We start from the raw sequence: 70,752 nt of genomic DNA on the forward strand, positions 1-70,752 counted from the left end.
TTGCTGACTTTGGATAAATTATCAAAAGTCAGTTCTTTCTCTAGGGTTTGGAATCAAAGAGTCAATTAGGATATAGTTGCCGACTTTGGATAACTTCTTAAATTGTCTATTATGCCTGCAATTGTTTACAGCTAGCAGAGACAACGATGACAAGAAACACAGCAACAACAATGCTTCCACCATCATACCAACTTTCCTTTAGAACTTGCTCTTTGATTCCAAAACCAAAAGAAAGAGCTGCACAGCCTAAAAGAATGGCAATGGTAAGATCCGTAAAAGATTCCACCACAAAGTAGAAGAAGCTCTTTGTTGGTGGTTTCTTATACTTCGTTGGAATCGTCAGTGAGCAACGCCCTGAGGGCTGCCATTGATGCCTGCTTCTATGTTCATTTCAATAGCAGATGCAATACCAGAGACCCCACCATATTTTCGAAATTGGTCAAGATTTTTCCTTTTTGCAAGCTCAATTGTACTTGCTTGATTTGAAGCAGTTGCTGCCTACATTAATATTGAGTATAACAAAAGATGCAGAGGGGAAACTAGGCAAGGACTTTGAACAAGGAGACAATACTATAAGGAGTCGAAAAGATTATTAATGGAAAAGAAGCTTATATGGACAGATCAGGTAATGGCTTGAGTGCGATGAGACTGAGGTTTCACTTCGCTGGATGAGTTCTCATAATCGTTGATCCCGGGTGTTTTGCAGTTGAAGCTCATGATTTAAAAAGGGAGAAGAGTTGAATTGTTGGCAACTTGGTAAGAAAATTGCTTCTGCATTTCAGCCCCTTCCTGGAAAATTATATCCATTTGTTATTTATTCAGGCTGATTAGAGCCAATATCCACCTAATGATTCCATGCCTTGTTTTTAACATTCCAGTAAACATGAAAAATATTTGCCTCAAGTTAAAAGCAGCTACTATTGAAATATTCTAGTTATTATAGAGTAAAGCTTAGTTTAAAGTTAAATTTGATTTGTTTTAGTTATAGCAGTTTCAAAATAATTCAATAATTTTTTCATAGCATTTAAAATAATATTTTTAAAAAAATTAATTAAACAAAAAAATTAAATATTTTTACTAATCGATAATTATATTCATATGTTCTAATTTTCGACAACATATCTTAAAATTATAAGCAATCATAACAAAATCTCAAAATCTGTAGTAGCAAAATGTAGATTTCTGGGTGTTAAATTGTTATTTAGGTTCATTTTATTATCTACAATAAAATACTTTTAACATAAATATTTTTTTCTTCAAAATTATATTTGATCCAAAAATTACAACGTTTGGCAAAAATGTTTGCCATTTTCTATTCAATAGACCTTTTTAAAACATCATTTTAATGTCTCAAATATAATTCCAAACAGAGCCTTAATCCACTGCATAACTGTAGAAATAGCCATAATCTAATTCAAATTTGAAATCACACTAAGATCAAACAAATTTAATCCATATTAGAATTGAACCAAAGTTCTACGTGTTCAACTAGAAGAACCTTTTTTTTTTTTGAATCAGACCAGAATCGAGTTAAATCTGATTAGATTCAAATTATTATTTTCTTCCTTTTTTTTAAATAAAAAATTCAACTGTTGAATTAGCTTAAATCAAATTAAATTGAACCTAAAATTTAATCGAAATTGAAATCAATCTGAATTGATAATCAGTTCCACATAATTGTGGACAAACTTAATGATACTTTTTCATTGATTTTATTTTGACAGCTAGGCTTTTGGCTGCACATTGTGCGGGTATTATCATTAATTATTGATATATTATGGCTATATAGTGTTTCCTATATTTATGTTTAATTTATTGAAAATGTTTTAAGAAATATTTATAAAAGCAACCATCAAAATATAAAGAAAATAAATATATATCAATTGAAAATAAAAATTAAGAATTAAAATAAGATGTCAATAAAATATATATAAATAAATTCTTATAATAAGAAGATTACTTTAATGATATTTGTACAAATTGTTCTTTTTTTTTTTCTAATGCCTTGGTTACTAAAATACTATTTAGGTTTGAGAAAAAATTTTAATTATACGTTGTATCTTCTATTTGCATTAGGAGATGCTTAATTTAATTTTTGATGCATGACATTTGGTTTATATAATTTATAATTATAACTCAATTTTTTTAGTATTAATTAAATTATAATTGTTGTCATAAATTTTTTAAATGAACGAGATAAATAAAAAGTCTAAGAAAATTAAGAAAAAAAGAAAAATTCTTAATGTGACTCTCCTATTATGCCAAGTGGCATTAATATTAAAAAATTACATGACAATATTATGACATAAACTTATTTTAGACTTCAGTTTTATTATATATATATAAATATAAATATAGATTATATAGATTAAATATAGACTGCCCTCAAATTTGTCTAAAACTAAATGGAACTAGAATCACGAGAGACCGAAATTGTGGGGAATCGATCCACCTCGATTCAGTTAAAATTTCCCTGACCATGAATCGAAACCCATTCCAACTCGAAATCAAACCAAAATCTTACTCAATTTGAAAGTTCAATAAAAGTAAATAGATATTTTTGTATAGCAGTCCACAGTGCAACACCGTTGAACTTGTAAAACAAGTTCACTACATGACGTTTCATCAGTGACATCATGTATTACACTTAAATAAATAAAGTTTTTGTATTTCCTTTTCCTAACTTGCAAGGAAACTTAGATGTAGTTGTTTAACTCAATTTACTAATAATAGTCTCCATCAAAACTTTGAATGTGACAGGATTTTTTTTATTTATTTTTTTTTTTACCAACGAAGAACAAACCCATTGAATGGAGCAAAGAATTTATAATTAAATGGAGAAAATTAAACTTTCAACATCTAGGCAAATGATTAAAACCAGTGGCGCACCAATAAATACATAAGCTTTCAACCCATTTTGGTCATTTGACACCTATAATCGACTTTTTGACCTAAATATTCATTAAAATGAGTGATATTTAAATTTTGAAAATTTCATGAAAAACATAAAATTATATGCAATGTAATTAAAGGAAACATAAGGGGAATTATTAGAAATGTTGGAACTTTAGTTATAATAATCAATAATTAAAAATTGTAGTGGGGTATAAATAGACACAAGATGACAAACTCAACCACTCAAAACATCATCTTCCTCATTTCCTCCTCACCTTGGCCAAACCATCTCTCATTCTTTCCTCCATGAATGTTCATCTTCCAAGCTTAACATCCCTTCCAATTCTCAACATAAAACTCAAAGTCCCTTCATTAAAATTCATCCCCACACCTTGGGAAGTTTATAGGCAACGAGGGAAAAAAGAAATTTTGAAGTTTTTTTATAAGTTTGAGAAGCTGCCATTAAAGGTTAGTGCAAGTTTTCTTCTCCTTTCCTTGTTAAACCTTGAATTGAGGTTGAAATGAGTGTGTTTGACATGAAATTGGAAAAAAATGATTAGTGATTTAGAACCCTAGATTTCGGCAGCTTTGAAAATATAGGAGTTTAATGTTTTCTTGCATGTAAATGGTGTTTGATGATGTTAATAGATATGTATATGAAGTTATATGTGTGAGAAATTGATTGCATGTGTATGTTATGGTTGACAAATTGGAGTTAGGGTTTTGGTTTAACTATTGGAGACTTTGTGTTATTGCTGGAATTTCATTGTGTTGAGATGAATTGATGATATTAGAAGTGCCATGAATGCCAATTTGTAGTTTGGGAGTTAGAGAAAATGAAATTTGAAAGTGTACTTTTCCATGCAGGTTGAGACTTAAAAAATCCAGTGTATATTTTGAGCCATGACTGAATTTTTGTTGCTTCAATTGGTATAAGGCCAATTGGAGATGAAACTAGACCTAAAATGCTCCATTTTTTATGAAGAAATCATGCCTAAATTTTGTCCAGAACTTAACTAAATTGTTGTCCTAATTCGGATGACCAAATGATGAATCTAGAAAAATGACCAAATGAACAGTACAAATTCATTTGGCCATAACTCCCTATAGACAGGTCCAAATAACCTGAATTTTATACCATTGGAAAGCTTAGATATAGAACTACAACTTTCATGAAGACCACAGAGCCTAGAAATGCCTTAAACCAATTCAAATTGTTAGCCCAAGTTAAGTCACAAAACTGCCCAGAATCATATTACCCAGAAAATGCTAGACATAGGCTTACTTGACTAGTTTTGGCAAAGAGGCCATAGCTTAGTCTACAGAAATCCAAATGCAATGAAACTAGTGGCAAAATGTTCATAAGACATCAATCTACAATATCGGTATTATGACCAAAACCCAGGAATCAAGGGAATTAGATCAATTGGCTAGGTCAAGTTAGTATGCAAGTTCTGGAAATTATCTAAGTGATCATTTGACTCTAGAACAGTCTTCTAGTCATAACTTTCATCAGGAAACTCCAATTGGGATTAGCCATATTGTCCTGGAAACCTAGGAAATAGAGCTCCAACTTTATTTTAGACATTTTCCTCAAATTATAAATGTAAGAATCCCAAAAGTTGAGTCAAAGCCACTGACCTGAACTGGGATCCTGTTGGCACAGGGTACTTGAGTCCAGTCCAGTGATTTGGCTATAAGTAATTCTAAAAAACTTGAAAAATCGCAATCCAAAATTCTAAGTGACTATAAGACATAGGACAATAAACTCTATGAAGAAAACTAGGCCTAAATGTGGCTACAACATGTCCAATTAAATTGGTAAAATATAACTTCAAAACCTGCCTTGTTAAAGAGTCAAAATTAGAAAATGAACCAGTTATGATTATTTGACCATAACTTGAGTTTCAGAAATCCAAATGACATTATTCAAAAAGGGAAAATAAGATAAGACATAGAGGAACAACTTCCATGAATGAAGTATGGCCAAACAGTGGCCATAAGGTAATCAAATTGATAGGTAAAGTTAAGACATTAAAACTGAACCTAAAGAAATGTTCATAAGATAAACTATTTTATGGCAGGGTTTTAACCCTAATATATTGCTAAACACTGAATTACATGAAATAGGGATGTGGGACCCACTTTCCCACTACAACTTGACATGAAATCTCTAATAAGTAATTGATAATGCTTAATTGCCCAAAGTAAACCTAAGCTTATATATATAGTTTGGATCGATTGGTATACCAATTAGAGGCTACAGATAGCAGTACTGCCTACATGAATAATCATTAATCGACAAAATATGTCTAATGTAATTGTTCTACAGGCTATATACCTGCCCGTTGGCCATTAAGTCTAATTTCATTTCTGGCTTTGGAAGTCTGCCCACTGGCCTTGTGCCTGACATGACAGTTGTATACAAGGTAGACATATGATTGTCTAACCAGTATACTCTCGTGTATCTAGGCTTTATAGTTTGTTATAGGTTACTTGGGCACTGATATGATTTTAAAGATACTGAAAATGAAATAAATGTACAGATAAGATCCTGATAAATAAATTGACCCCAAAGTCAAATAAATTTGTAAAGACTTAGAATTTATGAAATTTGCCTATAATTATTATTTTACTTATTTAATTGCTTTTCTTTAAAGTTATGCATCACTCTTGATAAATAAATGGACCCCAAAGTCAAATAAATTTGTAAAGACTTAGAATTTATGAAATTTGCCTATAATTATTATTTTACTTATTTAATTGCTTTTCTTTAAAGTTATGCATCATTAAGCAATTCGTTAGTGCGTTGGTTTTCCATCGCGTAGGTACTGGAGATCAAGCACAGCCACAGCAGCAGCCGCAGCAGTAGTGCCCTGATAGAGATTTGATCAGATCTGACAGTGTCTGCTAGTCACCTCAGCAGAGTAGTTTTGGTAGGGCCCATGTATATTTAGTTTTGCATTTTGTTTATTGTATATAAGTTAATGACGTAAATCTTTTTGAGATATGTAATTCAATTTTGCTATTGTAAATTATTGTAGATGAATTTCATATGAATGGAATGAAGTATATTTACTTGAAATGGATATGAGCAAAATATATGAATACATGATGTATATGTAAATGTGAGATAGATATGAAATTATTTTCAACAGGTGAATAGTGGAACCCGCCAGATGCTAATAAAACAGAAGAGGCTCTGCCCGAGTTTCCATAGAAATAATTTGTGATAAAAAAAAATTTACCACATATTTTCTTTGAAGCTTAAAATTATAATGAACAAGACATGATAAGATAGGGTGCTCCGGCACCGAATGTGACACGCTTTACTCGACTACACTGTAGATAGGTAAAGTGTATCACATCTGTTGTATGCAATTACAGGTAAAATAGACAATTTGATAAGTTATTTAAAGTCAGCAACAATATCCAATTTGATTCTTTGATTCCAAACCCAAGAGATAGCTTTGATTCTTTGATTGTTGCTGACTTTGGATAAATTATCAAAAGTCAGTTCTTTCTCTAGGGTTTGGAATCAAAGAGTCAATTAGGACATAGTTGCTGACTTTGGATAACTTCTTAAATTGTCTATTATGCATGCAATTGCTTACAGCTAACAGAGACAATGATGACAAGAAACACAGCAACAACAATGCTTCCACCACCATACCAACCTTCCTTTAGAACTTGCTCTTTGATTCCAAAACCAAAAAAAAGAGCTACACAGCCTAAAAGAATGGCAATGGTAAGATCTGTAAAAGATTCCACCACAAAGTTGAAGAAGCTCTTTGTTGGCGATTTCTTATACTTCATTGGAATCGTCGGTGAGCAACGCCCTGAGGGCTGCCATTGATGCTTGCTTCTATGTCCGTTTTAATAGCAGATGCAATACTAGAGACCCCATCATATTTTCAAAACTGGTCATTATTTTTCCTTTTTGCAAGCTCAATTGTACTTGCTTGATTTGAAATAGTTACCGCTTGCATTAATATTGAGTATAACAAAGCTGCAGAGGGGAAACTAGGCAAGGACTTTGAACAAGGAGACAATACTATAAGGAGTCGGAAAGATTATTAATGGAAAAGAAGCTTATATGGACAGATCAGGTAATGACTTGAGTGCGATGAGATTGAGGTTTCACTTCGCTGGATGAGTTCTCATAATCGTTGATCCCGGATGTTTTGCAGTTGAAGCTCATGATTTAAAAAGGGAGAAGAGTTGAATTGTTGGCAACTTGGTAAGGAAATTGCTTCTGCATTTCAGCCCCTTCTTGGAAAATTATATCCATTTGTTATTTATTCAGGCTGATTAGAGCCAATATCCACCTAATGAGTCCATGCCTTGTTTTTAACATTCCAGTAAACATGAAAAATATTTGCCTCAAGTTAAAAGCAGCTGCTACTGAAATAGTTATTATAGAGTAAAGCTTAGTTTAAAGTTAAATTTGATTTGTTTTAGTTATAGCAGTTTCAAAATAATTCAATAATTTTTTCATAACATTTAAAATAGTATTTTTAAAAAAATTAATTGGACAGAAAAATTAAATATTTTTGCCAATCGATAATTATATTCATATGTTCTAATTTTCGACAACATGTCTTGAAATTGCAAGCAATCATAACAAAATCTCAAAATCTGTAATAGCAAAATATAGATTTCAGGGTGTTAAACCATTATTTAGGTTCATTTTATTATCTACAATAAAATAATTTTAACATAAACATTTTTTTCTTCAAAATTATATTTATCCAAAAATTACAACATTTGGCAAAAATGTTTGCCATTTTCTATTCAATAGACCTTTTTAAAACATCATTTTAATGTCTCAAATATAATTCCAAACAGAGCCTTGATCCACTGCATAACTGTAGAAATAGCCATAATCTAATTCAAATTTGGAATCATACCAAAATCAAACAAATTTAATCCATATTAGAATTGAACCAAAGTTCTACATGTTCAAATAGAAGAATCATTTTTTTTTTTTGAATCAGACTAGAATCGAGTTAAATCTGATCAGATTCAAATTATTATTTTCTCTCTTTTTTTTAAAATAAAAAATTCAACTGCTGAATTAGCTTAAATCAAATTGAATTGAACCTAAAATTTAATCGAAATTGAAATCAATCTGAATTGGTAATCAGTTCCACATAATTGTGGACAAACTTAATGATACTTTTTCATTGATTTTATTTTGACAGCTAGGCTTTTGGCTGTACATTGTGCAGGTATTATCATTAATTATTGATATATTATGGCTATATAGTGTTTCCTATATTTATGTTTAATTTATTGAAAATGTTTTAAGAAATATTTATAAAAGCAACCATCAAAACATAAAGAAAATAAATATATATATCAATTGAAAATGAAAATAAAGAATAAAAATAAGATGTCAATTAAATATATATAAATAAATTTTTATAAGATGAAGATTACTTTAGTGATATTTGTACAAATTATTCATCATTTTTTTTATACTATTTAGGTTTGAGAAAAAATTTTAATTTTACATTGTATATTCTATTTATATTAGGAGATGCCTAATTTAATTTTTGATGTGTGACATTTGATTTATATAATTTATAATTATAACTCGATATTTTTAGTATTAATTAAATTATAACTATTGTCATAAATTTTTTAATGAATGAAATAAATAAAAAGTCTAAGAAAATAAAGAAAAAAGGAAAAATTCTTAATGTGACTCTCCTATTATGCTAAGTGGCATTAATATTAAAAAATTACATGACAATAAGACATAAACTTATTTTAGACATCAGTTCTATTATATTTATATAAATATAAATATAGATTATATAGATTAAATATAGACTGCCCTCAAATTTGTCTAAAACTAAATGGAGCCAGAATCACGAGAGCATCCCTACAGTTATTATTGGGTCCTTTTGATTTGCTTTTTTGGATTTTGAGTTTATGTGTATTTAGATTGGCCTCTTAGCCAAATTTAGTCAGCAGATCATGTTATAAATTTTTTCTAACTTTTATTTTATTAATAAAATTTAGTTGTTTATAGAAAATAATAATTTATTAATTAAAAAAAAAAACATTAACACTTTTAGCAGTCATTTTATGAATTAGTTGCCAAATTTAAAGTTAATAATATAACTTAGCAATAGATTAACGATAAATTTATCGTTAATTCACTACTAACTAATGTATGTGCAATCAATAACTTCGTCACTAATTTTGAAACTAATGACAGATTTATTTATCTAATAAACACTCATCGCTAATAAGCATTGAAAATGGATCAATGACAAATTACTTCGCCACTACAACACTTTTGCGTAGGATGGGACGTGTACTAATTACTTCGCCACTACAACACTAGTCTAATGGCAACCATGTGACGCTTCGATTTGCATGGAACACGAAATTAAGGAGGGAGAGATGGCATGTTAGGCATTGGTCATCTATGTTCAACGTTTACGAGGATCTTAATCCCCACAAAGTTGGATTGATTATTATTTAATTTCATTTTTAAATTTTAACTTTTGTTATTAATATTTTTGTTTCTTTTATTTTAAAAAATAAATAAAAATACTTTTATAATTTAATTTTATCAAATACTTTAATTATTTTATTATTTTTTAAATATATTTCACCAATCAAATGTGAAATAAAATTTCAGATTAGTTGTTGTTATCCCTCCATTTTAAAAAATTATATTAAAACATTTATAAAATTATTAATTTCAATAAAAATATTTGGATTTTTTTTTAAACATTAATGGCTACATAGAAAAAAAAAAAGCATTTAGCAAGTTAAACTCCCTTAAATATGCCACATAAACCATTCTTAAGGAGGGCTTAGCTTAATAGATTTAATGAAATTTAAAAGAAATAAAATAGGATGATAAGGTTTGTCAAGTTTAAACAGTAATCGATGATCTCCTTTTTGGTAAAACGTCAATACATAGTTGGAATAATCATGATATTCACCAAACGATAAGATTGGAATCACATGCTTAGCTCAACTTCAAAGGAAAATATATTCATATTATTCCTTAGGAAATTTCTCTCATGAATGTGGAAAAAGAATAAAGCAAATGAATAAGCAAGAAATTCATTAAATTTTATAATAATTCATGTTCTTTCATAAAGAAATTGTAAAATACAATGTAAAGTTTTTTCACTTATTCACTTATAAAAAGGTGAGTCTTTATAAAATAAGAAAAATGAATTCTATATAATTATCAATAATGGTATATTTAACGAGAAGTCGAGATTATTGAATAATTTTTCCTTCTCAGAGAATAACTTGAAAACACTAAAAAAAAAAAAAATGATTTAGCGAAATGACGAGTGCCTTCTCCATTTAGCCCAAGAAATGAGCATTTGGTCTTGATTACTACCAGGTTGGGTTCCATCTTATGCTTAGTTCCAATTTGTAGCCCATCATCGGGTCTCTTCCATTATCTTTTTAAAATTTTCAGACGGAAGGGGCTCGGGGTGTGAATGGATTTGAACTCTTATTGAACGAACTAGTCTAATGGCTTTAAATTCCAATTTTTAGTGATAAACTCATAATTAATCTAGTGTATTCATTGATTAATCCATCAAACATCACCAGATAAATTGGTAGGAAAGGCACTAATCCAGATGGAAAGAATGTGGCATCATCATTTCAGCGGCTAAATATTTTCGTTAAAAGAAGAAAAGGAAAGTTTTATGGTGGATTTCCACCAGCTTTTTTGCATATTCCTCTCAATCAAATTATAAAAAGAAAGAAGAGGGTCCAAATTGCCAACTTTTGACCTTGCGCAAAGGTTGAGTTTTCCAAAGAAATACACACAGTAATAATGTGGTTCGCCTTAAACAAATCCGTGCCCCTGCCCACCCTCAAAGTAGAATAAACTTTAGGACCAGGAAATCTTGAATGCCAGACCCACCTGTTCACAGCCTTAACAGACGCCCATTATTCTGTATTTATATTCTATACCCCATACTGGAGAAAGAATTTCTAGCAGTCTGCTTCTGCATACAGCCCTCAAGTCATTACATGTGGCCTCAGGCAAAACCATTGATTTAAAACGTTGATTAGAAACATAATGATCGGATAATGGAGATCTTCTGAGTTGAAAGTGGACTAAATCATAATTAGCCAAATTCTATATTGGATTCTTTCTATGACCCTGTAACATTTGGGCCAGTCATGTGGGGCTTTCCTTGATAATTTTATATGGGGAATCTGAACGCTCACGTCTAATTTATGGAGGTAATTAATGATAGAAGGAAACTTTTTCCATGATTTTCCACGCATGCTAGCTCAAGATCACCTGAAAACTTAAGATTTTCATCAACCAACCAACTAATTTTAACTTGGAAAAAAGCAACAGGGCTCCAACATGTTTTTTGGGACTAAAAGGTGTCACTACAAAATTTATCAACCCGAGGCACCATATACCCTTCAGCCTTCAGGGTTTAACGGAGTTCACACCACAAAATCTTAAGTACTGCATAAGAGTTGCGGCGGCACATAAGTAATTAGCTTACTGGAAAGGCTGTTGGGCTGACCCTAGATAATACTCAAGAATTCAGAGTAATCATGAGAGCAGGCCACTGATGGGCTACACAAGAGCACACTTTGAGTTGCCGACATTGCACTTTAATTAGTTAGCCATGTCACCTGTAGACCATAGAATTTCTGATACATAGAATGTTAATGTCACGGAAAAAGAAAAGATACTAATGAGTTTTAGCTCAACGACACTTAGATTTATCTCCAGTGTTGTCGGGTTTCTAGTCAAGTATCGATGGTAGCTAAATAAGTAATAATAGAAGAGAAGGATTAAATGTGCCACTGCTTTTAGGTGATGTATCAGTTTGGTTGACATGTGACCCAAATTGAGGCTTGTGCTTTAAGCAATGTAAGTGAAGTTAGCCACTTTATTTGAGTAATACCACTCTGGAAGTCTCACAGAGCCATTTTCTTTGAGTAATACTACTCTGGAAGTCTCACAGAGATCAAGCTGTACTCATATTGCTATAGCTAAAGGCATGTGAAAATAATCATCATCATCGTCAACATGGTATGTAATTAATTTTCAGACTTGTAGATTTTTAATTTGAACTCAACTCCCTTTAATTCATATACCGCCAATAAAAGACTTGCCATCACAGTTGACGATTGCGAGTTCTGATCTTTACATCTGCATTTAATTTATATTGCAGGATTTGGCAAATTGAACATGGGAGAGATGGGCAACAACAACACATCTGGATTGCGAGGTATGACTTTTTTCTTTGCTTAGCCTTGTACTTCAACAACATGAATGCTTATCTGTTTTCTGATGCTAATGTACCAATCCAGAAGAGGATAACACAACCCCTGGAGCTCAGGGGAAATCTTTGGAAGAACCTTTTCATAATGGTGAAGTAAAAGGAGAAAATTATGCGGTTCCGACAACTGGAAGTAAAGATTATAATCGGAAAGAGACAGGGTTAGCCTCTGATGATCCAACGGAAGCAGGAGAACCTCCTGTTGATAACCAGATATCCGATGGAACAGGTTTGCAGTTTCTCAATATAGTACATACAAGTTTAATGTGTGTATACACATGTTGACTGTTGGCAGTAAGGCTTTGCTTGAGCTGAATTGAATATTTGAAATCTGTTGGTTGATAGATGTATCTATATTTAACCGAGGCTTTTCTGCTTTTGTCGGTCAAGAAGAGACTGAAGTTAATCCTTCTGTTGAATCTGCAGAAGCTGAAAAGAAATCAAATGAAGAAGGTGGCAACGATAGAGATATTCAACGTGCAGTCTCTTTGCCGATGGAATTGGAAGATCACAAGAACCCAACATTGTCGGAGAATGTTTTGGAAATAAGCAATAATCAGATTGAGAAGCAGAGTTCCTTCAAGAAAGGTAAGCATAATCAATTAAATTGACTAAAACTCATTCTTATTCAGCTTAGTACATCTGTATTTCACTTTTACAGTTGCTTAAATAGAATTGTCCATAGCAAGAAGCAGAAGTAACATATATTTACAGTAGGCGTTGTAAACATAGTAAAGCCAACTTTAAGATCTTTTTTATTTTGGTTTCCTATGAACAGAGACAGAGAATATTCCAAAACCAATTTCTGTTGCAATATCCTCAGCAGGTGATATGGAATCTGAAGATTCTGCGGAACCAAATTCTGATCAACATGAATATACAAAAGTTGATGCTCATCAACAAGAAGATAGAAATGATTCACTGAGAGGAATTGCTGATGTCCTAGGATCAAGTACTGCATACAATAGCAAAGAGACTGGTCACCAGTTAGATACACACATATCTGACAACCTGGAAGGAACTATTGTTTCTGGTACTAATGTAGATGTGGAGAGAAAAAGGAATGAGTTGCTAGTGAAAGAAATGGCATCTCAGGAAAATGAGAAGCCCGGCAAATATGAATTTGAAGATGTTGGAAATGAGGATGGGAATATTTTTGGCAAAACTATAATGGTTTCGTCAGATCTTCTATGTGACGTTGGAGAGAAATATGATGGCGAATTAGCCAGTAAGAAGAATTGTAATGGTATTCTTTCCTTGGAGTCAAAACTAGAAGCCAATTTGGTGGCTGATTCACTAAACTCCCATTTAGAAGTCTCCCCACCTGAAGACAAATGTATGGTTTTCTCTCACGAGACTAAATTAATAGGAAAAGAATTGACAAGTGAAGAAAACAAGGCAAATGCATCGCAAACTGATTCTTTGACAGGGCTTAACTGCAAGAACATTGAGATAGGTGGTTCTCTTATTACTGCTCATTATGCTGCTGGCAATGGAAACTGCGAAACTGAAGAAGTGAAGGTTGTTGAGGAATCTGACAACCAGAATGAGGCTTCTGAAGAAAATTGCAAGGGTTCTGAAGGAAAGATAGCACATGAGCTTGGCATATTTGCAGCCCAGTCATCCATTGCAAATACCAAAAGCAATGAAGAGGAATCAGGAGATTGCCTACCTGAGGCATATACTACTCATGATGCTGCTAACAATGGGAACTGCCAAGTTGAGGAGGCAAAGGTTCTTGTTGAATCTGACAACCAGAATGAGTGTTCTGAAGAAAATTGTAATGGATCTGAAGGAAAGCAAGTGATGGTTCATGAACTTGGAATAACTGCAGCCAAGTTATCCATTGCAAATGGCAAAAACAATGAAGAGGAGTCAGAAGATTTTAGGCGTGAGGCATTAACTGCTAATGATGATGCTATCAATGGGAACTGCCAAGTTGAGGAGGTGAAGGTTGTTGAGGATTCTGACGAACAAAAGGAGGCTCCTGAAGAAAATTTTGAGGAATTTGAAGGAAAGATTGGGATGATTCATGAACTTGGAATAATTGCGGGCAAGTCATCCCTTGCAAATGGAAAAATAAATGAAGAGGAATCAGGAGTTAACAAAACTGATGAGGCATATGAAGAAAAGATAATGTTTCCTGAATTGGCAACAGTTGCAGCAGAATTGCCAGTCACAAAAAATGAAGAGGAAGCAGTAGATTGCAAAGCCGAGGAAGACGAACCTGCAGAGAAGCAAATTGTGGAGACAAAGGAGAAAACAGAAGCTCCATGTGCACCAGCAGAAGAGCATATGTCGTGTACTCCAGCATCTCTATTCCAATCTGAGCATCAACAACAGGAAACTGTTAAGAAATCTGAGGATGTCCAAGATAGCACTGAGTCAACATTGGAACCGAAACCTGAGAGCAGCAGTGAGTTCATTTCTACAGCATCTTCCAACTTCCATTCCTTGGTCTCTGCCGTTGAGAAACCTGTGGAAGAAGTTTTGCCCCATGCCACAGCAGGCCCTGAGATGGTTACAGAAACTATATCTTCAGCTTCAGCAAATCATTCCAGTGAGCAACATGAAAAAAATGAAACATATGCCTTTGCAAGGGATGGTATTGAGGCACAAGAAAACGCAGAGAGGGTGAACACTGAACCAATTCCTGAAAACTTGATTCAAGCAGAGGTGGAAAAATCTCCAAGTTCAACTGTAGAAAGCACAGCCTCTGTTGTGCAGTTAGGAATGGAGAAACCACAACAAGAATCTCCACATTACAACACAACAGTTCTGGAGGGAGTCGCGCAGGCCTCACAAGCCGAATCATCAGCTTCAGCAAGTCAGTCAAGTGAACAATGTGGAAAGGTGGAAACATCAGTCCTCGCAAGGGGCGGTTATGAGCCTCAGGAAAGTGCAGGAATGTTCAGCACGCAATCAATTCCTGATAACTTGAACATTCATGATGCTGCTGGCAATGGAAACTGCGAAACTGAAGAAGTGAAGGTTGTTGAGGAATCTGACAACCAGAATGAGGCTTCTGAAGAAAATTGCAAGGGTTCTGAAGGAAAGATAGCACATGAGCTTGGCATATTTGCAGCCATCTCATCCATTGCAAATACCAAAAGCAATGAAGAGGAATCAGGAGATTGCCTACCTGATGCTGCTAACAATGGGAACTGCCAAGTTGAGGAGGCAAAGGTTCTTGTTGAATCTGACAACCAGAATGAGTGTTCTGAAGAACATTGTAATGGATCTGAAGGAAAGCAAGTGATCGTTCATGAACTTGGAATAACTGCAGCCAAGTTATCCATTGCAAATGGCAAAAACAATGAAGAGGAGTCAGAAGATTTTAGGCCTGAGGCATTAACTGCTAATGATGATGCTATCAATGGGAACTGCCAAGTTGAGGAGGTGAAGGTTGTTGAGGATTCTGACGAACAGAAGGAGGCTCCTGAAGAAAATTGTGAGGAATTTGAAGGAAAGATTGGGATGATTCATGAACTTGGAATAATTGCGGGCAAGTCATCCCTTGCAAATAGAAAAATAAATGAAGAGGAATCAGGAGTTAACAAAACTGATGAGGCATATGAAGAAAAGATAATGTTTCCTGAATTGGCAACAGTTGCAGCAGAGTTGCCAGTCACAAAAAATGAAGAGGAAGCAGTAGATTGCAAAGCCGAGGAAGACGACCCTGCAAAGAAGCAAATTGTGGAGACAAAGGAGAAAACAGAAGCTCCATGTGCACCAGCAGAAGAGCATATGTCGTGTACTCCAGCATCTCTATTCCAATCTGAGCATCAACAACAGGAAACTGTTAAGAAACCTGAGGATGTCCAAGATAGCACTGAGTCAACATTGGAACCGAAACCTGAGAGCAGCAGTGAGTTCATTGCTACAGCATCTTCCAACTTCCATTCCTTGGTCTCTGCAGTTGAGAAACCTGTGGAAGAAGTTTTGCCCCATGTCACAGCAGGCCCTGAGATGGTTACAGAAACTATATCTTCAGCTTCAGCAAATCATTCCAGTGAGCAACATGAAAAAAATGATACATATGCCTTTGCAAGGGATGGTATTGAGGCACAAGAAAACGCAGAGAGGGTGAACACTGAACCAATTCCTGAAAACTTGATTCAAGCAGAGGTGGAAAAATCTCCAAGTTCAACTGTAGAAAGCACAGCCTCTGTTGTGCAGTTAGGAATGGAGAAACCACAACAAGTATCTCCACATTACAACACAACAGTTCTGGAGGGAGTGGCACAGGCCGCACAAGCCGAATCATCAGCTTCAGCAAGTCAGTCAAGTGAACAATGTGCAAAGGTGGAAACATCACTCCTCGCAATGGGCGGTTATGAGCCTCAGGAAACTGCAGGAATGTTCAGCACTCAATCAATTCCTGATAACTTGAACATTCATGCAGAGATGCGGAAATCTCCAAGCTTCAATCTTGATCTCCGAAGAGAAGCAAGGAGTGAAGAATCTGATCAGACTCCACTGCTTTATCAGGATAAGAATGCGGTTGAAGACTTATCAAGGCAGGCAGATGTAAGCCTTCGGAACTCACTTCCACAAGCTCAATATGGTCAAGAATCATTCAAGTATGACGCAATGCCAATGGAAGAGAAAGTGATTACTCTGGAAAGAAGTGATTCTGAGAAGTCAAGAAAACCATTCCTAGGCTTCCTGAAAGAAGATGAGGAGGCTCATGTTGTAGTTATACCAAAGAAAAAAGAGGACCACGGTGCTGCAAAAAAGACAACCAAGGATTCTTGGAACTCGTCTTCTGCTAAAGAAATCTCGTCAACGCCTCCAAAAAATAAAGAGAAGCACAAGCGCAGGTCATCCCTCTTCACAAACTGCATGTGTTGCACAACTGTGATTAATTAAACAGCTTAAGATCTAAGTTACCAGTTTTACAGTTTGGCATTTTGAATTTGTTTCGGTTGGCTTCCCTTTCCAATTCCAAGTAGACTGTTGATTGGTTTAGCATATTTGAGAGAAACCAAGAAAGAGCGAGTATAACTTCTGTAACTGTCATTAATTGCTTTATGTTATTTCCTGTCTATACTTGTTCTAAACTTCTACAGCCCTGCATTGTATTTTGATGCAATTTCTTATTAGTTGAATCTCTTGATGTATAATTTATTTTGTTGTTTGCTGGAGACATATTGGAAGTTCTGCAGAATATATTGTAAAAAATGGGCAGCTTTTGCTGCCTTTGATTGTATCATTTGTTTATTCCATTGAAAATACAATGTCACTTGAGAATTGAGATTTATTTTAAAAATTTCAAGATTTTTTGTGTTTTTATGAAATAAGACAATAGAAACAAATGGGAAGTATATTATATTATTAGAGCATTTTTTTTTAATAAAATTGAAATAGAAAGCAATTTGTTACTTAAAACTTTCTAATACAGATAATTTGAATGCAAAATTTAAATCTCACTTTTTTTTTGATGCTTTAAAAGATTTTAAAAGGAGCTGTCATGGTTAATTTGAGTTTTAATCTCCAGCATTAAGCACTGGAATCTCACTTGGTGGAATCGCCATCTTCCTGATAGAAAAGAATGACCGACATTCAATTTAATGTAGAAATCGATAATTATATATATATATATATATATATATATAGAGAGAGAGAGAGAGAGAGAGAGAGAGAGAGAGAGGGGGGACGGCCCTGCCGGCCTGAAAACAACTTGTGTGTGCATCTGATCCATGAGGAAGATGTGAACAATGTGAAAGGTGATCTGCTTTGGAAATTACTAGTCAACAGGTTGGTTTTTCCTGGCAGGGGCCATGTAGCAATTGAGTGACATCCCCAAGCACACTTCCTTTCAACCAATCAAACATTTTTCTATAGCAAATTATAACTCAACTTTATCACCCATTTTTCGAAGTGTATATCAACACTGTTTATATATATTTAAAACATCACAGGCATTGTATATAATTAAATATCTCAAGTATAATAAATAATGGACATAAATATATCATGAACGGCAACTTCTTTTATTCATATAGCATAATCAATGCAATTGAATTGGCAGTCCACATATCACTTGTAGGCAAGAGGGAAGGGACACTACAAGGAGTAGAGGGGCAGAGACTCACTATGTCAGTGGCTAGTTACATTTATTGCTCGATAGTGATCAACTAGTCACTCCTCCTAAAGAGCATTAGGGATGAGATGTAATAGAAGAAAATATTACTATGTTGAACTATCAAACTCTAAAATTACATAAATAAAAATAAATGATTATGCTTTTTAATCCGTAGAAATTACATTTTATTATCTAAACTTTTTATCCCTTGACAATGATGTTCTTTAGTCATTGGATAATTTAAATTAAGATAATTTCTACAATTTATTATAATTAATTATTATTTTTTATTGTTTAAAATTTGGATGAGTGAGTAAGCATTTGTAGTTTATTTTCATTAATGAGTTGCGAAGCAAAAGGTGGAGAGATAAGGAGAGAGATAAATTGAGAAACCATAGGAACACAGTTGTGGAATTGTGTTGATCGGGTTGGGTTGAGTTGAGTTCAAAACCCCTGGGAGTTTTTGGGTGTTTGGGTGAGTTAAGTTTTCTATGAGCCATCTCTCACAATCATGTGGAATTCACTCTCTTACTCTCTTTCTTTATTTATAGGAAATGTTACTTTTCTGTGAGAGATGAGCACTATTTTTTAAAGATCCGGATATGTCTAATAATTAGCCTTGGTTACTAGTGACTGATATTCCTTTCAATCTCCATTCATTTATTGCTGTTTAACTTAGGGTTTCTGGTGATATTTTTTTTATACCTTTTGTTTTGTTTCCTGCAGCATCTCTTCTAAACTTTTCCTAAAATTTTAAATTGCATCCAAACTCTTTTCTCCAGTTTCATAGCCTAACCTCAACATCTTCCACCCTCTGACCAAAAATCACTCTTCTCCATTTCATCATCATAAAACCATCAAATGCCAACACTGCTCGTCTCCAAATATTCTCAACAAGGTGAATCCATTTGCTCTTTTTCATCTTAAAGAAAATTTGGGGTTGAGCTTTAGTAATTAATTGGTGCATGTTGATGGGTTTGTATGGGACACGGAGTTTAGATCAATAGCTGTTTGACAAAATTCCTCAATGGTGACAAAGCAAAATTTAGGTACACTTCTTTCAGGTTTTTTTCTATTGAACAGAATTATATTCTTGAATATTGTTGCGAGTGGAACCAAAAGATTGACTTCTAGCAAAGTCTATTGAAGATCATGGCTTCATTGTCACTAAATAAATGGAACGGGCATTTCAAAAAAAAAAAAAAAAAAAAAAGAAGGGATGGTGCTTGATTAATTGAATTTGAAATGTAACTAAATTTTCAAAACTTTTACAACATGAACAAAAATGGAAAATTATCAAATCTCATGGTTTTAAACTATAAAGTTTTGTGTACATATTATTGGTTCATTGCGTTGTGCAAAATGAAATAACCCAAATTTGACTCGATATGAACCGACTTATTTCTACATTGAGGTTGAGTCAGTTTACTACAAACCAATTTCAACTAATACATGTCGGGTTGGATTGGTTTGAAAGCAAATTTAACCCAATCCAATCACAACTAAAACATGGATTATGAGAATTACATATTTCCACAACATTATTAAATTATATTATTGATAAAATTAAATGTTATAGACTCAATCATTAAGTTACAAACTATAGAGATCGAATTATTAATTATGATGATAAAGTACAGGGATGAAATAATAACTTAAAGTTGAGGACTAGTTTATAATTTTATGTCTCCGTCTGTATTTTTAAAGTCGAATCGTAAAATATATTGGTCATAAATTTAATAAAATTTAAAAATTATAATTAATTAGTATTGAATATAATAGTAAAGTCTATTATTTTTTTTAAGAGAAGAATTTAAATTTAATTTTTAAAGAAAATAGTATTAGAAGAGAACACCGTGGAATGCTATCAAATTATTTTGAAGGAAAAGAATAGTGATGGTCAAAAGGGAAAAGATGGTGACGGTGAGATGGGGCTAATGCTCACTTTTTCAAAAGGAAAGAGGGAAAAACAAAGTTCATTGGAAAATTAAAAAGGCTGGGGGCCGACCATTGGCCCTTTTTCCCAAGGTCCACTTTAGAAACCACAAAAGTTGTAGAAATTTCTACATCTATACATGTTCCTTCTTTGAGATGGATCATTTTCCCTATTTATTTATTTATTTTGATTAGTGTCCAAATTTTAGACCTTATAATCTGAAGTTGTGAGGAGTGTCAATGAATTAAAGTTGGCTGGTGGAGAATTTTCGTTGTAATGTATTCAACCTTATTTCTGTGAATAAAAAATAACTTGAACAAATGAAGGAATGCAATTCACAATTTGAATGAAATTAAATGGTGAATATTCAAGTCATTCTACGTTATGATCATTGACAAAATAATTTCGACATGCCTAATACAACAACAAACGGGAAGAGACAATACAAACGCTTAATTGTTTTTTTGGAGCACTTTAATTTGGTAGAAAAATGAACGAATTAATTTTAATTTTAATCCACAGTCATCATCATTTTAACAAATTCATCGTAATTAACTTGGCCATCACCATCCAAATCAGCCTCCTTAATCATCTGCTCCACCTCTTCATCGGTTAGCTTTTCCCCTAAATTGATCATGACATGCCTCAGCTACACATGAACAAACAAACAAACACACAGCAAATTATTTATTTTTAATTAATTTAGTTAGATTCCCTTTGGTAAATTAAATAATAATCAAACCCCATTTAACCCCAATGCATTGTCTCGTATCAAATTGGTCGATGTTCATTGCATGCAGAATGGTACAGCTTACGTGTCAATTAATGTTAAACTACTACATCAAAATAAATAAATAAATTCTAAGCATTTGAAATAATTACACGTGGTAGACTTGTTCATATATAATAATAGTTTTATTATGATTATTATTATTATTATTGGACGTCGGAATTTTGTCAACGCTAACCCTCCACAAAAAGGAGAGACAGAAGTACAGTTGTCAACCAAGTAGGCATGTTTTGAATCTCTAAAAAATAAGGGTAGATTATAATTTTTAAAGAAAGTAATTACCTCATTAGCTGAAATATACCCATTCTGATCCTTGTCAAACACTTTGAAAGCCTCTTTAAGTTCTTCCTCTGCATCAGTCTCCTGTTCAATAGAAAAAGGAAGAAGAGATGAGGGATTCACAATGGAGTGCCTGTGTTGTAAATAATTTATGTGAGAATGTTGAATATTACCTTCATTTTTTTGGCCATTAAGGTCAAGAATTCAGCAAATTCAATAGTGCCATTTCCATCAGCATCCACTTCACTAATCATGTCCTGGAGTTCTTCTTCAGTCGGATTTTGATCCAAAGACTTAATCACCGTCGCCAATTCCTCCACAGTAATGCATCCTAACGTGAAATTCAACTTATATCAATTAATTATAAGAATAGAAACAAACAGAATATATATAATAAGAAAACAGAGCAGAAAATTAGATATCAACTGACCATCTCCATCCTTGTCGAACAGACAGAAGGCTTCTTTAAACTCAACAATCTGTTCCTCAGTGAGTGCGTCTGCCATTTCTTGAATCTTCAAATTCAATTCTTCAAGTTCTTGAGAGAGAGAGAAAGAGAGAGAGAGAGAAGGAGAGCAAGTATAGCTCAATCTTAGCTGGGTTTATGTAGAATTCCAATGTGGTGGTAAGTGTAGTGAATTTTTTTTTTATTTAATTTTTTTTAATAATATACTATATGATAAAAGAATTATATATAATTATAATTTTTTTTTTTATCTAAGAAGAAAGAATCAAACTCTCTCTCTTGAACTCTGACCCTTTCATTTCCCTCTGCTCTGCATCTGCATCTGCATGCTATATATAATTATATTTATCTTTATAAAAGAAAAATTAAATTGTTGAAGTCAATAGTGTATAGAGATGTGAATAATAATATAATTGATGAAAATATAGGACAGCTGTAAGGGTTTGATGTTTAGGAGACAAAGAGCATTCAAAGAGTAAACGAAGAGGAAAGGCCTTAAGTCTTAACCAAAACCCACGCTGCGCTGTGTCTTGCTTGCACGAGATGAGATGAGAGAGACTTGTTGCTCTTCGGTGTTCTCACAGCAAGATTTTTATGCCTCTCTTATTTTATTACGGTTCGTAATCCTAGCGCCGTGAGCAGACGAGTGATGTGCACATACAATGATGACTCCTTCAATATTTTTGAAATTCAATATAACTAGGTTGAAACGGTATGCGGTCCAATTTGAAATAAATTTAAATTTTTAAAAATAATATCTATATTAAATTTAAATTTTTTATATTAAATATTTATTATTTAAATAATTAATTAAATATAAACTATATTTTTTTTAACAATATTTATAGTTTTTTTATAAATTATATTTATTTCTAATAATGATAATAATAATTAAATTTAAATAATAAAAATAATTTTTAATCAAATTTAAGATAAATTTAAATATTAAAAATATTAATCAAATTTAAATAAAGCGATCTTTATAAATATATTATCCATTATCATCTCTATTATATGTTATACCGTAGATATTGTAATTATTTTATATTAATATTATAATATTTTTATAAGAAAAGGAAAAAAAGGAAAGTGAAGTGGTAAATATAATTGAACTAATATAAATTTGACATATTTTATATAATATAATACATAATTAATAGTTAAAATTGCATAATCCCATTACTTATTTCATTATCCTTAGTAAATCTCAATTAGGTATATATATAGAAATTTAACAATTTGCACTATCTCAAAACTTAATCGCACAAGACTAGTAGAAAACTGCACCAGCTATAGCCAATTGTACTCCATTAGTCGACTGAGTGCAATGCAATCCCTATATTTAAGAATACAAACATTATAGAATGAAAGACATTAGAATTAATGGATTAGATTGTGATCCAAATATGAGAAAATATTATATTTGCAACCCAAACTATTTTGTGCCGCCATGGAAACGTCTGGGAGGTAGTATTAAACAAATATATCAAATAATAATTTATATAAATTAAAGCGATTAGTAAGTAAGTAGTAGGAGTAGCAATGGAGAAACATTTAATGAAGTGACAACCTTGAGTCATAAATGAAGATTGGAATTGATGTGTGACTCGCTGTCGACGCGTTTTCTCTTTAATGCTCTTTCCAAACAACCAAACAACATCAAATGCCCCTTTGGCTTTTCTTCTCCTCCTTCTTTTATATATATATATAATTTAATATGAAATTTAATATAATATATTAATAATAAAAAATATAAATTTAATATTGATTAAATATTATTCTAGATAGAATTCACGGGAGTCATGGTCCAAGAGTTGGACTTTGAAGCTTCAAAAGCAAATAAATGTGTTTGAGTGGAGATCGGTAGAAATTGAAAAGGTCCTTTGACTTGACCAATCCTAGGAAAAGAAAATGGCCGAAATTACTGAAAGTAAATAAATTTGAGCTGAGCTTGGAGAATCGGCCCACATTGACGCATTTGATTATATTAGAAGACCACCCCGAAACCAAGCCCATCGCATTTGTTAATTTAATGCAATGGCACATCACTTTTGATTATAATGAATTTTATGAGAGAATTATTATAATTAATAATTAAATTTTATTTATTTTATATATATAATTATTGCATATAGAATTATATGAAATAATTATTTTTTTTACAGTGCAGATTTTTTAAGAAATCGTGGACTAGGTCTTTTTTTTTACTCATTTAATTCTAATTAAAAATTAAAATATGGGTTTGTGGATCATTTCAGTTTTGTCTTCTCAAATGTTGATTTCCTAATTTAATTGCAGCAATTGTAGGTTTCCCCTTAGAGTTTAAGTTCGAAATAAATTTAATTATGGATAATAATAATAATAATAATAATAATAATTTTATGGTATTTATATGTTGTATAAATAATTGAATGTGTTTTAATTAATTTATTAATTATTTACTAGAATTAAGTAATTTTATATTAGAAATTAACACGATAGATAGATTTCATATTGATAATTAAAATCATGATAAATATTAATGTAGTGATTAAGTTTTTTTTATTTAATGAAGGTACAATGGGCTGCATAACAATTGGTGGACTAGTAGAAGATAGCTCTCCTTCTTTCTCATATGATTATTATTAAGTAGATTAAAACAAGTGACTCAAACTCGAGACATTTCTAATCCTAAAAAATGGAGGAACACAATCAAGCTCTCTCTTGATGGCCTAATAATCAAGTGTTTATCTCATAGTATATGAGATCAAGAATAAAACCAGAGAACCTCCATCCCCTTTAAAAATTGTCAAAATATCAAAAGAAAAAATAGGACAATTGAGCAGATTAAGGCAGTTTGAGCCTCACGAGTCATTACCTTCGCCAGTCACTCAATTTAAATGCATTCCTCAATCATTTTAACACTTGCCTACCAGATGTGATAACCTCTAACCTCCTCCATAATTGTTTCTCAAGTTGAATTTGCACCACCACCCCAAAAGCATAAGGGTCACCTAGATATATTATCGTCTTTAAATTTGCAGCTTGAGGAGGTTATTGTTGTACTTATCGTGTTCAAGGTATTGATAATTTATGCATGGTATTGGCTTCATTGCATATCGTAACAGCAAAGGCAAGAAGGAATAAGATGACCCTGTATTTGCTAAAAGCTCTCATGAATTTTGGCTGCAAATTAAATTCTTCTGAATAAGATTTTGCAACGAAATTGGCATGCACCAATTTTATTTGTGGCTCAAACGTATCTAACTGGAAGAGTGATTATGTATGATCTCACTGTTGCCCTTCACCAATATTTGTCCAAGATCAAACGTACAGAAAACTATATAGGTAGGAGAAACGGTAGGGAAAGGTACTGTAAAAGCTCTATAAAAATAACGAACAGTATCAGCCGGGAAAACCATAGCATGCATAATTGATTGGAGGTAGAATGATGAGACCTTTAAGCAACCAGTTGGCCCTCCTACTTGTATTAGCTTTGATTGCGAGCGAGCCTTGGCCTTGCCATGCCGTCAAAGGTATATTCCCAAAGTATCATGTTCATATTGTGAATAACTTGACCAACAACATCCTCAATTTGCATTGTAAATCTAAAGACGATGATTTGGGTCCCCATGCACTGCCAGTTAACACTGAATTTCATTTCAGTTTTCGCGTCAACCTGTTTGGAACAACACTTTTCTGGTGCAATTTCAATTGGGGTAATGGTAGAGGCGGTGGTTACAAGGTGTTCTGGTATGGAAAAGGGCTCGCTCGCAAATGTAATTACAAAAATTGCATTTGGTCTGCAAGAGACGATGCTATATACTTGATGAATTTTTTTGCAAACAAGTATGAAAAATATTATGATTGGCAATATTAATAAAGGAGCTAGCCGTTAAGATCATCTGGGGAGGACTTTACTTCAGTAAGTGAAAGCTTATCCTAGAATACCTCATGCTATAAGTGTAATATTTAAATAAATAAATAAATAAAAGCTAGCAAGATATCTTATTTTGCCTCTGCATGAGGGAAATACAATAAAATACATGCATGGACCTATTTATCCTTATGCTTTTTCGAAATAGAATGATTTTCTATTAGTAATTAATACAGTACACAGATTTTGATGTCTAATCTCCATAATTCTTTCCACCATTGAAAATTTTTTATATTATAAAATAACTATTTAATTATTAAATTAATGATATTAATAATAATAACAATGTAAATGTTGAAAAAAAAAAATTAAATACAGTATTTTAAGCATCTGTCTGTAATAAAGGTTGGTTACATGTTTATATATATATATATATATATATATATATATATATATATATATATATATATATATATATATATATTCAATATCAATGGTAACAGTTTCATCGATGCTCTTGGTCGAATCTACTTGATAATTAAGACATTTTCTAATACTCTTGGCTCGGTAAACTCGTTAACTAAGAAGCTTTCTTATTTATTTATTTAAATAAGAGAGAAAAAAAAAATTTAACATATGACACTCCACATATATTATGAAGAAGTAATGCCCTCAAATTTTAAGGTTGGATCATCAAATCTCTGAATATTCAGTGGGAGAGATCTCTGAATATATATATATATAGCTAAAGCATTTTATCAAATACTAACCCAATGAATAACAATGGAGAAATTGGGTAGGGCTGTTTTTAACTAGATTCAAGCCATTAATTACCATTGCCATTCATAAAATATTTGAAACTGGTTTTCAGGGACATTCTTCAAGTATATACCACTGTTTCTTGCTGACCAGGTGCACTCTTTTTCTTTGTAACCACATTTACGAAGAAGATCATCCTTGTACCAAAAGATGCGGTAACCACCTCCATGGTTGATATTATTACCCCAGTTGAAATTGCACCAAAACAGTGTCGTTCCCCATAAATTCACTCGAAAAGTGAAGTGGAATTTCTCTTTAACTTGTAATTTATGGGCACCCAGATCGTCATCTTTGGATTTGCAATGAACATTCAACACGTCTTGGTTCAAGTCGTTGATAATGTACACATTGTATCTTTCCCCAATTTTTATTCCAAGACAAGCTTCACCCATGCCCAATATTAATAGCAGGAATAAAGCCACATAGCCTTTGATAGCTCTCATGGTTGGTTTAGTTCATTTTGCTTTTGTAAAGTGCATATGGTTTTAAACCCAAAGCTACTTCTTTTATAGGCAGTTTCTTTTATGTGTTCACTTATTATGCATGAAGCTGAGAAAGTGGACAAAAGGAAATGCCACTGGTTATGCATGACCCCTGATCTAGTGTTTTCGTCATAAAATTGCTGTATCAATTCTCTTGCATGTTAACTTATTATAAATTTTGATGTCAAAGTGTATGAAGATTTGAACCCAACATTCATTTTATAAAGTAAGCACTCAACAAATTTAGCTTGATAATACGTGTATCTTTTAACTTTGGACAAAATAAAATTTTTTTAAAAAGACAAAAATTCGAGTTCAAGCAAGCATTTAGACCATTCAAGTGTTGGCTTAGTGCTTAAACTTAACCATGAGTATGATGTATAATTAAAAGGAGGGATTATTCAGCACGGAAAATTCTTAGAAACTAGGTGTCTAAAATATTTATACTCAACTAATCAAAAATCAAGAAATCATGTTTTGTAATGGGACTCTCTATATTATTTTATAGTCCCTTGAAAGGTATTTATATCAATTTGCCAAAATGATCATCCTTGTTTATGGCTGACAGAACCCATGAAAATTCAGAGAGTTGCAGAGACATGCCATGTGGATACTTTATCCAGCATATTGCATCTTATTCGTGGGGTAAGCGTGTGGCAGTTGGTAGAGGATCACGATTTGATTTGCTCTGGGACCAGAAGGAGGTATGGGTTTCCATTCACAATTCTCTCCGAAAGCTGTTATAGAATTGCCAGTGACAGGTTACACTTCGCAATTATTTTCCATGTGTCATTTCAATGTCATCATTTCTCTTTTCCAGGCCTGTTTTAATCAAGATGGTAGAATTCACGTGCATGAATTTTTAAATATGGTGAGAAGTTCTGCAAATGGAGAAGAATCAGTTACTGCCTGCTTAGGTACAGAAGCTGATGATCTTAATCTTGAAGGATGAAATTGACTGGAACCTGTCTCCAGAGCACAATTTTGGTTCTGGTAAGCCCATCTTTGAAGACACTGCTAATGAATCTAACAAAGTCCAGTGGTTGGGATATTGCAGCTACTTGGCAGGTAATTGCAGATGAAAAGATAGAAAATAATGCAAATGAGACAAACATTTGGTCTGGTTGGGGAACAAGGAAAATGGAAGCATCTGATCTCCCTGCAATGAAAGTACCAGAAAAATCTGACCTGTCCAGCAGTTGGGATACTGCAGCTGCTTGACGGACGAATGTCAGTGAAAGTACTGAGAAAAATGGAGATGAGACAAACGCTTGGTCTGGTTGGGGAACAAGGAAAACTCAAGCGACTGATGCCCCTTCAATGAAACCTCAGGAAGAAACTGAGAGGCCCAGTGATTGGGATGCTGGTGTTGACTGGGGAAAAAGGGCTTAAGATGAGAATCATGACAAGTGTGTTGAAATCAAATGCATTGTCTGGTTGGGATGCAGAGAAAACCAAAATGCCGGATAGAATCTCTATTCACGTAAGCGCTGGCTCAATGCTTAAGGTTAACTATAAAGTATGATGTGGAAAATTCTTAGATATACCAGGTGTATATATACACTAAATTATGTTTTGTAATAGGACCGACATTCCCCGTTTAATACTAAATTTATATGCTCTCGATGCACTATAAAATTTTCCGATTAGAAGATACTAGTGTACTTGTAATTTCAATTTTATAGCCCATTCTTCTAGACAATTAACAAAGCAATTTATGAACTTCCCTATCGCATGCATAACACGCTAGCAAAGGTGATTCAAGGTTTTATCTTCTAAAATTTGGTCACCTTTTCCAAATATGGTATTTCTGAAATTGTTTTTCAGGTACATTCATCAAGTACAAACCATCACCTCTAGCAGACCGCATGCAATTTTTGCACTGACATTGGTAAATAAACCTATGCCCTAACAAATCATCCCACACCTTTCAAAATACTGGATTCAACTATAGATCAGCCATAAGCATAACTCAATGCCCGCCTACTCTAATTTACTAGGGCAGATGACAAAATGAAATCTGTTTCAGAAATTAATTTGCAAATAAATATATTGGAATTTAGAGGACACAGGACAAAAAGATTTCAATGAGAAAATGCAATACTAGATTGTGCTATTTTGACAAAAGAAAATATGATGCAATTCATGAAAAAGGGTTTCTGTGACTTATGTGCAATACTAGTTCAGTCTGCAAGGAATTATAAATTAATGAAGGCAGAAAAGTAATGGATGATAAAACATATAGAAGAAAACACAAAATTTATGCTTAATGTAGGTCAGATGGCTTCAGAACTTCATGACGGTCAGACGGCTTTGGAACTTCCCGGAGCTGGATTGAGTTATCAAAGCAGTGATAGAAACCGAAATGTGGGAATCTCTCGTACCATGTCTCCTGCGCCACGTGTGTGTCCCAGTGCTCCCCACTGCTGCTCTTTCCATACTTGTGAACCCATCCAGAACAATTATGGCGCTCACCCCAAGTGCGATTCCACCGTTCTCCTTGCTTACCTTCCCACCACGTCTCCCCTTGCTTGACACCGCGACCATTTGGATCAAAATGTTCATCCCATTTATCACCCCACTTTGTCCAGCAATCACCCTCACATCGCTCAGCCCATTTGTCAGTGTATTTTATGGTGCCACCATGTCCATCATACTTCTCACCCCACCTGCACCAGGTAACGCAAGATATCAACTAAAATTCTCAAAAAAAAAAAAAGAAAAAGCCAAAATTAAAAACACATATGCATATGAACATACACAAGTATAATTAGCTGCAAAGGTTTTATTAAGAAATACTGGTTCTAAAGACCCATCTTTCAAGAATATGACATTACTGGAAGCCTAGTATAAACTCAAGTGTTTTTTGAACCATTTCAGAATAGCAAACACATGTTGCTGTACGTATAACATAGGAGAAGTGTGAATAAAACCATCACTTTCTGCATACCCTGTATCTCTTACAGACTGGATATAACATTATAGCACATACATTGAAATAACTCAACTATAATGCAAGTTAGACTCCATGAGAACAGTAATATTCCAAGATTCCTAATAAAATTATCCAACTAATTTTGTACAAACTTAAATGCGAGGTCCAAATAACAGTACAGAATTTCAGAACTGCTGAGATTCTGTGACTTCCGTGTGCACTAGAAATCTTTGTCCCAGAGTTAGCATTAAGATGTCTGAATCTATTCATATATTTGCAATAGAATCTACTTTGAGTTGGAAAGGATATTTGATTAGTTAGTCCATGTCCAAAGTGATATTACAGTTGATTACAGTAAGTTCTCAAGGATAACAGAAGACTGCAAATATTATCCAATCTATATGGAATTTGGTACCTTTCATGCCATACATGAGCATGACCAGCCTCAAGCCGTGTGGTTGGGTCAACAGTGCACCACTTATGTGCCCATTTCTCAGCTTGGTTGGAGGCATCATAATGTTCCCACCATTCCTCTTTCCACTCATCACCTCTTCCATTCTTCCCCCACTTGTCTGCAGTTTTCTCCATATGCATAAGCCCAGATTCCTGCAAGCATCAAATAGACAATAAGAATTTATACTCATATACATCATTTTTTTTAATGCAAACACAGCATTGCAAGATTAAACTAGAGAAATGCGTATTTGGGCTAACACGCTATTCGCTTGAATGTTTATAGTAGAATTTTCTTGATCTCCCATGGACAAGTTTTGATTCGAAAAAAACAAAAGATAAAAGATACCAGTGCAATACAAGCTAATTATGCGGCTTTTGACATAGCAACAAGGTACTCTTCATAAAAAAGCAAAATGTGTTTGCCCTTTACTTTTTTTTCTTATCCAATCAAACCAAGAGAAAATCATTAATCAGAATCTCAGTTAAAAATTGAAACAGCTAAACACTTCTACTGTTGCTGGAGACTTTTTTTTTTAATCATGCATGAAGCACTTTATATCTTACAATGCAAAGACTTTGGCTGTTGGCACTACAACAAACAATCAATTGGGATTAAAGAAGTATTAAGCACTTATTAACAAACACTATTACCAACCTTAACAATCATTCCATAAGCTCTTGACTAAGCAACGAACGGATGGGCCAATCTAAGTTGCTAAGGTGTTCATTATTATACAATTTCCATTTTGATAAATTGTCTAGCCCAATTTGAATAACCTACATTACAGAATCCAGTATGTAGGAAGCAAACAGAAAGTAAGTGCAATTCATCAAAACAAACCTACTAACCTGCCACATTGATTCTCTCCAATACTCACGCCATACATTTCCAGTAGCATCTCTTCCTGATTTCTCTGAACCAAGTTCCTTATAACCAAACTCATCAGAAGCTTCCCAAAACTTCTCTTGCCACTCAACATCTTGGTCAGCACTAGCACCCCTGGTCATAGTCCACCTGCAAATAACACCATCAGGTCTTTGCTCAATTCCTGTCTCCTTCCACCACCTCGATCCATTTGGATCTACTCCAGAAAATTCATCGTCAACTTCATCAAGAACATAAGCCGCTTCCAGTTCATGTGCATGAAATAAAAGATTAAGTTCTTGCTCTTCCTCTTTTAGAGAAGGCATATCAGGACTAGATATGGAGACCTCTTCTTTTTTAACCTCCATCAGTGATTGCAAAGGAGGAATAGGAGGGTTGGAGCTACTCTCTGAGAGTTTACTTTCAAGTGGAATATTGAGAAAATCCAAACATCGCTCTTTCATTGCCACAGGGCTTGCCAAAATAGGAGATATCAAAGATCTTTTAGCTTCCAACAAGTCAGCGTCATATTGAGTCTTCTCAGTACCAGGAGGAGGTGTCCAAGACCAAAAATCTGGCCCAGGTACTCCATTTCCAGAAGTCTCAGATGGAGAGGGAAAAACGCTTCCATTATTTAAAGCTGCATAATAAAAGAGATTAAAATCTGAAGGACTTCAACTTATAACATTGCAAAAATCACTGTCTAGTGAATGTGACTGAAACAAAGTGATCGTCTAAATGTTAAAAAATTTCAGAACTGCCACTCTCACATCCGCCTTTCCAACCCACAAAAGAATTGTATCAAGGCAACTATCATATGCAAGGAATATTGGCAAACAAATGTTGTCACTTGTTTACTAACTCAGTAATTCATGATGCAGTATGCAGAAGTGCTTTACTCAATGACTCCAAGTTTTGAATTATTACAAATGCTCTCTCTGTCTCTGTCTCTGTCTCTGTCTCTCTCTCTCTCTAATAGTTTGATAATTTGAGATTTATTAAGCTTTCAGAGTAATAGCATTAATTATGATTTTTAATAACAGAACAGAAAACACAAATCAGAGCGTATGTACTAACAGGTAAAAATTCCCACTTCCCAAAAATTAAAGATCCTTCACAAAATCCCAATCCATTAAATCCCGAGATGGCCGAAACAATTCAAATATATAAAGCTCAAAATAAAGTAAATAAATAACCATTTTACCGTCTTGATTATTTTCCGCTCCGCCTCCGCGTTCACGGGTTAAATTGCTACTAGCTCCGTCGTCATTTGCCTTATCATTTCCAGACTGCCTATCCTTCAGTATGGCACGAGCAGCCGCAATCGCTGCCGCGGCCCGATCAATGACCTGCATTCGCTGAGTGCGGTCCCTCTCCTCCTTGGAAACATCCAAAATCTTCTTAAAATCTTCGCTTTTCTTCTCCAAATTCATGTTCCAACCACCATCATTATCAGCATCATTACCATTGTCGGTTCCGGACACTCTTTCAGTGATTCTTTGGAACTCAACAGTCTTCTTGTCGCGATCGACGGCGTTCTTCCACATGTCCAGGTACGAGTTCCCATCATTCGAAGCCCTAATTCTCGAGCTTCCAACGATCCTGGTTCTCGATTTATCGGCGAATAGGGATTGTTCCAGAGGTAAAAACAGGGGTTTCCCAGTTTTCTGGAAATGAGCATAGCGTGTGGTTGCGCGTGAGCAAGCGCCGAGTTTGGACGCCATTTTGGTTTGAAAGAAACACGGACGTCGTGTGATCAGCGAGATATGGGACTTGGAAGTGAGCGAGCGGCGGTGGATTTTAATTTATTTTCTTTTCTGGAGTTAGCTCTCGAAGTTAGCGCTTGATTGAGTGAAGCGTAATCTATCGTTTCGATTTTCTCTTTTTTTTTTTTTTTTTTCTTCTCTCTTCTTTTTGTTTTTTTTTAGAAAGTGAAAGAGAAAGAGGTGATTTGCTTGTGATTAGAGGAAAGTGGAGATACTATGTATTGTTTGGTTCACGTTTAACGGAAAATAACTGTTTTTTCGTTTGTGACGATTACGATTTTAATTTGAAAATTAAAAGTTGGGGTAGACAGATATGGGTTCACTGACACGCGGCATAATAATAACAGATGGGAGAATCCTGTGGGGTCTCGGAAGGCACGTGTCGAGTGCATTCCTCTCCTATTTTCCTTCCCATTTAAATTATTGAATTGAATTTCTGATTCATTAGCTGTAAATTTCACGGGATCTGGAAAACCCTGGCATTTTTCCTTTCAAAAAAAGTGGAAAAATGACCAAAACAGTATAAAGAAAAGAGAAATGTCAAAGACTTAATCAGCCGCATCAATCTCTGGCTCTGACTTCAATTGAAGAATCTCTTTTACTAAATTTGTTTTAAAAAAAATAATTAAGAACAAATTAATTCTTTTATGTTCAAACAAATTATGTTATTCATTAAAAAAAATTAACTAAATATCAATTAATAATAAACATTTCTAGAAGAGTTCAATAATTAACAAAAAGAGTGATTACTCGTGATAATTTATTCTTAATTACAGGATCATATGCTGTATCAATGTTAAATTGAAAATAACTCAACAGATTAAGGCCCATTTAGTATTATCCTCAAAATTGATGTTGAGAAAATTATTTTTTTTAAATATATTAATTAAAAATTAATAAAAATTAATTAAAAATTAAATTTAATAATTTTAATTATAAAAATATTAAAATAATAAAATAATTTTTTAATTATTTTTTAATAGTGTTAAAAATAATATTTTTATTTTAAAAAAAATAATTTCAGTTTTTAAATTTTAATGCCAAACAAGATCATATCTAAATTATTATACTATATTCCCTAGAAGAAAACCGAACAAAAAGGGTCGATAGATGTCAGCATATCCGGCAGTATAGATGGTGGTGGCGCGATTTCATCTTTCGGCATTAGAATGTCAGGAGCTGGAGGCGACGAAAATAGGTGGACGCGGAAAATCCCATCCTAGGTTCGGTCCCGAGCTCAATGTGTCATGGGGCCACATCTTGACCCGGATAGTAGTCTCGTGCAACGCCTAGACTTCCACCCAATCTAGGCCAGTCTACTCGTATTCAATGACTTTTTCTCTTATAAAGGATCTCAAATCTACTTATCGAGAGGGTCGTTTAGCATATTTAACATGGAAACCGAATATCAATATTCTTTGTAGCATGATGTCGCCCCTCATCGTGTACATCCTCAAGCATCAACCTAAAGCATAGCAATAAGCATCATCCGACCGTATAGCTGAACCCAAGCCAAGGTATAATATTTGTTCCCCTATACCGAGCATCATCATTGGCCCTATACCGAGCAGCATCGTCGGCTTTATATAGAAACCTCGAGCCTAGGAGACAAGCGCACTACAAGCCCCTCGGCCTTGTAGTGTCCATGAAGCTCCTTCTTCATGGAGACACTAAGCTCCTATCTCACAAGAGCACGATACCCGCCGTCTAGTACAATGAGTACGTAGGGAGCTCACTTAGAGTCACGCCCTTGCACCAGTGATCCTGGAGATGATGGAGAGCTTTACAGCAAACTTAGTAACTAGTTGGGCCCAACTGTGCTCACCAATGGCCAACTAGTCACACCCTCCTAAAGAGCATTAGGAACAAAGTGACCTCTAGCAGGAGGAGACATCAATATGTCTCAGTGGTTACACTCCACTATACTTTTCCATATTTATAAAAGTGTCCGTCAAACTTCTCATTCTCATCAATTGTGCCCTTTAACCATCTTATAGGCCTACAGCTCGGCTAGGTTAGGCCAATCTTTATAGGGTAACGGGCTGGCCCCCTTACATTCTCCTCCACTTAGACAATCGATGTCCTCATCGATTTTCCCCGCACAGCTCTTGTCATCTTTTTTTTGCCTTTTGTTGAACAAAGCTCTCCCAAACATCTTGTGCCTCTTCATATCATTCATCATGTCTGGTTCTCACATATTGATCTCATGATTCTTTTATGTATCTTTATATCAACTTGTGCCCGTCTTCATACACATTCTTCATATCCTCCTCATGTTATGACTGTGGCATAGCTGCCCCACTCGATCAATGATGGAATAGCTGCCCCGCTTGATTAATAATGACATTACCATCTTCTTCCTTGTAACATCCTCCCCCACTTAGACAGTCGATGACCCTGTCGACTACCGCTGTTGTTGTCATGGTATTGCATTCCAGCGAGTTCTCGCTTTGATGGATCTATTCAATCATCTGCATACTCCCCTCCACTTAATTCTTTATGGCTCATTTTGTGATGGTTCCTCCGATGCTTCATTTCTCTGTATTGTGATGAACACGCCTCTGCATGAATATCATTGAGCCTTTGCTAAGTTATTCTTGGGGCTTTGCCTTATGGTTGCACCATCGTAATGTACCTCACAAAATAATCACAACACAAAATAATAGTGTTATACATAAACTCAAGCATAAGGAAGTAATTGTATTAAATTTCGAAGCTATAATATAATATTATGGCTGCTAATAATGAACAACATAGTCGTCATGTAAATGAATAGAGAAACTTACACATTACCGAATTCGTGTATCACCATGTTTCCCTCTAGAACTTGCATTATGCTCATGGAAGTCATTGCTCATGCTAGTTTTGCCCTCATTTCCTACTGCACACCCATTGTTCGTACACCCATCTCTTAATGCTACCGCCTATCGACGATCTTGGGTTTCTTACCCTTTATAGGCCTATCGTAAGCCAATTCAATTTCTACGCAATATGATTTGGGATCCACCTATCCCTTTTCCGAATTCATCTCATAGCTGATTTTAGCCTCAGCAGCTCTTAGCAACTATCGCCTCGTAATTAAATAGGATTCAATAGAATCTATGCATAATCTGGACTTGCCATCAATGGCAAGCAATGACCGTCTCATCTCAAGTTGCACTCTAGCAACAGTTTCACTTTCTATGTTATTCATAGAATAGCAACATTCTTATCTCGAGGAACTCTATACATGTCCCATCCTTCATTTAAAGGTTATAATAGCCAACCGCAATGGTTATTCTCTAGGGGAGAAAACAACCGTCTCAATATCGATTAGGGTATTTCAACCCATCATTCCGAAGGTTCTCATAACCATTAAGCTATCTCAAATTTCCCATCTCTTGACCCGCACAAAATACTTTATGGGCTTAGCAATCCATTAAGGTATTTTGAAGGCTTTCCTAGCTAATAAGTAGTTCTCGATTATTCCAGCTCTTAACTCAATTAGGATAAGACACCATCTCAATGAGATAAGCCATCAGTTCCATAATCTCTTAGGGATAGCACATCCCATATCTCGAAAGACTTTCACAGTCTATTAAGAATTCACAATCATCTTATCAATCCTTGGGGCTTACTCGTCCCCACTCATCTCAAAGACTTTCATAGTCTTTTAAGCAATCTTGAGTATTGTATCTCATCACCCGACAAGGGTCATTCACCATCTCAATGGTTCTGGGAACATAATTCATCCCATATCTTTTTAATTTTTCTCAATATCGATCATCTCATTTTTGTCTGACCAAAGTCTCAAATTATGTTGCTTGCTTGGCGAATGTCATTTGCTAATTTCGCACCCTATTTTGCCCACGTTAGCATCCTTTTATATTGATAATCCTTAATTGGTGTACTGCACTCTAGCAAACCACCTCTTAAGGACTCAATAACATCAAGAATACTCACTCGCATATTATATCACATATTCATTTTACATGCCACAATATATTTCTAAGGAGGACATTATGTCCTTCACCCATTTGAGGGTTTTTTAGGGTTATATGTTCCTCTCACCCTTTCTCGATGTGAACACACGATTAGCTTTGATCGTTTTATTTAACAACCATCGCTTTTCATCGTTTCCATTTATTTTTGTATCTCGTATGCATTGTACAACCAAAGGTTCCTCAAGAGAGGTATGGATTATTATCCATTGCAAGCACTGACCTTACTTTGATACTAACTGTCACGGGGCCACATCCTGGCCGGAATAGTAGTCTTGTGTCGCACCTAGACTTCCACCCAATCTAGGCCAGCCTACTCGTATTCAAGGGCTTTTCCTCTTATAGAGGATCTCAAATCTACTTATCGAGGGTCGTTTAGCATATTTAACATAGAAACTGAATATCACTATTCTTTATAGCATGATGTCGCCCCTCATCGTGTATATCCTCAAGCATCAACAGAAAGCATAGCAATAAGCATCATTCGACCGTATGGCTGAACCCAAGCCAAGGTATAATATTTATTCCCCTATACCGAGCAACATCATTGGCCCTATACCGTGCAGCATCGTCGGCTTTATATAGAAACCTAGGGCCTAGGAGACACGCGCACTACAAGTGTCACACCTCACCCCTCTGTAAGGCATGACATGATCCCGTAGAATACCTAATGAACTATCAAATTTCACTTACTAATAACTCATTAAGTATCCTACAAGGGATTTTAAAACCATTTTCTTACATTTTGGAAGTGGTAAGCATTTTGGTAGGAATTAAAATTATTTATTCAAAGTTTTAAAACTACTTAAAATTTTTGTTCCATTTTATTTTTCAACAAATTTTATAAAAATTTTGGCAGAGTGTCATCTGTGTTTTGAAAAAACAGTTTTTAAAATAGCTGAGAAAAACGCTTCCAATAAAATTTTCCACAACTCCCATCCCAAATCAACTCAAATTTCTCAAATCAAACTATTTCAAAATAATTCGATCAACATTGCATTCAATAAAGCTAATTTACATTCACAAGTTTTATTTACAGATATAAAATTCAAAAATAATATTATTACAATTTATAAATACAACTGCTTAACTTTACATTAATACATATGAACAATATTTATTTACATCAAACTAAATTACATTGAGTATAAAATAATACCCGTACAAAATCAGTGAAGGCTTTTCCAGTTCAGCAGCTTACTCTGCTTTTTTCTTGCTCCTATCTGCGATAGCAAAATAAGCTATCGCTGAGTATAAAAATACTCAATGGTACACAATAAAAATTTGAAATGCAGTACATAAAACATTCATCGATAAATCACAATTTAAATATTTCACAATTACATTTCACAAATTATCAAAACTCATTATAGCACAATTTTGATCAAACAATTTAATAAACATAGTGTTGCCAATTCATACACAACTTAAGCTATGACACAAAATTTTCGATCAATGTCGTATTGTACACCACTGTTAGTAGTATGCCCTAGAGCATATCATTTAGTATGTATCCTGTACATATTTTATTAATAAAAGGCATTTCCACTTTTCCGTTTACATAATATATTTATGTGTAATAGAAAAGGTCCATTGATATTTTGTTAGAAATATTATTCTTAAGTTGTTAAGAATATGAGTGACAATATTTCTAGCACAAAGTATCATAAATAGGTTCACAATCGAGGATACTTCATAATAAGGACATGACTTATCCAGAAAGATTGTATTCATGTTTGTTCCCAAGTTATTTATATGAGATATAAATAAGATGGAATGGTGAGTCTCATGCCATATAACAAACATGATAGGCACTTATAAATGATAAGTAGGCCGAACCAGTGACACTTATGACAAGCACATGGAGTTTACTCTTGTCAATGTTTTGTCATAAATCATATCAGTGCATATAATCTTTAGACACGAGATAGCACGATTATCTTGTATATAGGTAGTTTGAGTTTGATACTGCTTTCATACTTGTACTATGTATGGGTATATGGGCATGTGTTGGCTCCTGCTAGTTATATATGGAGGTAGGTGTTGATCAAGAAGGAATCTGTTCCTCTAAGTAAATAGAGATAAAATCCTATGTTCATTTAATTGTTCTTGATGTTTCAAGTTCTGGCAGACAGATAGATTTATTCAGAAAAGAGTTTCTGATGAGAAAAATCTTTTAATCAAGAACTGGAATTAAAAGAGAACATAAGATTCATAGCAAATGGAGTTTGACATAAACCATGACTCCAGCTTGAGTTGGGATTTTGTAACAGAGAGATTCTAGTGCATGGTAACATATGATTATAGGTTCATTTAAGGTAAACCTTATTACTAATTGGGTGGCCATGGCATGCTATGCTAGGTGTTAACCATGGTCTATGAGGTTCATAAAATGATTTAGAGAAATCATTTATGGTAAGAAAGAGTTACGATGATATTAAGAGTTGATATCATGTCTCATTGCCAATTAGTGATGAGCCTAGTAAGTCACACACATACACAAGTTATCACCTATTTAAATATGATTTAATTAATTAATTAAAGAGTTTAATTGATTAATTAAATAGATTTGGTTTGCAATAAAATTGCAAAGTCCCTAGCATGACTTGAAACCAAATCTAGATTATTGGATGTGTAGTATAAATTAAATTTATATTTAAAGTGTTTAAATATGAATTTAATTGATGAGAAATTAATTAATAGAGATTAATTAATTAATTTATATTTGATATAAATTAATTAGAAGAAGAAAATAATTATTTTGGGTTGAGAACTCAAAATTAAGACACAGGCATTTTGGTCATTTTGCAGTGTGACACGTGGCACCATGAGATGGTGACACATGGGATTACACATAAGCTTGCCAAATGTTTTTAATCATGTAAGATGATTAAAATCAAGATTAAATATAGGTTTGACACTTGGCACAATGTGATTGGGTCACTTAAACCTAGAGCTAATCAAAAGGTGACATGTGGCTAGGGTTTAATGTGTTAACCTAGCTATTTAAGTGTGGTTATGAAAAGAAAAATAACCAGCAGCCTCTCCTCTCAATTGTCACGCCACTTTGAGCCTCTCCAGCTATTTCTCTTCATCTCTCATCAATTCAAAGAGATTAGCCATCAATCTCTTGAATTAAGAACACTAGAAATTGTTTCTAGTGTCCTGTTTGCATCTCTAATCTCTTAAAAGGCAGAACTTGAATTTCTAATTAATAGAAAAGGCTTTAGAAGCTGTTCAAGGGCTGCCATAGGTGTTCTTGGTGTGGACAAGCTAGAGGGACAACATCTGGTGTCCTGAAGACGAATCTCAAAGGCGCAGACACTGCAAAGACATCAAGAGGTTAGTGTAATTGTTCTTGATTTAATCTAGGGTTCTAAAATTAATCTGATTAATTTTAAAATCTTAAATGGCAAATACAGATCCAAAAACATATTAAAAGAGTTTTAATATGTTGTTTATCATTGAAATCAAATAGATAAAAATAAATCTTGCATGGTGCATGTGGCCCTAGGTGAAAATTTTTGAATTCAATGGTATAAACTTGTGTTTTTCACGCTTCCGCTCCTTCAATTGGTATCAGAGCCACTATATTTGCCATTTAGATTGTTGATTATATAATTTAATTGTGTGTTTGATCATGAGATCAAGAGATTCATTGCTGGTTGGATCATGAGATGTGGCGTCACACATGGTGAAGCCACCATTGTTGGCGGCAACAATGGTTCCATGGGTGGTTCAAGGTTTGGCTTTTAATTCTGTAATTGTTGTATGATCTAAGGCCTATTATTTGACTAATTAAAGTGTTTAATTAGTTGTTTTAATCACACAATTAAATTATGATTCAAATCAGAATTTTAAAAATTGTTTGAATGTGATTCAAATCTGAATTTTAAAAGTTGTTTGAATGTGATTCAAATCTGAATTTTTAAAGTTGTTTGAATCATATTTAAATCTGATTTTTTAAAATTGATTCAATAAAATTCAGATCTGATTTTTTAAGAAATATTTGAATGTGATTCAAATCTGATTTTTTAAAAAATGTTTGAATGTGATTCAAATCTGAATTTTTGAAGTTGTTTGAATGTGATTCAAATCTGAATTTTTAAATTTATTTGAATCATATTCAAATCTGGATTTTTAAGTTGAATATGAGATATTCAATTTAATTTAAGTATGTATGTTTTATTTAATTGTTAAATAGTGATATGCATGATGGATGATCATGGACTATAAAAGACCAATGTGATTGGATTTATTTCTTTTATGTTTCTTTGGGATTGTAAATTAATTAATTTATTTTAATTTATTTTGGGCATGTATTATTAAGTTTGTAATATTTTTGGGTTGTAATTTCATTTATTTAAGTTCTTGTAAATTCGCCTTGGTATGCCAAGGATTACTATGTAATATTGGATTGCAAGAAGTTCAAGGAGGTCAAGAGCATTGGTGGGACCAGTGGGAGGAATTCAATATCAAGTGTTGATTATGTACTCCTTCAGCAACTCTTGTAAAATGAATGAATGAATGAAATGCACCTAGGAATGCCCTGATTCAATTCTTGGTGGCTCAGAATTGAATCCCTTAGAAAGTCCATGATCATACCATATTTACTGCTTATCCATGAATGCATGAGATGTATGGGAATGTATGCAATTATATGATATATGCATGCTAAATGGATAATGTGCAAAGTGAGACCTTAATAGTATTTAGGATGGCTATAAAATCTTCCAAACAAATGATTAAGTTGGAAATGCTATAATTAAAGTAATTATAACATAAGCCCTCCATTGGGGCAATTATTTTAAGAAATTTTAAATAGTTGCATGAGATGCAATTAATTTAAGAGATTTTCTTAAGAATAATTGTTAAGCATGAGATGTTGTAAATATGTAAATGGTTTGGTGGCCAATATTGGATGTACCTGAGGACATTAAAATTATTTGCATAATTACTGGCTCAATGGGATCAACTTAACTAATGCAAGATAAGTCAATAATGGATGTACCTGAGATTTTGAGCATTAGGGGCTAGGTAAAGGATTGAACCTCACATGAGATGTGATGGGCAAGGAGTTGCTCACTTATAGTTTATTGTAATTCCAATAATGGATGTACCTGAGGATGATCAATAGAATTATAAGAATTCAATCACCCACTAGAAATCCATCCAACTAGGATTTCAGTTTTCTACTTTGGAAGTGTAGGATTCGCTAAGTTAGTGGGAGGACCAATTTGATTAAAAGACCATAATCATATTTGGTTAATTACATGATACATTTACTAATTAATCTGGTTATTTCTGCAATTAAATTTCAGATAATAATGAGCACAGAACAACCACCACCATCCAATATCCTTGCAAGCATACTTGATCGCAATAGGTTGACAGGACCTAATCTCTCTGATTGGCTAAGAAATTTGAAACTTGTCTTGAACCTTGAACATATAGGATATGTTCTAGATTCAAATGTTCCTGGTCCCTTACCTCCAGAGGCCACTTAAGAGGAACATGAAACTTTGGACAAGTGGAAGGAGCATGATATGAGAGCTAAGTGTTACATGCTTGCTTCCATGAGTAATGAGTTACAGAAGCAACATGAGAACATGCAGAGTGCGAGTAGAGATCCTCCTTCACCTACAAGAGTTGTATGGTGAGCACAGCAGGAATGCTAGGTATGAGATATCTAGCAGCTTATTCCGTATGAGGATGTTTAAGGGACGAATGTTGGGGATCATGTCCACAAGATGATTCGGTGATTGAGCGGTTGGAACATCTTGACTTCAACATGGATTTCCAACTACTGCATGATTTGATCCTTGATCCTTCTTGAGTCTTTTGGGAATTTTGTGACAAATTTCTATATGACTAAACAGGAATGCACCTTAGCTGGTTTACTCAACATGCTGGTTATTGCCCAAAACAATATGCCAGGCAATAAAGGAAAAGAGGTAGCTTTGGTTGCATCTTCTTCTGCTGGAAAGTCCAACAAGAAGAAGCGCAATAAGAAAAAGAAATCTCAGATTCCTGGTCCTTCCAAGAAAATAGCTAACAGAAAGGAAGATTAAAGTTGATAAAGGCAAAGGAAAGTGTCTCCACTGCCAACAGGAAAGTGTTTCCACTGCCAACAGGAAAGTGTTTCCATTGCCAGTAAGAAAGTGTTTCCACTGGCTAGAGTATAGCAATCTAAATGAATGCAATGCCATGGTGAAAACCAACTCAAGTTCAAAATATTTTTGGCACTTAAGGTTATGTCATGTTGCAGAAGATAGGATTGCAAAACTGGAGAAAATGGGGATTCTATCCTCATTGGGTTCTGAGCCTACTCCAACTTGTGAATCTTGCCTTCAGGGCAAAATGACTAGATCACCCTTTGTTGGACAAGGGCTAAGAGCTGAAAATATTTTGGAGCTAATACATAGTGATGTATGTGGTCCATTTAAAGAAATGGCTAGAGGGGGTTTTCATTATTTTATTACCTTTACTGATGATAAATCAAGGTTTGGGTATTTGTATTTGATGAAATACAAACATGAATCTTTTGAAAAGTTCAAAGAATTTAAATCTGAAGTAGAAAATCAAACAGGAAAGAATATTAAAGTTCTTCGATCAGATCGTGGAGGTGAATATTTGAGTACTGAATTTGATGAATACTTGAGAGAGCATGGCATTGTTTCTCAGCTGACTCCTCCAGGAACGCCACAGCTGAATGGTGCATCTGAAAGGAGAAATCATACCCTATTGGATATGGTACGTAGTATGATGAGCTATACTGATATGCCAATCTTCTTTTGGGGATTTGCATTAGAATCAGCTTTGTATATTCTGAATAGGATTCCATCAAAATCAGTTTCTTCCACACCTTATGAGATATGGCATGGAAGAAAACCAAGTCTTAAGCATGTTAAGATTTGGGGTTGTCCAGCTTATATCAAAAAGCTGAACACTGATAAATTGGAGACCAGATCAGAAAGAGGTCGATTTGTTGGATATCCAAAAGATAGTTTTGGATATTATTTTTATTTGCCTACTTCACAAAAGGTTGTGATAAGTAGAGATGCCACATTTCTTGAACAACAGTTTGTTCAAGAAGGAGGCAAAGGAAGGCAAATAGAGTTAGAATTGGAGAATTCTGACCAACCAACAGATCAGATGGATATAGATCCATCTAGTCAACCTATACCCATTGATGAAACATCTACAGCTGTTCCTCGTAGAACAACCAGGGTATCTCACCCACCAGTGAGATATGGTTTTCTTCATGAAGAAGAACAAGAGTTGTCTACTCATGAAGAAGTAGATCATGGAGATGATCCACTTACCTATGAAGAAGCTATATCAGATATAGACTCTTCAAAATGGATTGATGCTATGAAATCTGAGATTGATTCCATGTATAAGAATCAAGTTTTGGATCTTGTTGACCCACCTGAAGGTATTGTACCTATAGGGAACAAATGGGTTTTCAAGAAGAAAATTGGTTCTGATGGAAAGGTAGAGACCTATAAGGCAAGGCTAGTAGCGAAAGGGTTTCGCCAAAGGCAAGGAATAGACTATGAGGAGACTTTCTACTTTGTTGCCATACTTAAATCAATTAGGATTTTATTAGCAATAGCTGCATACTATGATTATGAGATTTGGCGGATGGATGTCAAAACAACTTTTCTTAATGGATACATTGAAGAAAACATTTTCATGGAAAAACCTAGGGGATTTCAATCCCAAGATGGTTCCAAGGTATGCAAGCTAAAGCGATCCATTTATGGGTTGAAACAAGCTTCGAGGAGTTGGAACATCCGTTTTGATGAAGCCATTAAATCTTTTGGTTTTATCAAAAATGAGGATGAGCCATGTGTATATAAGAAGGTTAGTGACAGTGCTATCACTTTCCTTGTCTTATATGTAGATGACATACTGTTGATGGGTAATGACACAGGTATGTTGACGACTATAAAGGTATGGTTGTCAAATACATTCTCCATGAAAGACTTAGGGGAGGCAACCTATATTCTTGGGATTCGCATCTATAGAGATAGAGCGAAAAGAATAATAGGTTTATCCCAAAGTCTATACTTGGAAAAGGTGTTAAAGAGGTTTAACATGCTTGATTCCAAGAGAGGATTGTTACCAGTGAGACATGGTATCCATCTTTCTAAAGAGATGTCTCCAAAGACATCTCAAGAAAGAGATAAGATGGCGAGATTCCGTATGCTTGGCTATTGGAAGTTTAATGTATGCAATGTTGTGTACTAGGCGGATATCGCATATGTTGTTAGTTTGACTAGCAGGTATCAATCCAATCCAGGTTTGGAACACTGGATAGCTGTCAAGAATATTCTTAAGTACTTAAGAAGAACTAAGGATTTATTCTTGATTTATGGAGGTGGAGACTTGCAATTGGATGGTTATACTGATTCTGATTTCCAATCAGATATCGATGATAGAAAGTCTACCTCTGGATATGTGTTCATTTGTAATGGAGGTGCAGTCAGTTGGAAGAGTTCCAAACAGAGCACGACTGCAGATTCCACTCATCGAGGTCGAGTATATTCTCGCATCAGATGCTGCAAAGGAAGCTGTTTGGATAAAGAAGTTCGTGACAGAACTTATAGTAATTCCTTCCATTAAGTCAGCAGTTCCACTACACTGTGACAACAATGGAGCAGTCATACAGGCTAAGGAACCAAGGTCTCACCCAAAATCCAAACACATAGAAAAGCACTACCACATTATCAGAGATATAGTTGGGCAAGGCGATATAGCCATGCAGAAAAATAACATCAGCTGAAAAATCCAGCTGATCCATTCACTAAGCCTATGTCACAGACTCAGTTAGACTGACATCTTGAGAAGATGGGTCTAAGGTATTGTAATGAATGGCTCTAGTGCTAGTGGGAGATTGTTAGTAGTATGCCCTAGAGCATATCATTTAGTATGTATCCTGTACATATTTTATTAATAAAAGGCATTTCCACTTTTCCGTTTACATAATATATTTATGTGTAATAGAAAAGGTCCATTGATATTTTGTTAGAAATATTATTCTTAAGTTGTTAAGAATATGAGTGACAATATTTCTAGCACAAAGTATCATAAATAGGTTCACAATCGAGGATACTTCATAATAAGGACATGACTTATCCAGAAAGATTGTATTCATGTTTGTTCCCAAGTTATTTATATGAGATATAAATAAGATGGAATGGTGAGTCTCATGCCATATAACAAACATGATAGGCACTTATAAATGATAAGTAGGCCGAACCAGTGACACTTATGACAAGCACATGGAGTTTACTCTTGTCAATGTTTTGTCATAAATCATATCAGTGCATATAATCTTTAGACTGAGATAGCACGATTATCTTGTATATAGGTAGTTTGAGTTTGATACTGCTTTCATACTTGTACTATGTATGGGTATATGGGCATGTGTTGGCTCCTGCTAGTTATATATGGAGGTAGGTGTTGATCAAGAAGGAATCTGTTCCTCTAAGTAAATAGAGATAAAATCCTATGTTCATTTAATTGTTCTTGATGTTTCAAGTTCTGGCCAGACAGATAGATTTATTCGAAAGAGTTTCGATGAGAAAAATCTTTTAATCAAGAACTGGAATTAAAAGAGAACATAAGATTCATAGCAAATGGAGTTTGACATAAACCATGACTCCTTGAGTTGGGATTTTGTAATGGAGAGATTCTAGTGCATGGTAACATATGATTATAGGTTCATTTAAGGTAAACCTTATTACTAATTGGGTGGCCATGGCATGCTATGCTAGGTGTTAACCATGGTCTATGAGGTTCATAAAATGATTTAGAGAAATCATTTATGGTAAGAAAGAGTTCGATGATATTAAGAGTTGATATCATGTCTCATTGCCAATTAGTGATGAGCCTAGTAAGTCACACACATACACAAGTTATCACCTATTTAAATATGATTTAATTAATTAATTAAAGAGTTTAATTGATTAATTAAATAGATTTGGTTTGCAATAAAATTGCAAAGTCCCTAGCATGACTTGAAACCAAATCTAGATTATTGGATGTGTAGTATAAATTAAATTTATATTTAAAGTGTTTAAATATGAATTTAATTGATGAGAAATTAATTAATAGAGATTAATTAATTAATTTATATTTGATATAAATTAATTAGAAGAAGAAAATAATTATTTTGGGTTGAGAACTCAAAATTAAGACACAGGGGCATTTTGGTCATTTTGCAGTGTGACACGTGGCACCATGAGATGGTGACACATGGGATTACACATAAGCTTGCCAAATGTTTTTTAATCATGTAAGATGATTAAAATCAAGATTAAATATAGGTTTGACACTTGGCACAATGTGATTGGGTCACTTAAACCTAGAGCTAATCAAAAGGTGACATGTGGCTAGGGTTTAATGTGTTAACCTAGCTATTTAAGTGTGGTTATGAAAAGAAAAAAATAACCAGCAGCCTCTCCTCTCTATTGTCACGCCACTTTGAGCCTCTCCAGCTATTTCTCTTCATCTCTCATCAATTCAAAGAGATTAGCCATCAATCTCTTGAATTAAGAACACTAGAAATTGTTTCTAGTGTCCTGTTTGCATCTCTAATCTCTTAAAAGGCAGAACTTGAATTTCTAATTAATAGAAAAGGCTTTAGAAGCTGTTCAAGGGCTGCCATAGGTGTTCTTGGTGTGGACAAGCTAGAGGGACAACATCCGTGTCCTCAAGACGAATCTCAAAGGCGCATACGCTGCAAAGACATCAAGAGGTTAGTGTAATTGTTCTTGATTTAATCTAGGGTTCTAAAATTAATCTGATTAATTTTAAAATCTTAAATGGCAAATACAGATCCAAAAACATATTAAAAGAGTTTTAATATGTTGTTTATCATTGAAATCAAATAGATAAAAATAAATCTTGCATGGTGCATGTGGCCCTAGGTGAAAATTTTTGAATTCAATGGTATAAACTTGTGTTTTTCACGCTTCCGCTCCTTCAACCACGACAAAGCGATTTACAACCCTACTAATCTTAATCAATGAGGGAGGTGGCTACATAGCTAATGAGTACTCATTCGATCTACAACCTCAATTGGTAAACCAGAGAGAGAGGAAAAATAATCGATCTCACCCCATAAATGCAGGAGGAATAATAAGGCACTGTCATGCTAAGTGTGACTCAAAAATCTATTTCAAACATTTTATTCAAATAATTCATGAGAAATCCGAAAAATTTCCAAAGTCATAGTTTCATTCACAAAGTGGCAACACAATTTATGATTAACACCAAATTTTCATAAATTATACCAAATCAATTTTTCAATGACAAAATGCTCAAATAAGGTTTATTGTGCACAAATCTGACGTGAGTCGCCTCTAGGCCTTGACTCAGTTTCTTAGACCTTCCGAGTCTTTTTCAGCTGAAACACAAAATTTATAGTGTTTCAGTATCTTTACTTCATAACAACTCCAATAACTAATTCCAATATATTTAAACTTACATTCTTGCAAATTTTCATATTAAGGTTACTATTCATGGTACTATTCAAGTCAAAATATTGACTTTCTTATACTTAAAAGGTATGAGAACTCTAACTATCCTCACATACCACATTTTGGTCACCAATTTTATTGGTTTTGGTTGTTTTCTCAAAACTTATGTCTTTTAAGCAAAATTACAAATTTTCATTTTTGGTGTCTTAAGTTGCACTATTCTATTGGTCATGTTACTGTTAGAATTTGGCTAAGTTTTCTTCATAGAAATTATTCCTTATTGTCTTAAATTTATTCTCCTTTTTGAATCACTCCATTTGGAGTTTTGCAGCTCAAGTTATAGCCATTTGAATTATGGCTGCCGGATTGGACTTAACCCAGATTTCTGGGCACCAAATTGGTTCTGGTAGTTTTAGGTCACCAACTTTGGGTGGCCAAATAACTTGGTTAAGGGCATAATTTGGGTTTGTGTTCTTCATGAAAGTTTTAGGTCTATATCTCAGTTTTCCACTGGTAAAATTTTAGGTCATTTAGACCGGCCTAGCCCAAGTTATGGCTAAATGAATAAACACTATTTATTTGGTCATTTTTGTACAGGTCAGATTGCCTACGTCCGGATTTGACCAATTTGTTCACTAGGTTTTAGTCACTTTTTGGGCATGATTCCTAAATGAAAAATGTGTCATTTTGTGTCTAGTTTTATTTCAATTGGCCTCACACCAATTGGACTTGTAAATTTTCAGTTTTGGTCCCTGAAAGGGACCTTGGTTATGCTGCCTGCATACTGCCCACATCCAATCCGAATCTAAACCTAATTCTAATACTTCCAACATACATCAATTGGTCACAAATGACCATTTTCCATCTCAAACAAGATCAAACATACCATTTAATCATTTCTCAAATTTTTGGCTTCCAAAACCTTAGGTCCAAACCCTAATTCACATAATTTGTTACATTTAACCAATTCAACATATATAACATACTTCCTCAACTTAATCAAGCTTAGATACAATTTTAATTCCATCAAAATACATGTATATTCACATCAAACCTTAGCTGGCCAAAATTACTTCTAGTCCTCTAACAATTATTTTCATTTTATTTTAAGCATAATTCTAAGTTAGTTAAGCTATAAATACAATAATTAAACTATAAATTCTAAGTTTAGCTACTAACCTTGAATGAAGCTTTTCAATCTTCAATTCCCTCAACTTTTTCTTCTTTCTTTCTCCTTTAACCTTCTTTCCAAGGTTTGCTTATAATTTTTCTTCAAGAAAATTAAATGATTTATGGTGAAATTTAGTGTTTATTGCATCATGCATGATGTCATCACTTTTCACTTTTCCTTTTTCTCTTTTTTTTTTCTATTTATTTTACCATTAGTTCTTTAATTTAATTCCTGATTCTGAAATTTTCTTTTCTCCGATTTTATTTGACAGTTAGGTCAGGAGTCAGCTCTCGGGGTCAATTAACCAAATTGCCACTCGCCGGGTCTACCCGATTTATAATAATTCAATATTTCTTTCGGATCCCTGACCTAATTATTTGATCGGCTTAACAATTTTTTTTCGTGATTTTCTCTTTTCCACTATGTTCGCAATAGTTCTAAGGACCGCCGTGTCACATTTTACGGTTCAAAATTTGAGTTTAAATCGACTTCGCAATCCTTCCCGAGAAGGTCACCCATCGCTGTGACTCTCGGCTTATTTAACTTCTCATATTATGTTTTTCTTATTTATACTTAACCAATTGACAATTACTAATTATTTGTGTTCAGGGCTTATCTAATTGTCTTAAGTGTGGTTCTAATCCCTTCAATTATCAAGATCGACATTTGTCACCGAAACAGTAAAATATACCAGGCCATGCAAATAAGAGTGTTACAACAAGCCCCTCGGCCTTGTAGTATCCATGAAGCTCCTTCTTCATGGAGACACCGAGCTCCTATCTCACGAGAGCAAGATGCCCGCCGCCTAATACAATGAGTACATAGGGAGCTCACTTAGAGTCACGCCCTTGCGCCAGTGACCCCAGGGATGGTGGAGAGCTTTTACACCAAACTTAATAACTAGTTGTGCCTGACTGTACTCACAAGTGGCCAACTAGTCACACTCCCTTAAAGAGCATTATGAACAAAGTGACCTCTTACAAGAGAAGATATCAGTGTGTCTCAGAGGTCACACCCACCTCTACCTTTTCACATTTATAAAAGTGTCTACCAAACTTTTCATTCTCATCAATTGTGCTCTTTAACTATCTCATAAGTCTATAGTTCGATTGGGTTTGATCAATCTTCGTAGGGTAACGGATTGACCCGCTTACGCAATGGAGGGGGACCAGCCACCTCCTCAGGTAGAGTAGTTGCCTCAGTCTTGAAAAAACTGCGCATATCTGGCGGCTGTAGTGCGATGAAAGCTCGCTATCCTGGTACTGTAGCCAAAAGTGACCGGTTTGGCGTGACTTTAGCCAAAAGGCTGGCTGAACATTTTTGCCTCCACCAGCCTCCTTGGTGTGTTAAAATCTAGCAGTCTTTGGCGGTGCGTTAGCAGCCTGTGCATCGAGTACACGTGTACGAGGAGAATATGCATATCTAACAACACGTTTAAGTGCGTGGCACCGCTGACATTTAGTCACGTATTATTTGCATTTATTTTAATTCAGAAACTGACACGTAATGATAATTTTGTCCATCGTGCACATGTAACTCTTTTAAGCCCAAGGCGAAGCTGGGCCTTACTGCCCCGTGTTGTTTGCTTGGTTGGGGAGATTTCGGGTTTTTTATTTTATTTTATTAATTTGAGTAGACTACTGATATTTAGAATTGACCGAAATTCACTGACATAATTAAAATCTATCGTCTTTATGTAAGTCGCGCAAGTTTCCTACCCCACAGGGTCAAGAAAGTAGTTCGGTGCTCTTAATTAAGGACAAAAATATATATAGTTTGCTGGCTGCTAGTGGAGTTAGTCATCAATATCATAGAAAAGTTATTAGTGGAATTGCATGATATGGAACCCTATTCTTTCATTGTTTATGAAAAAATGTTAATATAGGAAAAATTTAATGGGGTAGGACTTTGCCTAAAACAATTTAATATTGAAAAAATATATATGTATATAATTCACATAATACGATGCCTTCTGGAGTTTATTTAAGTTATTATTATAATAAAAAATTTAAATTAAAATTAGATTAGTTTATGAATTATTTTAAATTAGATTTAAAAATTAATTTTAAATTATGTTATATAAATAATTAAATTAATGTTTAATTCATTTTTTTATTTTTTAATTTATTTTAAATTTTATGTCCATTAAAACAAAATTAATTGAATCCGGCAAATTCGAATTCAACTTGCAGATTGAATTCAAAATGTCAAGTTTGCCCCTATGGCGAGGTCTCGCGTGGATGAAAGGCGTAGAAGGTAGAGAACACTGTAGACTAAAAAAACAGAAAACGAAAGAGAAAAAGAGTTCAAGATTTGATACAACACACCAAGAATAAAATTTCTCTCTCTGTCCCTCATTTGATTAAAAGCTTCACAAAACGCCAAACAAACAACAGTAACCTTCCACCTCTCTGTCAGTTCTTCTTACTTTGGGTTCTTGAACGGATCCTTTTTGTTTCTACTTTAATGGAAGAGAACAGTTAGTTCCAAGTACATGGGGTCCATACAGATTTCTGGGTCACTCTTATTTTCCTCTCTAATGCCATCTTTCTTGTGATGCAACTTTTGTTTCTTTCTTGTTTGTCAAAAGGGGGAAGCTAAGCTAAAGCTAGGGCTTTTTCTATTACTGTTTTGTCAAAAGAGATGCAATCGGATAGGTCCGATTCTTCGGGTCCGATAACCCAACGTGTCAACTCTTTGCCATCTGCTACTGATACCAGAGGAAAACATAGGATACAAGCAGAGGTCAAGCGGCTTGAGCAAGAAGCTAGATTTTTGGAGGTTAGTTCTTTTTATTTATCTTTTTTTTTTTTCTCTCTCTCTCTGGTTATATTTTTGTTGTTGTTTGATTGCACTAGCATATCTTATATGAGGATTAGAAATCTTAACTGGGTTTCTTCTTAGGATGAGAAAAACAAAAGAATTGCTCAACTTTTATTGGTATTGAATTCCTATATCTCAAGCTCTCAATGCTGAACCTTCCTAGCTATGAATCGAAATGTGATTTTGCTCCCCCACCAAAATAAATATTTTTCTGCTTATTTCTAAGAGATTGGTAATTTACCAGACTTGTGTGAGCAATTGGGTGTTGTTTAGTTGATTGCTGCATTCCACTAATCATCAGTTGGTTATCTGGATAATAGATCACTGTGAGAATTGACTTGCAAAATTAAGAGTAGGGTTGCTATTTTCTCGTTCAAGCATTCGAAGCGAATTTCAATGCTTTCGTTTCCAAGTCCCAATCATTTACTTTTCCAATTTATAGTAATACAGTCAGTTGCTTATTTTTTCTGTTAGATTGAAGTCATTCCGTTGTAAGCAGGCTGTAGCAAAAGTAATAGCTTTGCTACATTTTATCCTTTGAATTTAGAGCCAATTAGAATTACAACTGTGGTATTTGCTGTATGTCAGACAGCTATGCCAAGCATAACATTTCCTAGTTTGGATGCACACAAGGTCCTGCTTTCACAAGTTAGATGCACAATTTCATGTTAAGCTTCCAGTTAGCAATTGAATTATTGCAACTTGTTACAGCCCTTTCCTCCCCTGCCAACTGCAACCCCATCCATCCCCTCCAAAAATAAATAAATAAAACCTGCTTATGGATCTGTAGCTCTTTCTACAGTTTCTTGTTTGCAATAATTTAGTATGAACATGACTGAACTATTCCTGCCTAGCTTTTTTCAAGGTGCCTATTCTTGCATAAATTTCAGCAATAAAATAAATTGATCATGCTTTATGTTGCTATTAGATAACAAAAATCAAAGTGGCTAGCTACAAAAATTACATTGCACAAAACCTATATTTTCAGGAACAGTCCAAAACTTGCAACTAGACATGTATTTGTTTGAACAATGTTACTTGTTGGTTTCTCAAATATTTCTGAAACTACTTGAAATTTCCCATTTATATTGGGATTGTCTTTTTGGCTGCGAAACTGCTGGGAGAACTTTTCTGAACGTTAAGTTTGTGCCAATCATTGAAAATGTTCACAACAAACTGTCTCTACTTGGAAGCCATTGGACATCATTTCCCAGTGATTTAACATGCAGACTCCATCTTCCATTCTGTACAAGTGTACATGCATACATGAGAGAGATAGAGGACACTAAGTATACTTCTCAAGCTTTCACATAATTCCATTTCCATATCAGCAGTATTTTTTCTTTTATTTTTTGCTGCCCTGGTGATGGGGATGACCATGTATGAAGATTTCCTTGTAAGTTGGTTTTTATAAGGCTCTGATTGTTTCTATACAACTCAATATCATTTGAATCCATAACATGAGGTGTGACGAATGCATCCAAATTTTTATCTCTACTTGCAAATTGATTGCAGGTATACATGATGGCAGGTAAGAAATGTTTCATATGAAATCTTTGAGAAAGTATGTATATTTGCTTACTTTTATTAATACCTCATCTAGAAAACCAGTTTCAGAATCTTCCCATGCATCTATCATGACCAAATGGAATATATTCACGTTACATTAAAAACTAATGTCCACTTTATAACAAGCCGCATTTAGTATTTGAAGAATTCTTAGTGCTTTCTATTGAACTACATTTTTTTATTAGGGTTTGTAATTTAACATCATTACTATCAGGAAATGCTTTGTCATCAATTATCTGATATCCTACCTTGATTGCTATAAATGCATGATTAAGACTATTGATGGGAATTCTTTTTTCGAATGATATTCACAGGAAGAGTTGGAACAGCTTGATAAGATGGAAAATGCCTCAGCTGCATGCAAGGAGTAAGTTAAACAAATAATAATAATAATAAGAGAGAGATGCGCATAGTGCTTAAACTTCTAATATCCAGTAATCGAGTTTTCAATTGATGCCAATTGTTATTTATGAATACATTTTTATTTGAAAGCTTTTTTGCTTTGTATGCATCAGAATGCTGATGAACGTGGACACAAGACCAGATCCACTACTGCCAATGTAAATGCCCATTTGTGATTTTTTTTTTCTCTGCATCGATTTTCAAGACTTTTCCATGACTTTAGACATTTCTAAGTACCTTTTTATTGTGGTGTGACAGAACAAATGGCCCTCTAAACCCATCATGGGATCGATGGTTTGAAGGTCCGCAAGAATCGAAAGGTTGCAGATGTTGGATTCTCTGATGCTGATGGCTGAGTTCAAGCAGTACGAGTTCGATTGTTAATCGTTGGCGGAGACTTCAACTTATAGACATGCAACATTTTTCAGCAGTGCTTTGTCATTGGCACATGTTTAACATAATGCTTCATTTTGTAGAAAATAATAGTTTTATAGCAATATTTTCTTCATTTTCAAATTTATAATGAAATGCTTCATTGTGCAACACATCGCAAATTCAAATGTACGGTACAATCTACAGCAATGTTAACGAGTATAGTTAGATAGTACACAATGATACTTCTGTTTAAATCATCTTTCAAGCCCATCAATATTTGAAAAATAAACCTTCTCTTCTTTTCCCTTTACTCCGTTTTCTCTTCAACTTGGTGCCTTGCCAGTAACTCGCTGGGCAATCCACCCTAGGCCATCATACAGACCTTCACCTGTAAGTGCACAGCAGGCTTGGATGTGCCAATCATGATTCTTTATACTGTGAAGAGAAAGAGCATCAGTAATTTCAGCTGGGGTCATGGCATCCTTGAGGTCTTGTTTATTTGCAAAGACAAGTATAACAGAATGTTGTAGGTCCTCATGTCCAAGCAATCTGAAAAGTTCATCCTTCATAATAGAGATTCTAGCTCTATCTGTGCTGTCTATCACCACAATGACAGCATGAGTTCCCCGATAATATGTTGCCCATGATGTCCTGAGTCTATCTTGTCCCCCAAGATCCCAAACCTGATGATAAAAGCAGACAAACTTAGGTTCACATTGTAACATCATATGAAAACTACAGTATCATCAGCATAATGCCACTAACATTTGATAAAGCAAGAAGGTTTAACAGAGTCGATCAAAAGAAGAAACTCAAAAAAGTGCTATTCTACAAAGAACAAACTTTCCATGCCTTAAATTCAGCTGAAATCAAACCTGGTCCACAAAGTTTGATTTTGAGGGGTGAAAACATACCACATTTACATATGACTCTTAGATTTTATCCCCCCTCGCATATAAGTGGTGCCAAAGAAGAAGATGCATGGAATAATTTTTAACAATTACCATGAATGGTGGTTCAGCATATTTGGAATACAATCTATTTAACCAGATAATCAAAGCAGGAAAATCAAATTATTCAGGGTAGCTCCAAAAACAACATATGATACACAGAACAGTCACCAAGAATAACAGTCAACTCTTCCATGTCTGGAACCTGTTATCCATTTTTTTAATGAATTCAAGTTTCCATATACTACTTTGCAACCAATCATACAGGAGAAAGCATTCCTCCAGTCAATAAATACACTGCAAAATCCAAAATTCTGAGTTTTATCAGAACATAAAGCTGCATTCACTAGCTTCCCACAGAACCAGTAATTTGCTACCAAATAACATCCTTCATTTCTAAGCCTGACAGCTGCACTATATAATTTCCTGAACTCCACAGTCTGGTAGTCAACAGCAAACATAAAAGATCGAACAAAGAAAATAGAAAACCATCTTTTCCCATCAATATCATCTTGCATAATGGATTTGCTAGCAATTCCGATTTTTGTTTTTGAAAACCTTCATTAAATCAATAAATGTGTTCTATGCACTTAGTTGGAAATGGAATGTTCTGTTATAAATAGCCCTACTGCTGTGATTTTCTTTCTGAACTAATGACTGAGTAATGAAGCTAGAAAAAAAAATCTTATTTCACAGCTCCTGACCCAACAAAATTCAGAGGGCCAAGGGCCCAAGAGAGTATTAGGTAAATAAAAAAAATGTGAGATCCTAATACCTGGAAGAAGATAATTATCAAGAAAGTCTTCTTAGAATTCCTAGGAGACTCAAGGAAAGCTGTGTTTCATAATTATCAAGAAAATGGAAGTGGTCAACGGTTTAAACCACACTCACCCCCCCCCCCCCCCCCCCCTCTCTCTCTCCTCAACAAAAACTCTCTCTCCATTTACATGAACCCAAAATAATTACCAAAAATTTTTGTTTAACAGTAAGAAATTATGAAGAGTTTCACTAAAATCACTCCCTACTTTATGGCCTTCATATGAACAGTTGCTCATGGTAGAACTGCTACCAAGAAACTGAATCTAAAGCTGGTTGGGCCAACAAGAGGCCTGATTTATGAAAAGATGATTGAATACTTTCCACGCCCTGGCACCACAAGGCTACATCCATTTAGGGGCTCTTGGACCCGGATTCCCCACTTATTTAACCATACGAGAAAAGGAAAAGTTTTTACAAAACTGGCCTCATCTTATGGAAATGATAAATATCTCCTTCATATGTATATTTGCTCATGGCTAATGGGAAACTGACATCTAAACGACTAGTTGAACCAACTAGAAGCCAGATCTATGGAAGATGTAGGAGGATGGAATCTTTTCCAAAAAGGTTTACATCCATTTAGGGGTTCCAGACCCCTGATTCCCACTCATCCAGCCATATGAGAATTTGCATATAATGATACTTGGACCCTTGATTCCTTCCTCATTCAGCCATATGATAAATTGCATCATGAAACTATCTATTGGTCCTACCCTTTGACTTCCTAGCATGAGTGTCTGACAGTGACAATATTATTAACCCTTACCATAAGCCATTTTTCTCAAATTTTGAACACATAATGACTAAACATAGCCAAGTTTTCTAGCAAAAGTTATCTACACAGCACTTTGATACAGGGAATAACTGATGACAGATGACTACAAGCTCTTTCAGAGATAGGTAACTGAAAATTTTCTTTGAAAAACCCAGGTGATTGAATACTTTCTAAATTGCCAGTCTAAGCAAATGATGCTTCTGTTTTCTATCTTAGCATATTTCCCAGCTTCTGGACAATGTCAGACCAACAAATATAAGTAACAACAATTAGAAGACATAACCCTTAGGCATCAGTTCAGGTGGTTGAATGGGTGGGATAGATTAATGATGTACATGCCAGCATGATGGCATCACGGGCACCCTAATCTGAAACACACTCAAATGCAAAGATGCCAGATTTTGAAATTAATTTATCCTATTCAGTTGCATAGCTACCATATAAATGTTCAGTTTATAGAATTGAAGGGCTCATCTAAAATGGCATTAAATTTTGACTAAACAACTAGCTCCTACATTAATCTAAATTACCGCAGATTATTTCAGCTCTATTTCAGAAGTCAAAACTGTTTTCCCCCGAAGCTAATGAGACTTTACATACGGTAATATCAAGAACCGGATAATTAAATACAAATAGATATAGGTTTACATTCTATGAATGCTAAACAAGAAAACCCAATACTAAAGGAGGTGAAATAAAGAAGCCGAAAAAGAAAGGGAACCTCAAATCGAATGTTCTTGTAAACAAGCTCCTCAACATTACTGCCAACAGTTGGGTGAGTAGTGACAACCTCCCCTAAGTGCAACTTGTAAAGCGTGGTAGTCTTGCCTGCATTATCTAACCCAACCACGACAATCTTGTACTCCTTTGCAGGAAACAACATGAACCAAAACTTCGATATAAACGCCCCCATCTTCTATTTCACGAACACCTAATCACACATCAAAAAAGATTATGCCAATTTCAATTAACTCATCAAATCATATTTTTTTTTTTAAATGGGGGGCCTGTCATATTTGTTGTGATAATATCAAAAACAGCGTTATCAAACAAAATAGAATCCAATTAGTGAAGGATCGGAGGTGGGAGTACATATCTATATCTGATACTAGAAAAAAAAAATTAAAAAAAATCGAACCTTTGATTAAGGGATTTGAGATAAAGAAAGGATACGACGATGATGAAGGATGGAGACGGGTGCGGGTGAGAGGACCCAAATGCAAAAGAAAGCAGACCCAGTCACAAAGATTAGATTAATTTCGTGTTATAGATAGACTCTGCGATCTGTTTGCGAAGTTTCAGAATAGAGAATGAAATAATTAACGATTTCCCTTCTTTTTTCTTGAATGGAGAGAGATGTGGACCATGGAGAGAGCGCTGCTGCAGGTGACACGTTGGCAGTTGCATGCCAACTGTGGTGATGAGTGTGTTACCACGTCAGCCCCAGCAACCATGGCAGTTCCATGCATTCGCTCACAATAATGTAACATTATTCTTTTAAATAATTAATTAATTGTTTTTTTATTACACTAATATATTTTATAATTTATTTTTCTACTATTTTGACATTTTAATTTGAGTTTATGTTTAAAAAAATTAAATTTCATTTTTCATTATTTTAAAAAATATATTTTCTTTTAAGTAAAATGCATTTATAATTTTTTTAAAAAATGATAATAACATAAATATGTTGAAATATGAGAAAATAATTATATTTTTGTTTACGTGATAAATTTGATTACCTAAAGAAGCCTGACCCTATTTTTCTAAACAACTTTCAGCTTGCCCTCATCTCCTGTGGGTTATGTTCTCCAACTTCTACTGTAGCCTAGTAGAATATTCTCACAGCATTAATATCAACATCCTTCGAATCCAGAAGAAGTCCCGCACCATAAAATAGAAAATGAAAACCTTTCCTTGTCCACTGCCACAAATATCTCATTCTCATGCACTATTTATACTTCAATATCAGAATCATCCAAAAATAAAAACTACATAAATCCATTTTTATTAATTTTCTCATAATTTTAAATTTAATTTCTTATCTTTTAAATACAAACCCTAATGCAAGTGTATATATATTAATATATTAGTCAATTAAAAATAATTTAATTCATTTTCTTTTCACCTTAAAGAGTTGAGAGATTTTTACATTTATTAATTATATTGAAAAAAAAAAGATAAAATTACCCTTCTAACACCTCGACGCTTCCAAGTCTTAAAGGCCTGTTTGGTTTTTCGCTGGCTGCTTGGCGACTTCTACAAAGCTCACTAACGCTTCATTTCTCGTTCTATCCGCCTCTTGCTCTCTAAAAGCAAAGCTCCACCCTTTTATCTATACTTCGCATTTCAACTCCCCAAACTCTGTCTTCCTTGTTCTTTCTCAGCGACGTGGTCACCGTTCCTTGCATTTCCCGGTAACCATGTCACAGTCTCTCCATTTCTTCACTCCAACAACTCGCTCCCCAAACCTCACTTTCCCTAAGCAGCCTCTCACTAAACCACCTCTCCCTGCCTCCAATTTTCGGTTGCCGGTGAATTTTGCTCCCAAATCTATCTCCGTCAGGGCCTCCGCTTCATCAGATCCCAACTCTGCGCCGTCATCTCAAGTATTGGTTTCTAGTAATGGTACAGGAGGCGGCGTCTTGGCGCCGGAGTATACTTCCTTGGCAGTGGCCGATGTGAGTTCGATTGAGGTGGATGCGGTGACGGAGGCTGAATTGAAGGAGAATGGGTTTAGGAGCACCAGGAGGACGAAGCTTGTTTGCACGATCGGTCCGGCCACATGTAGCTTCGAGCAGCTGCAGGCACTGGCAGTTGGGGGCATGAACATGGCGAGGATTAATATGTGTCACGGAACCCGCGAGTGGCACAAGAGCGTCATTGAGCGAGTTAGGAGACTTAATGAGGAGAAGGGATTTGCTGTGGCTATTATGATGGATACTGAAGGAAGTGAGATTCACATGGGCGATCTCGGTGGAGCTTCCTCTGCCAAAGCTGAGGTGAGTTTTAGACTCAAAGATTGCATTTCTTTTGGTGTCTACTTGCGCGTGTAATTCCATTGAGGCTCTTTAGTTTGTGTATGTTATTTGAGTATCAATTACTTTATACCGTATTGATTTCCAAATTATTGTTATTGTTTTATGTTCTTGTTGTATTTTGTATAGTAATACATAAAGAGGGGCATAACTCAATCGAATTGCTTTGATTTCAGTCAATGGAAGCTATGAATATAAATATTATGATGAAGGCCTGCGATCAGTTCCTTAATTAGGAATTGTGTTATTTGTTACTTGGTTCATTGTGGTGGTTTTCATGTCGTGTCAACTGTTACTGGTTGAGATTGTTTCCTTTTTCCTCACATTCGCTAGCATCTATAGATGCATTGTATAGAAAGGCATGTTTGGCCAACACCTGCGTTTGAATGTAAACCTTATTTAACTTGATGCCTTATCATTGTTGTTGAATAAAACATTACTGTGTTTTTTTCTGAATTGGCATTGAGCATGGGAGGAATACTTTTCAAATGAAATATATTCAGCATTACTATCATTAGTTTCCACTTGGACAGATGGCATTACCTTGCTGATAGAAGTTAAGTCCTAATTAATCATTAGGTTCTGCTATCAAAATCTAGCATTGTGATGGATCATTCTCAAATGCTTGTGCAACACAAATCTTGCTTAATTTAGGCAGGTTCTTGTTCACAAGTTTGGAATTTATTGTGCTATGTTTCTCTGCAAGTGCAGGATGGTGAAATTTGGACTTTTAGTGTCAGAGCCTTTGACTCACCTCGTCCAGAGCGCACTATCAACGTGAACTATGATGGTTTTGCTGAGGGTAATTTTCATAACATAATCCTTTGCTTGAATTTTTTTTTTTTTTTTTTTTATGAGAAATGGCTTCTTCTGCTTTTTCTTTTCTGTTGTTGTTGATGCACATATTAATTCGTAAGTAATCTTAAGCCAGTAATTCATGTGATACAGATGTGCAAGTTGGGGATGAACTCCTTGTGGATGGTGGGATGGTACGGTTTGAGGTGATTGAGAAAATTGGTCCAGATGTAAAGTGTCGATGTACTGATCCTGGACTGTTACTGCCACGGGCTAATTTGACTTTCTGGAGGGATGGGAGTCTAGTGCGAGAACGTAATGCTATGCTCCCCACAATATCCTCTAAGGTTGGTGCATCTTCTCCTACCCTTCCCCATACCGTCTTTATCCCTGCCTTTTATATAAGTAAATATTAATATCTCTTGCTGACCTTGAATTATATTATACAAATAGTGATAGTCAAGTATCTTCAATCCAGTAGAAAGGCTTAATGAAGGCTTTCCCAATGTATCCTTGGGATTAAATAGTGTTTATATCTCAAAATTATGATAGTTTACTAGTCTTTAAGATTAAATACAAACAAGAGAATGCTAAGCTGGGGCGGATTTACCTTGTATAAATTATATATAAATATTCAGAGAAATTCATATTTTTACCCTATTTAAAAATTAAGGGATAAATATATCAATGGCATCTGAACTTTCCAAATTTGAGCGTCTAAACTTTTTTTTCCCTATCAATCAAGTTTCTAAACAGAGAAATTTTTTTAAAATTTGTTTTAATTAAGTGCATCTAATCAGATTTACCTGTTGGAAAATCAAAATGGACCATTTTACCCCTATAAACAGTATCACTCACCCTTCCACCTTATTTATCTCTTTTTTCCCTTCTCTTTCTTGCTCCATTACCTTTTTTCCTAACAAAATTTAATTTTTCCTTTTTTTTTACCAAAAATAAACTACATATATAAGTCATACACCCAAGTATTTAAAATCCCAAACTCTACAAACAATTAAATTTCTATTAAAATTATTTGGTTTTGAAGAAAATGAGAATAAAGTTAAAATCTTGTTATGCTACCAAAAGAATGCAGAAAAGTGAAAAAAAAAAAAAGAGTGAAAAGTGTGAATTTTAAGCATGTTGTGGGTAAAAAAAATATTTAAGGAAAAAATTAATCAAGTGATGATTATGACTGCTGTAATTCCTAATTTGTAATTTTTTTTTTTATATTGGTGGAGGTAAAAAAGAGAAGAAATTATATTTTTATTAAAAAAAGGAAGAAGGCAATGGAGAGAGAAAGGAAGAAGTGGGAGAGATATATAGGGTGGAAAAGGGAAGGATAATACCATTTATAGGGGTAAATTTGTCCATAATGATATTCCAGCAAGTGACTCAGGCTAACTGCTCTTAATTAAAATAATTCTCCATTCAAACACTTGATTGATAGGGAAAAAAAAAGGTTAAGACATTGAATTGTCAAATTTTAAAAAAGTTTGGACACCAGCGATATCATTATCACATAAATTTATTATGACCCCTCTAAAATCTAGTAATAGAAAAAATGATCCCACTCAATTTTATTTTTCTTAAAAGATAGCTAAATAAAAGTCAAATTCCAATCAAAATTTAGGGAAAGAAAAAAGAAGGCAATTTAGGAAGACTTCCTTCATTTGCATGGGCTTTTAAGCCATTTGAATTTTACCCAAAAGAAAGTTATTTTTTTTTTAATTTTTAACTTATTAAGTTCCCAAAACTGCTAATATTAAAGAATAAATTTTTTTCTTTTAAAAAAAGCCAAGTCAATTCCTAAAAGTTAAATTAAATTTATTTTTAAAAAAATTAATTTTTTTTCCATTTCTCTTATTCATATTAATTAGTTTAGTTTGTTTAATTATTTTTCTAATTTTAAGTGTAGGGGAAATTATTATAGCTAAAATTTTTAATTAGTTAGACCATTTCTTTTGACCCCATTGACCCAAACTCTTGGCTTTGCCACTGATGCTAAGTGATTATTCATAGGAGGTATTAAGATTTAAGGTGATCTTATGTTAGTGTTCTTTATTTTATTTTTTGGCCAGAAGTCAAGTCTCACCAATGCCATTCAAATATTGATGATAGCAAGATATTGTTACTGGATGTGGCATTCAAATTTTTTTCTCCTTTAAGGGTAGAATCTTATTTTGATGATACCTCAATCTTTTTCCCCTTTCACTGGTTTAAATGTTTTCTCTTTCCTTAGATTAGTTTTCACAATTTAAGTGCCTTTTTATGTTCTTAGGTTATAATGTTTTCTGCTGGATGGAATTTTCTTGTTAACTCAAGCTTTTGTCATGTATTCTCAAAATTGAAATTCTATTCTTCTTCTAGTCTATATATATGAGGGAAATAAATTATGCAAAGCAGGATACGCCTGCCAAAGCATGGTGATTTTGGAAGGGAAAATCTTCTAAAGAGAAACGTCATTCCATTATATTTTGGGATTTATAAATAGCTTTCTTCTCTCTATTCATTTTAAGAAACTTTACTTTCATCGACTTTCTATCTGAATTTTCCCCTTTATGCCAAATGCCATCATGGGATGATCCATTTATGCGCATCATTTCATTAGTAGTTAAGCTTCTGCAAATCATCATTTCAATATCAGATGGTAGTTGATCTTAATGCTGTTTATAATTATAGAAAAGATTACGAAAATATGTTAACTGTAGTACTGTACTTCAATTAGAACTTATGGGTTGGCTTTTTTATTTTAATTCAACGTGGGCTGGATGTCAGTTTCAGACTTGACTGTGGTTGATTAAGCTTTGGAAAATAAATGATGCCTCCTATGAGTGGATGAGTTTACATGGCTAAACCAGTTGTATGTGCAGATGTGTACAGGCATATGCATTATTATGGTATTATTTACATAAACTTCCAATGGCATGCATGCCACATCACTTGTTTGTGCTGCATTAAATTCTTCTATAATCTCTTTTGCAAAATTTGAAACATTTCTTATCTTCTCATGCTCAACTCTTCTATATTCCCAGGATTGGATAGACATCGATTTTGGCATCTCAGAGGGTGTTGATTTTATTGCAATATCATTTGTCAAGTCTGCTGAAGTGATTAATCATCTCAAAAGCTACATTGCTGCACGGTCTCGTGACACGTAAGCACATTTGACACTTTATATTAAATTTTCCACTTGTGTTTGAATCTAATCAATTGCCTTGTTTTGATTTTGACTCGATACTTGGTCGCCAGTTAGCTTATCGTTACGAGTTGAATTATTTGAGCATTTTATTATGTCATGTATCTGTTTATGTGGTGATGTATTGCTTGCATGTCATTACAATCATTATATCAAACCAATCTGTCTTTGCCATTGAGAGTTACAACTTAAAAATGTTTTAACTGAAAATAGTATGATTTCATATGTTGTATGTGTTTTGCTATTAGTTGCATTCATAAATGGTTAGCACCAGTGACAATCTTTTTGGAGTTAATAGATTTTTATTTTCTGATGCAGTGACATAGCTCTCATTGCAAAGATAGAGAGTGTTGACTCGTTGAAAAACTTAGAGGAGATCATTCAAGCATCAGATGGAGCTATGGTAGCAAGAGGAGATCTGGGTGCGCAGATACCGTTGGAACAGGTCCCATCGGCCCAGCAAAAAATCGTGCAGCTCTGCAGGCAGCTAAATAAGCCAGTCATTGTTGCCTCTCAATTACTTGAATCTATGATTGAATACCCTACACCCACCAGAGCTGAAGTAGCTGATGTTTCTGAAGCAGTTAGGCAGCGGGCTGATGCTTTGATGCTCTCTGGTGAGTCAGCCATGGGCCAGTACCCAGAGAAGGCATTGGCTGTTCTCAGAAGTGTCAGTGTAAGAATTGAGAAGTGGTGGAGAGAAGAGAAACGCCATCAAGCTATGGAACTACCGGCTGTAGGATCTGCATTTTCCGACTGTATTTCTGAAGAGATTTGCAACTCTGCTGCCAAGATGGGTAAGCGTTCTTTGGTTTCAATTCTAGATATCAATTGATGGATCTAGTGAATTCTTTTTATGATTAAATGATTTATTTCCAGCGTAGAAGTTAGAGGTATGCAATGTTTGGTTTGGTCTAGTTTGGAGAGAATTTTTTGAACTGAATCAGACTGTTTGACTTGGTGTATATTCCTTTAAAAACCTGGGGCACTTTCTACATGAGTCACTGAGAAGAAATTTCTGTATCCTGCTATTCGGATTTCAAGCTGTGATTTCTTTGTACAAGCACCTTCAGTTCTGCATTTATAAATTGCCAAAAGCTCTAATTATAATGTTTTCGTGGCCAAAAGGCCGAGTAATATAAATTGGATCTACTATTGCATTTATTTATTGGCTAGTGCAATGATTGTAGGAGTACTCCGAAACCTAAAAATTAAAGGCACTGTTTGTATGTGCATATGTTCCTAAAATGATGGTCATGATGCAGTAAGTTTTGTGATTTTGCAGCTAACAATTTGGCGGTGGATGCTCTTTTTGTCTATACAAAGAATGGTCACATGGCATCTCTCTTGTCTCGTTGCCGACCTGACTGTCCAATCTTTGCTTTCACAACCTCAGCATCTGTAAGGAGACGCCTGAACCTACAGTGGGGCCTGATACCTTTCCGCCTGAGCTTTTCAGATGATATGGAAAGCAACCTTAATAAAACCTTCTCCTTGCTCAAGGCTAGAGGAATGATCAAATCAGGTGACCTTGTTATAGCTGTTTCAGACATGCTACAGTCCATCCAAGTCATGAATGTTCCTTAGATTTCATTTTAAATTGTTGTTGCCTGTTAGACTGTTTTATCTATATTATTTGATATGTGGACTGGTTCTACAATTTGGTTACTGCTGGAATACTCTTATTGCCGTACTGCAGCAAAACTTGGATTAGATTCCACTTGAGCAACTGAGACTTTTTGGCTGGTGAACGGCGACTTTATTGTTTAGAGTGAGAGTGATATATTGCAAAATGTACCAATGGAGATAGAGCTGTAATTAGGAACAATGTACTCTTGTAGTATTTTGTTGTTTAGCAACTCGACTTTTCCACAAATGCTTAGACCAAGAATAATCTACAAACACTGTTGGCAGATTATTTAAGCTATATTGTTGTTCCATGGCACTTACTCATCTTTGTTCATCCTTTCAATTGCTAAACTCTGATTACCAAGGAATTAATTACTCATGCAAAATAGTTGTTCTTTTTTCTTTTCACAATCAAGGAGAGCCCTTCACCTTTTGTTTAACTCACTTCCATGATTGGGATTTGGACTAGGATCTGAAGACTGATTTTTCTCCTGTGAAAATCATATGTTCATGGTTCAGGCATTCCAGAAATGGTCGCAGCTAGCTAGTTCTACTGATTTTATCTTTAATGACCTTAAGGATTTGTTATTGTCTGTGCACTTTTGATATGCCCAATTGTACAGTCATTTGCTTGGTTGGGATGCAGCGATTTGATAAGTTATGGGTACCTTTAATAGTTGGGCAGGCCTCCTTCAAAGCAGAAGCGCAGAGCCAGGGGAACAGCATCAAGAACAGAATTTGAAATTTAACTCTTGATTAATTTAATTTCAGGAAAAGAAGCAAACATGGGCTTGTATAAATAGAATCTGAGTCCATAAAATATTTGAAAATCAGAAGAGCAGAAATTCAACGCAGATTTCCATTTATTGCAGCTTGAAAATTACATTTGTATCATTGTCAAGTTGTAACAAAACGTTAAAAAAAATGATTACGAGGATGATCTCTTCTTTTTTTTTTTTGGAAAAATATCAAGAGGGATAATCCGATAATTTGACTTCATATTTATAAAATTAAAAATAAAAAAAAAAACTAGAGAAATGAGAACTCATTTTAATTAGCAAATCTCTGTGACCACAGATGCTTTTTATAATTAAATATATTATATTTTAATTAAAATTATTTTTAATAATTTAAATTACTATATTTAAAAAATATATTTTTTTTTTCGAAGTTAAAAATCATCATAGTTCCATTATATAATTCAATGGGCTCCAGTTTTGATGCTCCATTGTCAATCCAAATGAGAAAAGGTCAATAATAAGAGGACATGAAATGAAAGACTGGATAACAGCTCATTGATTTGGTTTCCATTGATTTTACTTGACGTTCATTTTCCCATCTTTAATATTCAAATGGTGGAGATGTTTTTTGATAGAGAAATTTTGCCCTGATTATCTTTTTATATTAAACAGTAAAAAATAATATTTATATTTCTTACAACAGAACCCATTGTATAAAATAGGGGGATGAATTGTATGAGCTAACTAGGAAAAGTGGAAAATTCACAAGAGTGATGTTTCCTATCTTTTACTCCCTACAAACCTGTATTTTTATACAGTAGGGTAGGGGGAAAAATTGTTAGGTTTTGGATATGTGAATACGTCATGTCATAAATGGGTCCAACCCTAGAAGCCCCACAGGTGGCCCAATATCTTATCAACTTGGACTACTTCAACTCACACATTAAAAAGGGCATCATGAAACAGTTGAGCTATGCAATTATTATTATTATTATTTTTATAGTGACCTAAACCTCATTGATAAGGAACAAATGGAGAGAACAATATAAGATTGATGTATAATTTGGATTTGCCCTTATAAACAATGAAAACCTAAAACAAGAATCCAACCACAATACTCACAAAAGAAGTGGGTTTTGGTGTTCAAGGGAAAAGACATGCCCATCATTTCATATTTTAGGTTTCTTTATCAAACATCTTTATGTCCTCATCAATAATCATCCTCATTAAAAAATATTTGAAAAAAAAAATAATAATTTGTTAAATTAAAAAAAAAAAAGGGGAATTGTTGAGACACCGACTTTGTTGTGATTGATACAACCAAACAGGTATTATCTTTTATTAAATAAGAAAAATAATCCACAATGCAGCAGCTCCTTACCACTGACGATAAATCTAAGGCCATGAATTTGGATTTTGCATTTGATTATTCACCATTTTATGAATCAATGGGCCTTTTTTAGTTCAAAACAAGTGAATATTCGTTATACGATATTTGGTTAAGAAAAAAAAAAGATTATGTTGCAATTGAGATAATAATTTAATGATTGAATGCTAATTTCATAATTTAAGAATTTTATTTATAATTGAGAATTTAAAAGTTTTTTTTTTTTTAAGACTTTATCAACGAGCTAAAGAATATAGGCAATAACAAGGCAAAGCAAAGCATGGCATAAATCTATGCGGAAAATAAACAAGAGCATATGATAAGAGATTAAAAGAATCTAATTGTTGTACATATTAAAGTGGGTCAATTAATATGATATATATATATATATATATGATCAAGGGCACAAAATGTTAATTAATTGTCAATTGCATAATTTTAAGGTGAGATGGAGATAGATTTTGACTAGTTTTTTTTTTTTTTTTTTTTTTAATAAATTTAAGGGTTAGGTAGGCCAACAAATGGGGTCATTTGCGAAGGAGCAAAGGCAATGACAATGTCAATACTTGTGACGTTTGCCCATATTTGGTTCCAGTGGTTATGTAGTTTATACCTTCTTTTTCTCCTCCTTTGAAGTATAGGGTAGCTTTTTAATTTAGGATGGTCACCTAAGTTTTGGCCCTTTGCCCTTTTGTTTTTGTAAACATTCACAAACCAATAAGTTCTTCATTTCAACTACTCAACATATACCCTTGTTGAAAATTAGAATTTTGTAAAAATTTAATTAAATTAAAATTATGCTCTAAATATTAAAAGTTAATTTAATTTTTTATACATATAATAAATATTCATTACGTTCTTAATGATAAAGAGTTTATTCAATTCAACAAGTGTAGTCATTTATAATTAAAGGGCCATAATTGAAAATTTTAATATTTTACAACACAGTTATAATTTTAAATTATTGATCATTGACATTAAAAAAATTAAATAAAAATTGGTATTTATTAAACATTCTAAATCAATAGTTAAGAGTATTAAAGTTGAAAGGTAATTCTCAATAAAATAGGGTGAGATCAATAGATTTTCCTTTTCATTGAAATTTCTTTATCTAAATTTATTTAATGGGACTCAAAAGTTCAAACGCCCAAAATAATATGAATTTCAATTGAGCTATATTTGACCAAAAACAATTCACCTTTATTACTTTTGTGAATTTAGATGGGTGGGAGATAGGGTTGCCCCAATTAATCAGACCCAAATGAATTTCCATTTTCATTGGGAGGAGGCGAAAGAATAGAGTGTAAATTAAGAATAGAGTGTGATATATCCAAAAATGGAAAAAAAATAAAATAAACTCTTGTATTTTCATTCTATTTTAAATAAATTCAAAATTAAATTTTGAATTAAATAATAATTGAATAATTTTTTTTATAAAAAAATAAAATATTATTTTCTTTATTTTTAATAATAAATATTAAATATAATAATTTTAATATTAACTAATTTTTATTTATCGTATTCTTTGTTTTAATTGAAAATAATAAATAATTTTTAATATTTAAGAATTAAAAATAATATTTTTATCAGATAATAACTTATTTAACTTTAATTAAAAAGTATAATTTTAAATTTATTTATCTTCGACTAAGTTTTTTTTTTTTTTTTTTTTCCAAAAAGTCACTAGGATAAGAAACTAGGTTTTTGAAAATGACGAAACTAATATAGCAAGTAGCAGCTATAGTGGGGCAAATGTAATGGGAAATAGTGTGATTATGGGGTCTGCATTGCACATGGATGAGAGATGAAACCCGTCTCCTTCCATCTACCAGCAAGTATATATATATATCAAGGATGGATTGAAGGCAGAAGAGAAGGACCACTTCATCTCCATTAACACCTCATTTTTATAGGCCTTCTTCTTCATCATCATCTGTAATAAAATTCTATGGACTTGATTTGAAAATGACAATCATCAACTTTACTCTTACATGCCCCACTCTTGCCTCTCTTTTTTCATTAATTTCCTTTATGCCTTAACAAAGCAAGCTTGTGTTTCTCTTTTCTTTTTTCTTCTTTATCTAATATATATGTAAAAAAAAAAAAAAAAAAAAAAAAATTCCAATTCTACCTCACTTCTCAATTTTTATTTAGTTAACATTTGCTTTTCCATTAATTAACAAATTACGATTCCAACCCTACCCTTTTATATAAAGTTATAAAGTTTTAAGAGCTATTAGTTATTTTATTAGTTAGTAACTGTTAGATATTAATCATTAATAGTTAACTATTTATATAGTGCTTTAAAACTAAAATGTTTGGTAAAAATAATTGTTGGATTAGTTGTTAAACATAAGAATAGTGGTATCATCTTATTGATCCTAGTCAAAACACTCTCTCAAACTCTAAAAACTAGAAAGAGTAGCTTTTCATAGACCACTCACTCAACTTCTAAATATTATTATAAATATTATGTCACTAAATAATATAAATATGAGAGATGGTGTTTTAACCGTAGTCAAAATACTAAATACTATTTTAAAAGTTATTGCTGAACAGCGTCATAGTATTAGTAGTATGCCATATAGCATATCATTTTGTATGTATCTTGTACATATTTTATTAAAAAAGGAAATTTCACTTTTCTGTTTATATAATATATTTATGTGT

The 70,752-nt window shown here is 33.9% G+C and overlaps 8 protein-coding genes across 9 annotated transcripts; 4 read left to right on the forward strand and 4 right to left on the reverse strand.

Moving 5' to 3' along the window:
* Positions 1–11,669: 11,669 nt before the first annotated feature.
* LOC110673287 (uncharacterized) lies at positions 11,670–17,475 on the forward strand. 2 transcript variants are annotated; one of them, XM_021836364.2, is made up of 5 exons: positions 11,670–11,953; positions 12,096–12,152; positions 12,235–12,432; positions 12,630–12,791; positions 12,982–17,475. In XM_021836364.2, exons 2-5 carry the CDS (start codon positions 12,113–12,115, stop codon positions 17,073–17,075), a joined length of 4,494 nt encoding a protein of 1,497 aa, XP_021692056.2. In that variant the 5' UTR covers positions 11,670–11,953; positions 12,096–12,112; the 3' UTR covers positions 17,076–17,475. The 2 variants fall into 2 exon arrangements, with proteins under 2 accessions (XP_021692056.2, XP_058001100.1); XM_058145117.1 differs by having other exon boundaries at positions 13,027–17,475.
* A 3,073-nt stretch (positions 17,476–20,548) lies between these two features.
* On the reverse strand, positions 20,549–22,347 carry LOC110673261 (calmodulin-like protein 8). Its single transcript, XM_021836336.2, has 4 exons — positions 21,727–22,347; positions 21,470–21,627; positions 21,300–21,380; positions 20,549–20,876 (listed from the first exon to the last, which is right to left on the reverse strand). The coding sequence occupies exons 1-4, from the start codon at positions 21,800–21,802 to the stop codon at positions 20,739–20,741; spliced, it is 453 nt and encodes a 150-aa protein (XP_021692028.2). The 5' UTR covers positions 21,803–22,347; the 3' UTR covers positions 20,549–20,738.
* A 3,899-nt stretch (positions 22,348–26,246) lies between these two features.
* LOC110673289 (S-protein homolog 21-like) lies at positions 26,247–26,925 on the reverse strand. The gene has a single exon (XM_021836368.2). It carries the CDS (start codon positions 26,878–26,880, stop codon positions 26,449–26,451), a length of 432 nt encoding a protein of 143 aa, XP_021692060.1. The 5' UTR covers positions 26,881–26,925; the 3' UTR covers positions 26,247–26,448.
* Positions 26,926–27,352: 427 nt separating this feature from the next.
* LOC131179518 (DNA-directed RNA polymerase V subunit 1-like) lies at positions 27,353–27,972 on the forward strand. The gene is made up of 2 exons (XM_058146394.1): positions 27,353–27,623; positions 27,740–27,972. The coding sequence occupies exons 1-2, from the start codon at positions 27,477–27,479 to the stop codon at positions 27,869–27,871; spliced, it is 279 nt and encodes a 92-aa protein (XP_058002377.1). The 5' UTR covers positions 27,353–27,476; the 3' UTR covers positions 27,872–27,972.
* A 1,063-nt stretch (positions 27,973–29,035) lies between these two features.
* On the reverse strand, positions 29,036–33,112 carry LOC110673255 (protein LIKE EARLY STARVATION, chloroplastic). Its single transcript, XM_021836326.2, has 4 exons — positions 32,380–33,112; positions 31,160–31,815; positions 30,270–30,460; positions 29,036–29,588 (listed from the first exon to the last, which is right to left on the reverse strand). The coding sequence occupies exons 1-4, from the start codon at positions 32,897–32,899 to the stop codon at positions 29,186–29,188; spliced, it is 1,770 nt and encodes a 589-aa protein (XP_021692018.2). The 5' UTR covers positions 32,900–33,112; the 3' UTR covers positions 29,036–29,185.
* Positions 33,113–51,849: 18,737 nt separating this feature from the next.
* On the forward strand, positions 51,850–54,923 carry LOC110673252 (guanine nucleotide-binding protein subunit gamma 2). The gene is made up of 4 exons (XM_058145119.1): positions 51,850–52,365; positions 54,291–54,343; positions 54,492–54,536; positions 54,637–54,923. Exons 1-4 carry the CDS (start codon positions 52,228–52,230, stop codon positions 54,719–54,721), a joined length of 321 nt encoding a protein of 106 aa, XP_058001102.1. The 5' UTR covers positions 51,850–52,227; the 3' UTR covers positions 54,722–54,923.
* On the reverse strand, positions 54,865–58,633 carry LOC110673251 (uncharacterized). The gene is made up of 3 exons (XM_021836318.2): positions 58,436–58,633; positions 58,019–58,228; positions 54,865–55,436 (listed from the first exon to the last, which is right to left on the reverse strand). The coding sequence occupies exons 2-3, from the start codon at positions 58,208–58,210 to the stop codon at positions 55,077–55,079; spliced, it is 552 nt and encodes a 183-aa protein (XP_021692010.1). The 5' UTR covers positions 58,211–58,228; positions 58,436–58,633; the 3' UTR covers positions 54,865–55,076.
* An 882-nt stretch (positions 58,634–59,515) lies between these two features.
* Positions 59,516–66,253, forward strand: LOC110673216 (pyruvate kinase isozyme A, chloroplastic). Its single transcript, XM_021836278.2, has 6 exons — positions 59,516–60,299; positions 61,047–61,137; positions 61,284–61,477; positions 64,163–64,284; positions 64,645–65,123; positions 65,612–66,253. Exons 1-6 carry the CDS (start codon positions 59,721–59,723, stop codon positions 65,911–65,913), a joined length of 1,767 nt encoding a protein of 588 aa, XP_021691970.1. The 5' UTR covers positions 59,516–59,720; the 3' UTR covers positions 65,914–66,253.
* The last annotated feature ends 4,499 nt before the right edge of the window (positions 66,254–70,752 follow it).

The sequence above is a fragment of the Hevea brasiliensis genome, chromosome 4 (genome assembly GCF_030052815.1).
Source record: "Hevea brasiliensis isolate MT/VB/25A 57/8 chromosome 4, ASM3005281v1, whole genome shotgun sequence".
Taxonomy (NCBI): Eukaryota; Viridiplantae; Streptophyta; class Magnoliopsida; order Malpighiales; family Euphorbiaceae; genus Hevea; species Hevea brasiliensis.

What these genes read in the sequence shown, in the direction of transcription:
- LOC110673287 (XM_021836364.2), top strand. Translation starts at nt 12,113, where the DNA reads ATGGGAGAGATGGGCAACAACAACACATCTGGATTGCGAG. An exon ending in CAACACATCTGGATTGCGAG is followed by an intron (nt 12,153 to 12,234) that starts GTATGACTTTTT and finishes GTACCAATCCAG; the next exon opens with AAGAGGATAACACAACCCCT. An exon ending in CCAGATATCCGATGGAACAG is followed by an intron (nt 12,433 to 12,629) that starts GTTTGCAGTTTC and finishes TTGAATCTGCAG; the next exon opens with AAGCTGAAAAGAAATCAAAT.
- LOC110673261 (XM_021836336.2), bottom strand. Translation starts at nt 21,802, where the DNA reads ATGGCAGACGCACTCACTGAGGAACAGATTGTTGAGTTTAAAGAAGCC. An exon ending in GTTCGACAAGGATGGAGATG is followed by an intron (nt 21,628 to 21,726) that starts GTCAGTTGATAT and finishes ATTTCACGTTAG; the next exon opens with GATGCATTACTGTGGAGGAA. An exon ending in GGTATATTTCAGCTAATGAG is followed by an intron (nt 20,877 to 21,299) that starts GTAATTACTTTC and finishes GTTCATGTGTAG; the next exon opens with CTGAGGCATGTCATGATCAA.
- LOC110673289 (XM_021836368.2), bottom strand. Translation starts at nt 26,880, where the DNA reads ATGAGAGCTATCAAAGGCTATGTGGCTTTATTCCTGCTATTAATATTG.
- LOC131179518 (XM_058146394.1), top strand. Translation starts at nt 27,477, where the DNA reads ATGGCTGACAGAACCCATGAAAATTCAGAGAGTTGCAGAGACATGCCA. An exon ending in TGCTCTGGGACCAGAAGGAG is followed by an intron (nt 27,624 to 27,739) that starts GTATGGGTTTCC and finishes TCTCTTTTCCAG; the next exon opens with GCCTGTTTTAATCAAGATGG.
- LOC110673255 (XM_021836326.2), bottom strand. Translation starts at nt 32,899, where the DNA reads ATGGCGTCCAAACTCGGCGCTTGCTCACGCGCAACCACACGCTATGCT. An exon ending in AGCGGAAAATAATCAAGACG is followed by an intron (nt 31,816 to 32,379) that starts GTAAAATGGTTA and finishes TTTATTATGCAG; the next exon opens with CTTTAAATAATGGAAGCGTT. An exon ending in GCTCATGTATGGCATGAAAG is followed by an intron (nt 29,589 to 30,269) that starts GTACCAAATTCC and finishes TACCTGGTGCAG; the next exon opens with GTGGGGTGAGAAGTATGATG.
- LOC110673252 (XM_058145119.1), top strand. Translation starts at nt 52,228, where the DNA reads ATGCAATCGGATAGGTCCGATTCTTCGGGTCCGATAACCCAACGTGTC. An exon ending in GCCTCAGCTGCATGCAAGGA is followed by an intron (nt 54,344 to 54,491) that starts GTAAGTTAAACA and finishes TGTATGCATCAG; the next exon opens with AATGCTGATGAACGTGGACA. An exon ending in CCAGATCCACTACTGCCAAT is followed by an intron (nt 54,537 to 54,636) that starts GTAAATGCCCAT and finishes GTGGTGTGACAG; the next exon opens with AACAAATGGCCCTCTAAACC.
- LOC110673251 (XM_021836318.2), bottom strand. Translation starts at nt 58,210, where the DNA reads ATGGGGGCGTTTATATCGAAGTTTTGGTTCATGTTGTTTCCTGCAAAG. An exon ending in ACAAGAACATTCGATTTGAG is followed by an intron (nt 55,437 to 58,018) that starts GTTCCCTTTCTT and finishes TTTTATCATCAG; the next exon opens with GTTTGGGATCTTGGGGGACA.
- LOC110673216 (XM_021836278.2), top strand. Translation starts at nt 59,721, where the DNA reads ATGTCACAGTCTCTCCATTTCTTCACTCCAACAACTCGCTCCCCAAAC. An exon ending in TCCCCACAATATCCTCTAAG is followed by an intron (nt 61,478 to 64,162) that starts GTTGGTGCATCT and finishes CTATATTCCCAG; the next exon opens with GATTGGATAGACATCGATTT. An exon ending in CAACTCTGCTGCCAAGATGG is followed by an intron (nt 65,124 to 65,611) that starts GTAAGCGTTCTT and finishes GTGATTTTGCAG; the next exon opens with CTAACAATTTGGCGGTGGAT.